The sequence below is a fragment of the Pantherophis guttatus genome, chromosome 12 (assembly GCF_059756535.1).
Source record: "Pantherophis guttatus breed Tessera chromosome 12, ASM5975653v1, whole genome shotgun sequence".
In the NCBI taxonomy this organism is placed as follows: Eukaryota; Metazoa; Chordata; class Lepidosauria; order Squamata; family Colubridae; genus Pantherophis; species Pantherophis guttatus.
Genome location: NC_142074.1, coordinates 8,106,997 through 8,170,109, shown reverse-complemented (window position 1 = coordinate 8,170,109; position 63,113 = coordinate 8,106,997). Strand labels below are relative to the sequence as shown.

Sequence of the window (63,113 nt, the reverse complement as noted above, 5' to 3'; positions counted from 1 at the left end):
AAGATTACTCTCTGAAAACTAGTTCAAGCCCCAAATTAGATACTCTCTGCTGACACCTTTGAAGGATTATTAGGCATGGTCTCTTCTGCTAAAGGTTTACAGTATATTAGATTAACATGATTGAATCTTCTAAGGAAAGGCAGTTTTCTTTAAACAAAAAACTTTCCTCTTCAACAGCACTGAGGGACTTGGCATCTGATTAGCTAATGTTTCGATTGTGCAAAATTAAAGATTATCAAATTGAATACAAAACAGAGTCAAAACACTTTGTGCCAAAGTTTATTTTCCAAAACCTGTTTCATTAACAAAATGGAGTCTATACAATAGTCTCAACCACTTCCTTGTTTTATATGCTGTCAAGCCAGTTAGCGCCAGAATCTTTGAAGTGTTAACATGGCAAACAAAATATTTCAGAAAAATATTGGTTGGGGATGTGTGTGTGCTTAAACTGAAAAAGGTTTTGATGGCTAGATGTGTTCTCCGACACTTTTGCAATCTAACATGAGCTGGGCAAAATAAATACTTTGAGAAGTTCAAACAGAAAATCACAATATACTTAATTTATATTTCAAATGTTGAACAAAAATGTCAACTTAGAAAAACATTTCAAATATGAAAAAATACAAACACTTTTGCAGAAATTAAGCATTTTCAAAATAAAGGTTACATTCCTTCAATAGTGCCTTACTGACACAAAAAACATCTTGGAATTTTAATTGTACTTGGATTTTAGGCTTACAATTACTTCAAATAAGATCTACATACAAGTATCAATCCTGGTAAATTGCAATTTACAACTAAATGGTTCAAGTGGTTTTCACTAGAACTACTGTACGAAGTTCACAATAATTTCAGTTAATGAATGAGAAATTGGTGTGAATAACCGTACATTCTTATTGTATTCTAATTGAACATTTTGTTATTTGGCTACAGATACTCAGACAACATTCAATAACTATCATCTGTCACCCAAGTAATATGGCAACTACTTCTGGCCTTTGAATTCTAAAAATATGCATTTTGGAGAACCAAAGCAAAAATCTTATAAGGTTTTCCACTTACTGCCTTTGTATTCAACAGTTCCGTATTTTTTTTGAATATCATTGGCTTTCTATAGGCAAGAGCTGTAGGGTAGCAAGGAGACCTCAAATTGTAGGCTTTACTTACAAAGTATCTTTACCTTCATTTCCAGAACAGGTTGGTAGCAACCAAGTAATTGTATTGGTGGTGCAGATACATACTTTGTAAAAAAAAAACAAAAAAAAACAATGGCTCACAGGTTAGCTAGAATTACAAGACGGACAATTTGCCACAATTTACCCTGCTTCCACCAATATTGGATGTGTGTCATTGGCTCACCAAGTTCACTGACAGAAATGACAGGCAACATTCTCTCCTTGGCTGTGCCAATCTACTTTTGCAGGGAGGCTGTCTGGCACCAAGAGACAAGCACAAGAGGGGTTTTCCACAGCTGTAGTTGTGGGAATGACTTAGCTCATTTTTCCTGGCTCTTCAACAAAAAAGGCCCTACAAACTAGACACCACAAGAAATGTGAGTTGCATTTTATGTGCTTCTTTTAAAAAAAAGTGGGGGGGGGGGTTAGGGGCAGAGCTGCAACTCTTTCCTAAATACTGCTATTTGTACAGGGAACTATGATGCTTTTGGCAACTTGGGGGTTTCACAACTGAATCAGTACCTAGCCAATCTTAGCTGAACTAAAAAAAAAACTTAGGGTCAGTACTCGGATGTATTAATTAGAAATTAGAATTAAAAGCCGTCAGGCTGTAGATTAGATAGGAAGTTACACATACAACACACCCAAATTAGGCCGCCACAAACACTTCCACAAAGCTATCCCAAAATGTCCGTTTAATCTTCAGGAGTTAAGAATGACTCAAGGGGTTTTCACCTTTTTGGCACAGAATTTTTTTTTCCTTTTGAGCAGTGCCTGTGGGGCAGGTCTTAGACTCCTCACTGCATATCAGTATTTTGATCCACACCCTGTTCTACCTGACAACTGTTTAAAAATGAAAGCAGGAAATGTGACCTTTATTACTTCATTTGCCCTTCCAACTCTGCCAATTCACCCTCTAGATCAGTGTTTCTCAACCATGGCAAACTTTAAGATGTCTGGACTGCAACTCCCAGAACACCCCAGGCAGTCGTCTGGCTGGAAAATTCTGGGAGCTGAAGTCCTCACAAGTTGCTATGGTTGAGAAACACTGATCTAGATCAGGGGTGTCAAACTCAAGGCCCCACAGGGTGCTTAGATCTGGCCTGCAGGGCCACCCTGGAAGCAGCAAAGGACTGGCCCGTGGTGCTTCTGCCAGCGAAAACTGCTCCCAGTCTCCGTTTTTGCTGGCAGAGCGCTCAGGCCACCACCGGCGCGCCCAACATGAGTGACGTCAAGCTGGCCATGCCCACCCTGGCCATGCCAACACCAGCCCCTCGAGGTCAAACACAACCCTGATGCAGCCCTCAATGAAATAAAATTTGACACCCCTGATCTTGATAGAGAAGCTCAAACAGAGGTCAACTGCCAGATACACAACCAACGCCTTCCCAAGTGAACAGAGTACCTGAGATGGGGATCTCCAGATCTTGCTCAACAGCAGCCACTATCAATATGAGTAACAGTAAAGGATGCTGAGAAGTAGCATCATCTTGGAAGACTATTCAAAAGCTCCTCACTGCAAGCTTGCTGATGGGTGTTTGTGCTCCACTAATTCAGCCTGGTGAGTTAGTTCAAGACTAAGCTACTTTCGCTTCACTCTTACCTGCTTAAATGGGAATCACATTACAATCTTTTTTAGCACCATTCAAATGCCATTACTATAGTCTGAGTCCAATTCTACACATGGCCTAAAATCTGCGTTAAAGCTTAGCTAAACTGCAAGCCTCCTGCGGGTTTTATAGCAAAACACTTGGGAGGAAAAAAAGAAAAATTGCTGCATGACTGGCTCAGGAATTCTGGGAGTTGAAGTCCACAGGTCATAAAGGGTCCATAGTTCCCCACCCCTGCTCTAAATCCTACAACCATTGGATACACGAATACAAATACATCCAAAGATTTATCAGTTTTGGAGAATACTACAGAAACATCTGTGAAAGACTGGGACAAAAGGAGAAGAGAGACTGCACCAGTTATTACAATATTTAAAATGAGTGTCAGACAGCCGTAGAGAAAATTGAGTGACACAATACGTTTTTCAATCGGTACCTGACAATCAAGAAGTCAAAGTACACCAGAATCAGAAGCAACTTTCTATTTCTAAACATTTTCTAGAAACTGCAGTGAAAACATGTAGTTTCCCTAACTCAAAAATATAATCTTTAGAATGGAAATAAGCGAGCAGTACACAAAGCATTTCAGCATTATCCTCAAAATGTATACTACTTGAGGAAAAAGGATTCCCTTTCATTACAAATAAAAGCACTGATCCACAGTGCATTCTACTCAAAAGCTGATATCCCAACAAATTCTCAAACCACACCTGAAAAAAGAGCAAACCAAACCAAAAAAGCAAAACAAAACCAGATTCTGTACACCCTGTATTCAATTTTAAAGTTAACACCTCCCTCCCCCAAAATAGTCTTGCCTTAAAAAATGGTACTCATCCTTACTATATACAGAGGACTAAAAATATTTATTGTTCTTTGTAAAATGTGTTATTTAGAAAGAGGAACCTTCAATTCAGAACAGACTTTTTCAAGTATGACAAAATCTAGCTTTTCCCCCCATTTAGGGCCAGCAGTGGGATGAGAAGGACAGTCTGACTGGGATGCCAACATGCCACACGCCAATCAGGAGACACACACAGGGCTTTGCTCCAAAATGTTAGTATTGGACAAATGTCAGTATTGAAACCGGCTGCAGGACGTTTCTCTACACCAAGTTAATTTCTGATATCAAAGAACTGTTGGGGAGGGGGCAAAGGTATTTAGAAGATGGCCCAGGGAGACGGAAGCAAAGGCAAAAGAGAGTGCGTCTTCTGTCACTTCATTTCTGGATGCCATTTTAAGACCACATACATGCCCAGCATCCTATGAGAGATATTGCTACTGTGCATGGTGCTGAAATAACACACTAGGGTGCCCAAAGGCATTTTCTAGAATCTCACTCAACTTCCTAAAAGCCAGATAGCAGCCCAGCTCTGCCTAACATGGAATTGTGGCTGTGCAAAGGTTCCACACAAGCAGCTGGCCATCTTCAGATCCATCCTGCTTCTTTTGGAAAAAATCAAAACCCCAATGTTTTGTTAGTATTGTAAGGGGGTGGGGGGTGGGGGCAAGAAATGACCCTGACATACAAAACCTTATTAATGTATGTATGTGCAACACAGAGATCTCCTTTTCTTTTGAAAAATGTCATCTCTGAATATCTCAGGAGTTCATTTTGTTCTGCTATCTTAATTTTGGCAAATCATAAAAGCAGTATTGACAGCTAAACCCAGGACGTTCCAATTTCAGACTGAGATTACTTGCAAATAAGTTCTGCTGGATTTAACTGGGCTGATTTCCCAGTAAATAATAACGGGTGGCATAAAACAGGCACATTTGTCTTAATTTGGGTTGTTTTTTTCTTTTTTCTTTAAATAGAAACCTTAAATTCACCACTGGTCTAAAAAGAACATTGTAATGGGAAGCATCCTCTCTCTTATAGCAAACATTTGAGAACTAGAAACATTTGCAGTAAAAATGTTAATGGGTAAAATATTACATTCATTACATTATACTAATCTTCTTTAGCGTCACCAGTATATTTACAAGTACATTTTCAATACTGGATAGGCAAATGCCAATTTTGAATATGATTTTTCTCCTTAAATGTATTATTATTTTTATATACTTCATTGCTGTGGAGCACAAAAGAACACAAAGATGGAACTTCCTAGTCCCTCTTTAAAGCTGCAGCGTCTTTTCCTGAGGCCATGAGCAAGAGCCACCACACAATCCTGCAAACTCAAGTGCTCTACAGAATTGCAGCCAGGTGTTGCATTTGTGCACCTATTGGGATTTATTCCTGAAAGTCTGCATAGCTCTAATGATAACCCAAGGCATATGAAACCAGGGGTGTTACGGTCTTAGTTCACGTGCTTAAGTCTCAGATTGGAGTGTTCCTGGATTTAGCTGGGATACCGTTGATTGATAACGTTCTAGGAAGTTCACCTCGATCTATAAATAAATATATAAAATCAGGTAGAGGGGACTGTTTTAAGTATGCACAACATATACACTTACTGTCCAACGTGTCAAGACCATTCAACTATAACAACACTAAAATCACTGTAAACAACCTTTAGCCAACTGGAAGTTGAAAATGGTACAGTTGCCTGTACAATGGTAATTTCTGGCATGAAGACAGAAAATTCCAACTGTGGCAGGTGCAAAAACACTTGCAATAAAATTAACTCAGACCACTTACCGAGGTCTACTGTTTTTTTTTATTTTTTAAAGATCTTGCAATCTTGCAGCAAGGAATTGCAATGCTGCACCCACCGTCAGGAAGACAGGAAGAATCCAATTTTTCAATGCAGGGGTACTTCTGCCAAACTGTTCTATGAACGCAATTCCTGTCCTGCCAGCTCTTCAGTGCAGTCATAAGCACTACCACCCAGGCCATGATGCCCTAATGCCAATTTTTCCACTCTCCTCTCTTGTGCCAGTTTAATGGGAGGGGGCAATTCCAGGACACAGTGGCTGGTCAGGAGATAACAGACAACTCCCACCTTGTCTAATTAAAGGTCTGGTAACTAAGCAATATTATTTAAACATCACCCAGAGAACTACATACTAGAGATTACTTCCAATTTCAAAGCTAATATTTACACCTGATACACAACTAGGGACAGCTGCGGTTCGGAAACCACTGCTTGACAGAATAAAGCTTACTGTCTAAAATCAGCTAAAATATAATCACATCCAGGACTTGGATATGATAAAAATAGAAGCCTCAAATTAAACCTGTTAAAGATGGGATGAAATCCTGATAGAAATCACACAGTTCAAAGGCGTAAAAACACATCATCATGTTATCAACTGCAGCTCACGGACGGTGTTATTCACAGGGTCAACTGGACATCATGTTTATTTAGAAGATCACTGTGGAGAGGTGTAAGGAGAATACAATCTTTTGTGTATCTTCTGAGAAAGAGGTTGTTACTGGTTGTGTGTGAACTGGTTAAAGGTTTTGCAGGCACAGGAGGTTGTGCATGTTCAGAGTGGCTGAGCTGCAAGTACCTTAAGCTACAGAGAAATTAAAGTCTATTTTTATGAACTGTGCTGGACATGAAATAGAAGGAGGAATTTGTAAATATCAGAAATTTTATACATCAATATGTTGCAATGGGAACATTGTGGTTATTATTTTGAATTATTATAATTACAATAAAATCAGTAAATACACATAATATTATATCAAGCAATAACATAACATACTTCCATCTGGAGAGTTTCTCTCTCTCTCTCTCTCTCTCTCTCTCTCTCTCTCTCTCTCTCTCTCTCTCTCTCTCTCTCTCTCTCTCTCTCTCTGATGAGATGGATATTGCAAGATGTTCCTTGCTGTAAAATTGCAGCCAGTAAATGTAATAAATTAAACATAATTAAAATTCCATGATTAGACAATAATCTCTGGGAGTTAAAAAGCTTGCTGCTTATATTATGGTTCACATGATCACAATGTCTGTGATAAAATATTTCTAATTACAAAACCTATGTTATTTAAAACACATGTACTGGTCTAAACTGGATTGAAAGAGTGAAAATTGATGGGAAGGCGAGTTTATACAATCTTATATGAGGATTAGTTAAATCAATGCATGAAAATATCAATTCAAACAAATCCCACAAATAAATTGCTCCAGCTTATACAGGGTCAAAATAAATACTGGTTTGGGGCAAATCTGGAGAATACATTAAAGTCAAAAGCCCTTGAAAATTCACTTTCCACATTTAATTACATGCATCCAGTTTACGTCTTTGTCAGTACATGTTGAAGATTTGGTCTAAAACATTTTTTCCACTTGCACATTTAATCCATACAAAGTTAGTGGTTACAAATTGCAAACACATATGTAAAAAATGATTCTTTCCTTTAAAAAATCATGTTTAGCTTGACAAAACAAGTATATCCTTTTTGAAGCAGGCTTTTTTTTTTTTACATTCTTGGCACAATATTAACAAACACAAAAGAGAAAACACGTATAGAGAAAAAAATGGTTTTCTGAGTTTGACATTCTGATCTGCAAAAATGTTTTTCTTTGTAGTTGCTATTAAATCCCTTTTTCCTAGGAACAAAACCCACAATTTGGCAAATGCTTGAAAGAGCAAGAGCAGTGTTTTAAGAATATCTGACAAAATAGGGGAAAATTCTATGAAAGAAGAACCATACTAGCATTATTTGATATCCTTTGTCCTGTTATTGCTGTGGTAACGGGCCTAACACCAGAAGCCTGGCAGTGATATAAAGGAGTCAACTCTTCTATTAATTAGAACTCTTCTTTGATTTTAAAAAGGGATTTTAAATCCAAATTTCTTGCAATTCCCCCTGATAATACATGCTGAACAAGCTGGGTCAATTCCCATGGTTGTTAATCTATCATTATTGTTATCATCATCATCACCACCACCAGTTTTGGAGGAGAGTTGAAAATTATGGACCATCAAGCTGTATCATCACATTACATATGCTCTCCTAAACTGCAGTAACATCTCACATATTTTCAGGAACAATAGTTTTGAGCTTTTCAATACCAAAGAAATTTGGAGCTGTATATCTTTTAAGCGGTAAATATTCATATTTTGAATGTTACAAAGATAAACAACAACAAAAAAAAAAATCCTGCAATTCTGGAGAAATTCTGTCCTTAAAGGTTTACACATTATTTACAATTCTTTCCTCTAAAAAACGTTACCTTACAGGCATCTTTTCCTTGTCTCCCTTGTTGACAGAAACTAGGCTATGCCATGGATGGACCATTTAGAAATCCACCTTTCCAGTTCTTAAAGTGCACCACGGAACGTGATGAAGCACAATGAAAAATGCGTGATGCCCCTTTCAGGACAAGCAACCTCTCAGATTTACAACTTCTGGCTGACCATTTACTGGGTGTTTTTGTTTTTTTTTTAAAGCCAGGATAGAAGTCAACTCTCACCAGAGTCAGAAACAATGCTACTCGTATAAAGTATTGCAGCTGTTGCCATTCACACCAGAACCTCGCACACTGCTCAGTAATACGCTACTCCAGCACCCCGGCCCAAGGGTAGACCTACAGCTGGGCTAAACAATCCCTCCGCTTGAATGCCAATTAATTTGTTTTCCATTAATGGCCAATTCAATTAATGCTAATGGCCCATTTAATTAAAGTTGATTCACAGCATTTGAAAACTCACAGTATAAAATCTATGAATCAGAAGAAGCCAGCCTAATATGAAGAAAAACAGCTTGGTTTCCCAAGAGAACCAACTTTTTTCACAATGCAGGATTTACTCCTGTCCGAGTATTGACTGTTTTGGGTAGTCCTTCAGAGCATCTAAAAGGCTTATTGCTCAACTTTGCTCTACAGTGCCCATGATTACATCAGCCACCGAGTTTCAGGGAGAAAATAAATAGACGTTTGAGGCTGTCCACTTGCTTACTACAGGCTCAAAATTAAAAAACAAATCCTTCCAAGGATTCCTAAGTAAGCTTGTCTTTAAAAGCAACAAAAAGTAGGATATTCTTTTTGAACCTGGATGACCTTTAGCTTCAAAATACTTAAACTTCTCGTGGAAAACAGTCTTAACCCCATCAAAACCCACATGATTTCAGACCATAGGGACTGTTATAAAAAGAATCTCTAAAGCACAGCAATTAAAATTAATTTTATAGTATACGCGGAGCAAGTATGAGCTCTGGCAAAGGCTGCAGTCTGAAAGTTTCATCTTCTCTGTACCAATTTGGTTGTCAAAGAGTCTCGTTGTTTTGGCAGATCTACATGAACTGAATCTGTAACAGAAGAAACAAAACCAAATTAAAGTTATTAACAAATATACTCAAGTTATTCGGGAGTTTCAGAAAAATCAAGTTAAATGAGAGTTTAAAAACATTAACGTGTTTTGCCCTTGCAATAGTTTTTAGCACCACCAGATAATGATAAACTCACTGCTGAAAAAGGCCATAGCAATTTTTTAAAATTTAAATATCACTTTCATAAGTCTGTTTGGTTCATTCTGAAAATGTTTACAACCAAAGGGAGGTGGAGATGAAGAAAGCATTCACCTGCCAAAGATGTGTTTCAAAAAGCAACTAGGCTTATTTGCCAAACTAGTCATTTACTTGCCAAATCTTGAAAAACCAGCCTGAAGGAGAACTTCAAGTTCTATCACAATCCAATGCTGCTTTCTGTTTTTCACATCTAACCTCTGTTGCAATTCTACTCTTATTACTGATTATGTGTTTCCCTTTCTCTTTTTTGCCTCAAAGCCGTTGGAAGTGTTTTGTTCATTTCTACCATTTCCACTTGTTTTCCTTCAGCTCTTCACCCAACTCTCCACAATCTGCAAACCAGACAGAATCTGATTTCTCGTTATCATTTATTTGATGTCTCAACTTGTGAAAGGCAGGTTTTTAATTTGTTATTGTTTTTTTTCTCTCTCTCTCTGCCTGGGTTCTCCTGGGATCTTAGGATTCTATTGTTTCTTTTTCCTCTTCTATGTACTGCTTTTATAAATCCACTCATAATCTCACCGTGAAGTGCTAACCAACTCTTATTTAAAATCTTTCAAAAAAACTTGAATGAGCTAATGACCCATCAACAAACCACTGAAGGAGTTGTGGCAAAATGCCAGTAGCAAAACATTTTAACATTCAATTCTCCTTTAGGAAAAAAAAACCACCACTAACCTGTGTTCCAGAGATAGGTGCAAAAGGATTGTTTGGCCTTAGACCGGTCTGGGTATAAATCATGGGCTGAGGTGTCATAATAGGGGCAGTTCCAATCTGAGTAGGTACCTGAAGTCAGAAAAAAGAATGAATTAAGTGATTCATTGCTCTCTCAGCTTGAAAAGTCACAATGTAATTCAATGTAAAGTCACAAATGTGAGCCAAACAATGGTATACAGCAGGGATCTCCAGATCTTCCCCAGCCAGAGATTATGCTTCCCCAGTCAGAATTCTGGGGAATTCTGGGAGTTGAAGTCCACAAGTCTTAAAGTTGCCAAGTTTGGGCATCTTGCTCTACAGCATAAACTTCCATTCAGGAGACACCATGAGGATTTTCCAAAGGACCATCTCTGGACAACTCCTGGAACAGCTGGTACATTTGCATTCACTAAAGGTGACACCGTTAGCAGGCCACTACTGCACAGGAAAAAGCAGCTCTTCTTACTAGTTGTTCAAGGAAAGTGAGACCAAACTCTAGCAACTGTCATGTTCATTTTCTTTGCTACTCTAGCAAAGTAGAACCAAATTGTATTTTAGTAACTCTATTTGAAAAATTAAAGTGGGGGTATACTCATATTCCCAACATAGTCATAATGACCACCTATCAGTCCTGGCTGAATCTTACCATGTTTCTCTGAAACTAAGACCTTTCTGGATAATAAGCTCAATCAGGCTTTTCAGTGCATGAGTTAAAATAAGCCCCCCCCCCCAAAAAAATACCCCCCCCAACTACTTATATGCATGCACAGCCGGTCCCGCCATTTCCTCTGGTTGCTTGCCGCGCAAACAACACGAGGTCAGGAGGCAAGACCCGGGGGGGGGGGGGGGGACAACATGCCCTCCCCTCCCTGTTCTTCATGCCGGCCAAGCGGCTGGCCGCCGCTGCCTCGTGGTGCAGGACTCTGCAAGGCTTGTTGAGCCGTTGCACATACAAATGGCAGCACCGCCGCAAGCTTCATCATACTGGCACAGCTGGCGTCCTGCCGCTCGCGGCTGAGTTGGTATGTCGAACCTCGCGGCAGTGTTGCCGTTCCTACGTACAACAGCACAAGCCTTGCAGAGTGCTGCTCCACAAGGCGGCACCAGCGGCGCAATGAGTCTCACAAAGACTCCTTTCTGACAGGTGGGGCGGGGGAGCAAGACGCGTGGAATGAGACGTGGCTCCCCTTGCCGTCTCTTCTCCCCCCCCCCTCCTTGCTGGGCATGGCAGGACTCCTGCCCCTTGCTTAGCCACCCACCCTCTTTAGGGATGCAATTTGGGGGTGGCAAATGGGGTGGGCGTCTTTATCTTTCAAACTCCGTCGCGTTCCTTGCTATGGTATCCAGGGAAACACGTAAAAGAAGCCTCGCGAGTTCAATCAAACCTCTCGAACTTGTGAGAACTTTAGTTTTACAATGTGATTCCCTGGACACAACGGCGAGGAATTTGTATGTGCAATGACTAAAATACAGTTTGGTTCTACTTTGCTAGAGTAGCAAAGAAAATGAACATGACAGTTGCTAGAGTTTGGTCTCACTTTCCTTGAACAACTAGTAAGAAGAGCTGCTTTTTCTTGTGCAGTAGTGGCCTGCTAAGGGTGTCATCTTTAGTGAATGCAAATGTACCAGCTGTTTCAGGAGTTGTCCAGAGATGGTCCTTTGGAAAATCCTCATGGTGTCTCCTGAATGGAAGTTTATGCCGTAGAGCAGAGATGCCCAAACTTGGCAACTTTAAGACTTGTGGACTTCAACTCCCAGAATTCCCCAGAATTCTGACTGGGGAAGCATAATCTCTGGCTGGGGAAGAGCTGGAGATCCCTGCTGTATACCATTGTTTGGTTCACTGGCGCAGGCACAAGCACCAGGACGCCAGCTGTGCCGGTCTGATGAAGCTCGTGGCAGTGCTGCCTCCACCCCCAAAATAATAAGACCACACACACATACACACACACACACACACACACGATAATAAGGCCAAGCTCTTATTTCGGGGTTCAAAAGTGAATAAGACCCTGTCTTATTTTCGGGGAAACACAGTAGTACTGTACCCATAATTATTTAGCTGTGTTGGTTGTATCTCATAATGCCCTTGAATAGCATTCAGAAGCTTCAACTAGTGCAGGATGGACCTGCACAGCTTAAAAAATGGTGTTGGTTATTCAACACGTGAACCATCATTAAGCCGAGAGCTACACTGGTTGCCAGTATGCTTCTGGGTGCAATTCAAGATGCTGGCTGTTATCTTAAAGCCCTTCATAGCTTGGGTTACTTGAGGGATCATCTTTTCCCAGTTCTTTCCACCATCGGTCTGGTAGAACAGGCATGCTCCGAGTTGGCTGGTTGGCAAGGCCCAGGAGGTGTGCCTTTTCTGCCTTAGCACATGCCCTACGGACCATTTCTCCTCAGCTATTAGGATGGCCCCACCTGTCTGACAAGGCCCCCAAAATGTGTGAAGGATCTGATCTCCTGTATGTGCTAGCATCTTGGTATTTGTGATGGGATTTGTTTTTAATATTTTTAAACATTGTTTGCTGCCCAGAATCACTTTTTGAGATGGCTTTCTGTACGAATAAATAAATAATTCTATATACCTGGGGTTCAGTCAAGATTGAGTAATCAACATGGCTCAACAATATTCAATCCCATCCAAATATTTATACACTCAAACTTCTGTGGCATATTTACTTATTAGCTTTGTTTGGATCATTATGGGATAGTCAGGAAGTATTTAATATTTGTTTCTTATTTAGGAATTATGCAAGACCCAAAGCATATCTTCTGAATGTTTGAAATTTCCACAGCTCTAACACCATTTTATAAAAAATCCTAGCAGAGAGTATGTTAGTTTTCCATTTTGCAGTTTTACTGTCCAAATACGCCTTGTCCTTAATATAAAGATTATGAATCTTAAATAAACTTCCTGAGTATGCAGATGCTACCCAATACAGAACATGTTAAACTGTCAGGTGCAAAAGGACCACATGTGAAGTTGCAATTAAACTGATTTATTACTCGTGCCTGTTCACAGGAATCTACTCAACTAATGTTTAGCACTATTTTGGCACTAATAAAAGTTAAAGGAATTTAAAGGGGGTTGGACTTAGTCCGTTTGAGGCTACATAGAGATTCTAGGCTGATTCCTTTTTAAACTCCGCCCCCGTGTTCTGTCACTTCTTCTCTATATAACCTTAGAAAATCAGACATTAAAACTGGGGGTGGATGCCAAATAAAGATAAAGCTATCAACCCTGAATAACTTACCATTCCATACACAGGCACTTGAGGTGTATTTACTGGGTAGGTTACTGGAGCAGGTACCTTTGATGGAGAATAAAAAGAATCTGCATGTAACATTTGACTATTGCCTTTTTTGAAAACTCCAAACAAAACTATTTAAAAGACATATTTTAATATGTCTGGTTGAAGAAAAAAAAACTGGATCATAGCACAGAAATGGGGAAGGAAAGAGATACGGCCAAGGCTCATTCATTTAATACCAAATTACAGTTTAAAGTTCTGCAAGTTGAAAATGTCAAAAAGTGTCAAAAGAATTTTATGGTAGAACAAAAGCTAAAATCAATCAGCTCTTTGCATTCTGGCCAACATTAAGTGTACTGCAAATACATAGAGACTTTTCTTCTGAATATATTTTAGCTGCTATACACAAACTTCACATTTTAAAAGTAAAAATTTAAATAAATAAATAAATACATACATACATACATACATACATACATACATACATACATAAATTGAAATTAAAATTTAAATTTTATAAAAAATAAAAATGTAAGTACATACCATCTGTGGAGCAGGAGGTACAGGAACAGTGTTCCACGTAGTTGAGGTGCTTGTTTTTGCTTGCCAGTTGTTACCACCAGTAAGTTTCTTCTCTGTAGGCTGATTCCACTGCATATCAGATCTAAAGGGAATTGTACAACAAAGAAGTTTTATTCAGCAGTTTTATTCTATCAAGGCTTCTGCCATATTCTCATCATTACAATTAGGAGTAAGTCACAAAAATCTCTGAACAAATGCTAGCATTCCTCAGATTCATTTATTTGATTTTTATTCCACCTTTATAACTCAAGGTGCCAAACATACCTAATACCTCTTCTTCCTCTACAAACCCCTGCAAGTTGGATTGGGTTGAAAGAACAGGACTGGTCCAAAGTCATCCAGCAAGCTTTCATGCTTAAGGCTGGACTAGAACTCAATCAATCAAATCTTTATTACAGACATAAACTAGTATAAGAAGAGCTGAAATACAATGTTTTTTACAATAATGTTTCAGCTTTTTAAAATGTTTGCGTATTTTATATCTTTTTAGCTTTTAAAATTATTATTTGTATTCTATCCTTAAGTTGGCCTATGATTGTAAAAAAAAATTGACTGCACTAGAATTCATTCTCCTGGTTTCTAAGCTAGCACCTTAACCACTACATCAAACTTTAGATTTTCTAAAAATAGGTATTAAAAAGTGGTGTCATTTTTTTAAATACACATTTTGCTTGGAAATGAGCTGGATGGAGGGCATTTTCGTATTATTTAATTTACCTCAAAGCCTACCCTGCCACTATGCATCAAATTGTGGCCCTGGACCAAGAGGGAAAAAATAAATAAAGGTCACTCAAAATTTGTCCAACCCCGTATTAATGCCTAGGCTTCTTTTCACTGCCGTTTTCATCACATCTCATGTCCCAAACTGCTTCCTTCAGCAAGCCGGGCAAAATAGGGAGGCAAAAATTTATTATGAATTTCAGAGATCCAGTTGTTGCTCACAATCAGCTCAACCACCTGGACATTTTGGAGATGGGCATGGTTACAGTTTTTGCTAAAGTAGGAACTCCTCAGTAGACAGGCACTTTTTGTCTTTTTGATGGCCACATTCTATGTGGAACAGGCCTCAGAAGATGTATTAAATGTTTAAGAAGGTCGGTGTCTTCTCCTATTATGGTTATGCATTATTACATGTAGTTTGCTATTTACATACAAACTGTTTGTTAGAAAAACACCACCACATTCTAAATACCTGTATATACAGCATAATGTATAATGTATATACAGAAAACCCTTTGTTTAACTGACTGGGGGGGGGGGGATTGCTAAAGGAAAACATCCATTAAGTATACTTATTTAACATACTTTGTATATCCTATGCATGCATAAAATGGAAGTTTGCACATGAGCAGAAATATGTAGTGTATGGACAGATATTTTTCTGCTGCATTTGAAGTTTGCTAAATGGAAAAGCAATACATTGAGCCCTTTACTGGGTCAATGTTTGCGTGTATCTTTTCCCTCAAGGTTAAAAGGGATTGGTTGAATACCCCCAAAATTCACAAAACTTTTCATTTTCACTGTACAAACAATGCTATTCAAGTGGGTAATTTTCTGATTATGAGATCTGTTTGAGCAACTAGAACAGAAACTTGCTAGCAAGCAGATGACTATGTGCTTTTAACTGGCTGTAAATGTTTGAGTATATTCACCAGGCATTACTTTGGATAAACAAACTATTGTTTACTAACATGAACTGTTTCAACATAATGTAGCAATCTTCTTCAACTGACTTCCTATAAATATTCTGCCGCAGTGATCAGATTGTGGAAAGCCGGATTTAAAATATCAACTTACATTTAAGAACTGTTTATCAATATATAAGCAATTATTTTGAGATAAAATATGTATGTGTTCTCACTTTTTGGGTGGTGTCCCTCCAAATCCAAGATCTGCAAGAAAACCCATCAAAATAATTTAGTTTTAAAAAATGATGATTGCTTTATATAACAAATGTGGAATTACATTTAAAAAAAGCTTTGACCTTACTTCCTACTAGATTAGCAAGTGATGAGTCAAGGTCATTGGCCAAAATCCTCCCACTTTGTTGCCCAATTACATTTCCTCTCTGATTTTGTGCAGGTACTGTTGGTTGTAATACATCATCTGAAAATGAAGGGTAATTCATTAAGAACTAAGTCATGCACAGGCAATTTTATCTTGGCCTCCTAAAATTATAAGATACATAGAACAGAATTGAAATGGATCCTGGAGGTCTTCCAATCCAACCCCCTACTTGAGCAGGAGACCTATTTCAGACAAGTGGCTGTCCAGTCTCTTCTTAAAAGCCTCCAGCAATATGACAGCCACAACTTCTTAAGGCAAGCTGGCCGATTGTTCTCACCATTAGGAAATTTCTCCTTAGTTCTAGGTTCCTTGGTTAGTTTCCATCCATTGTTCCTTGTCTTGCCTTCTAGTGCTTTGGAATATGTTGACCCCCCTCATCTTTTTGGCGGCCCCTCAAATATTAGAACACTGCTATCATGTTCCCCCTAGCCCTTCTTTTCACTAGACTAGCCATACCCAATTTCTGCAACTGTTCTTCCTAGGTTTTAGCCTCCAGTCCCTAATCATCCTTGCTGCTCTTCTCTGCCCTCTTTCCAGTGTTTCAATATGATCTATCTCATTCTTTCATAGTACAACTTTCAATCTTTTCTTTTTACAAGGGCACAAGCCACAAAAATAAAGTTAAACATCATTTTGTGTTAAAGCTAGTTTATAGCTTACAATAACACCATGATTTAAAAGGCTAATAGTGACGTGACTTTTTTTCTCTGACATGAAATAAGCGATGTGAAAGCAGACAAGATTCATTCACAACTCAGCTTAACAAGCCACGACAGGAGTATACTAGCACAGCTTTTAAATTCCAAAACAGTCCCATAAGCTATTAAGTAGTGTTTACATTTTTACAAAAGGGAATCACAAGTTTTAGATATTATTAGTAAAGGGAGAAATTGTTTAGATATTATAAACCTCTCCTCTTAAACAATAAATGGTGGATGGATGCCAGGTTTATCTCTTGCTGATGAGCACGTGACTTTCCAGCAAGGCTTTTTAATAAATTACCTTATTTAGAGAAGCATGAAGCTAAGCTTTAGAAAAGACATGAGAAAAATAAGAGCTTTACCTGCTGTAGTTCCAAAATCATTTATAGTCGATTTTCCACCAAATACAGCATCGAAGTCCACATTGATTGTTGAAGAGGTTGTTTTCTGTGATGCGGAATGAAGAGGGTAGCCTAGCAAAACATTGGTCAGATTGAGAGAATTAAACAGTCCTGCAGCCTAAAAGAACAACAAAAATTATTACAAGGACCACAAAACCAGAGGAGAAAATGAAGGAGCTTAACACTCATCTCGGCAGACAGGCAGATTGCAAAGGATGAATTGAAGCAAGGGCATGCAGAATGTAGAAGAAAATGAAAGGCAAACCCAATGTATTTTACTATGATTCTAAAACTATGTCAAATAGAAAACATGCACTTTTCATAGAATTATGCCACTTGTAGTCCAAATGAAAATCACCATAATTATTCATTGAATTAAATAGAAATGGCAATATATTGAGTGGAAACTTAGGCAAAGACTGAATTTCAACTGATGTACATATATAAGAACCAGAATTACAATTTCTATTGGTAGGAAAGAATTAGAGAATATTTTTTTTTTTACCACTAAATAGTTCCACTGTTTGTTTGGAGCCAAAGGTGGAGCTCACAAAAGGAGTTGTACTTTTTACAGCTTCTTCAACCGGTTTCATATCAAAGACATCCAGATGGGGTGGAGACCCAACACAACCATTTGTGGATGAGAAATGTCCTTTCAGGTGACAGCATTAGATAACAAGAAAGGGAAAGAAGAAAAAGCAGAAGACAAGTAGTGTTCAGGAAAGAAAGCATAGTCACAATCTGCAGAGTTCACAGATATGAGACATTTTTCCCCAAATGGATGCCCTCCAGATGTGTTCCAACATGCTAGTTGATTTTCTTGGAGTTGCAAACTAATACATGTAGAAGTTACCAGATTAGGAAAGGATAATACAGAAAATCAAAGTTGTAATTTGTTTGTTTCTTAAAAAAAAGAAAGATCTGATCTCAACCAACTTAAACTGGTTTGCAACTCATACCGGTTTTCTTGCTGTTGTTCTCCAGAGATTGACAACAGAATTCTTAGATCATTTATCGTTTAGGCTTTTAACATAGTTAGCTGATTTGGGAGCCACCAACTTCATCCTAAAATATTTATTTTATTTTTATTTATTTATTAAATGTTTATGCCGCTCATCTCTCTTACAAGGTGACTCTGGACAGCCACTTTCCTCAAAAGGTTAGATCATTTTATTATAGTGCCAAGGTTGAATTTGATTGTTGTAATTCTCTTGCTCAGCTTTAAGCGATGGGAGATCGGGAAGATCCTGTCTTATCCACTTATAAAAGTGAATACACAAGATGGAAAATTATGCAGTAGAGAAACTATCAGATCTTTATCAGGACTATTACTTTTATGTATGTAGAGAATCAGGGTGAAGCATCTGAGTTAAATGTGCTGCTGCTACCTCAGCAGATTTAATTATGGGATGAATTAAAGAAAAAGAGGGAGTGTGGCAGGAAGAAAGGAAATCCTGTGTGGCACTTAATTATAAGTACATCTTAACTACAAGCCTCTTGAAAATCTGGGACACCAGGGATTCAGTTCACATGTTCATCTAAGCCGCAAAACATGGTTTGCATATCACAATGGCTAGGTTCATACATGGCACTAAGTCAAGCAATCACATTATGGTTTAGTTTGATGTGTAAAAGTAGTCCAAATTTGTCACAGAATGTGTGATGCCAGGAGAGAAGGGTGGGGGGTTGAAAATTTTATCTGCACTTTGCACTTGAAACAATTCAGACTGGCAATCAGAAATTCAACTTTTCTGGCAGAATAGCACTTGAATTTGCTTCTGCATAGGCAACTGAGAAATGGCAATGTACATAGAAATAGGTACATGAACCCTTTTTAGCACTATAGGAATGCTAGTAACACAAAGCATTCAAATAATAATGTACTGAATTATTCAAAGTACATCCAATCTTTTTTCTGGGAGCTCAAGACAGCATACATAACTGTTTCCCTTAATTTTGTCCAACAGCAATCCAGTGGGGTATCTTAGATTGAGAGGAAATGACTGGTCCAAAATCACCAGTTAGCTCAAACAGGGACCTAAACCAGAATCTCCCAGTTCAAATTTATAATTTTAAACTATTATTCCACCCGAACCCTATTTAATTAAAATGAAATATCAATAGAAATCTTTCTTAGACTAAAATCCATTCTCTCAATTAGATCCAATTACACTTCAAATTCTGAAGAACATACTTCTTAGTCTCCTCAATTCACTCAAGTTTATGTTGAAATCAAACCACCCAGAAGGAGATAACAATATCACAAAATAGCCAGTGTGAAAAAAGTTCAAGCAAGAAATACAGCGAAGTTAATTTGATATATTCTGTGCAGAAGCAGCTCTCTTCCAGATTGTTAGCTACTACTTCTCCGCTGCAGCTGGTAGTGGAAGCAAGAGATACCTGACTTGCATGGCAACAGAGGCTTAGTTATGTGCTCAGGTGTTCAAGGTAAATTGACAGAGGAAAGAATTCCAAGTAACATCACTATTCTCTTTAGCCACAAAAACTGCTTACCTCCCCAGGCACTGCTTGCTGACGTTGCTATGGCTGGAGTACTTTGTACCGTAGGAACAAATGCAGGTTGAAGATCGAAGAGATCGGTAGAAAGGTTGGGCATGCTGAAAATTTCAAGAATACCAGTTACGCAAAGATCATACTTATTATCTACGCATCTGAGGGAGCTGAAGTTGAAACTTCAATCTTCCAGAACATTGGAAACTGAATGAGAAACCGAACAAGCATCTTAAGCTCCACAACAGAAGATTTGTTTACTGAATAGTTCACTTTATTTCTTGCAATACAAGATTTATGGTAAATCTTAGGAAGAATCCATTCCATTTGAACCCCATTGTTGATTCATTTTGAGTATCAAGAATAACCGAGTCTCTATTTTTTTTAGCAAAGCTGGCAACAATAAGACCCCCCCTTTTATTCAAAGTGTCCTGAAAAAATGAAGAAAGTTTGGAGCCAGAATCTTGCTTGAACTGCCCATCAGATCCTTGGGGAAACTCCCCAAGTACCTTCTCAAGATCCATTAGGCACTTGGGATAGGTAGATTTAATAGATATTTTCCCACTGCAGAGAGGGGTTCGCTTGTAAATCTTCACAGAAATCTGTCCATGAGAAGGAGTGAAGGTCAGTCCTCCCCATCCCACACGCATTTTCAGCTCATGTTGTATCTTGTCCAAGACACCCGAAAGAGAAAGGGAAAGAGGAAGAAATCTAATATGGAACTGTAAGATGAATCAGGTCCATGGCTGTCATTAACTCCTGCATAGCTTCAGACCTCCTTGCAGAAGGAAGGCAGACTGGAATCTCCGGCACAAGCATTTGAAAGCCCCAATTCCACCCGAGAGGGGATGAAACGGTGTGTTGCTGAGCAACAGAGGGAGCAGAACACGCAACTGATCCTTCAGGCCCAACCACATAAACAGGGTCTCGTATTTCTTTATCTATGGAGCAGCCCTTCTAGATGCCAGCAGAATCTCATGGATGACAACAGATGCTCCCACCCTACGACTGCAGCTGATGCCAAACCCACAAGGAAGAACATCCCTGTTGTCCCCCACACAGGTTTGAGTGATGCAAGCCAAGTCTCCCCCTAAGTCACAGCTAATCATGAAATGAAGTCAATTTCACTCATTAAAAGAGATCTAACATTCCACAACCGCACTGAAAACCCCAGGGTTCCAGAGATTTGACATTTCAGTGCCCTGGGAATGAAGACTGAGAGCTGGAAGGAGGGACTCCAGCTCTCAGCCTCTCATCATATCCTTCATGGCCTGGCCTGACTGCAACCACATGTTCTACAACCGACTGACTCCTCCCCTTCTCAGCCCCCAGAAACCCCCCACACCAAGTTGGGTAAATTTTCCAGTGCAAAACAAAATGAACAAGCAGATCATGAATGTTCACCCTATTAATTTTCTGGTAGCTTTTCCGTGACTAAAATATGGTGGCGGAGCAGACTAAAGCACTGTTAAGTAACACCAGCTGCCTGCAATTACTGCAAGTTCAATTCTCACCAGGCTCAAGGTTGACTCAGCCTTCCATCCTTTTGAGGTAGGTAAAATGAGGGCCCGGTTTGTGGGGGCAATAAGCTGAGTTTGTATAAAAAGAACACCGCTTGGGGGGGGGGGGCAAAAGCCCTACTAAGCAGATATATACAAAAGTATGAAGGCTATTGCTTAACGCATTGTAAGCTGTCCTGAGTCTCCGGAAAAGGGCGGCATATAAATCGAACCAATAAATAAATAAACCCATAAATAAATAAACCCATAAATAAATAAATAAACCCATAAATAAATAAACCCATAAATAAATAAATAAACAAACAAACAAACAAATAAACAAACAAACAAACAAGCAAACAAACAAATAAGCCCATGCCTACCTATTGGTAGTTGGGGCGGGGGCTGCAAAGAGATCAACGGCAGGATTGGTGTTCACACTCTTTCCTGATAAAGTGCTTGGAGAAGCAGAAGTAGAAGTAGAATTGGAAACCACAGAAATCTCTCTCAATCGCTGTTCCTACAAAAAAATAAAAAAGAGATGACAGTAGATGCTGCATTAGCCTTCTCACACAAAAAAGGTTGAATGCACCAGAAGTGAAACTTCATTATCTTGCGGAAATTAACCCACATCCCTGTCTTGTGACAGGGCTCTCTGGCAAAATACAAAAACAGATTGCTCAACTTTTTCCACAGAAAGCAATGGAATTTTTACATGATCTATATGATTTTTACAAGCTGACGACCTAGCCAAAAGTCTTTTCAATGGAAAAGAATCAAGCATTTATGTGAGTTCATTGAGTTTAGCTTTTACTTGACTTGTGAATTGAAGCTGTGTTAAGGCATATTGTATGACAAACTGAGATTAAGATGACATCACGTGATAAATGACTGCAGTAGTTCTCCCAAATGTTCATTAACTGAGAGAGGGGAGGGGGGGTGTTTCCATTCAGACAAAATGGCAAAAGCGAGAAAGTGGTCCTTTTCTCGGCAAAGCTTGATCTAATGGGCTAAAATTAAGGAAGCTTTTCTTAGGGATGTAGCAGAGATAAGTGGCAGCAGCAACAAAAGCAGCTTCTACATGTCAGAGATACTTAGCCCTGCTGGCACAGAGGTTAAAGTGCAATGTTGGAGGCTAACTCTGCTCATAGCCTGGAGTTTGATCCAGAGGAGGCTCAAAGTTGACTCAGCCTTCCATCCTTCTGAGGTCAGTAAAATGAAGACCCAGATTGTTGGAGGCAATATGCTGACATTTTAAACCACCCAGAGAGTGCTGTGAAGTGCTATGGAGTGGTATAAATCAAGTCTAAATGCTATTGGCTGTTATGTCTACCAACTCAGGAGTTCATACCTTCAGAGCCTGCAGTCTAGCTTGCTCCTCCTCCAGAGCCTGCTGTTTCTCTCTTTCATCCATTTTACTGAAGGACATTCCTGTGTTGGCCAGGGTGGAAACGGCACTGGATAGAGTACTTGCTCTGAATTTTAGAGAAAACATACAGACACAAAGGCATTTAGCAGCTCTGAGCCCCAACAAACAGCCTAGAGAAGAACCAGTCTATTTTCTTGGGGGCAGGGGGCTACCCAGGGAGAGAAGGAACCTCTTGTTATACAATTAAACATTCTCAAATTAATGAGAGAAAAAAAAGAGGTGGATAGGCATTCAGACTGCAATCCTTCACATACTTAACCGATCAAATGAAGATGTTTAAGAGTATCTGCAAACATGGGCAGAGATCTCCAAGGTGGGATGACTACCTGAGTTACATGAATAAATAATCTGAAATGGAAATATTAAGATTCCGGTAATCTTTGATTTACAATTCCTCTAGTGACTGTTTGAAATTACAATGGCACTGAAAAAGTGACTTATGACCAATCCTCACACTTAAAACCATTGCAACATACCCATAGTCACATGATCAAAATTCAGATCCTTGACAACTGGCATATATTTACAACTGTTGCAACATCCCAGTCACCATACTCTCCATTTGCAACTTTCCCAGCCAGCTTCTGACAAGTGCAATCAATGTAGGAAGCCGGATTGGCTTAATGAGCATGCAATTTACTTAACAACAGCAATGATTTGCTTAACAGTCATGGCAAAAAAGGTTGTTAAAATAAGCCTGATTCAATTAATTATTGCCTTGCTTAGCGATAGCCCCAACTATAGTCATAAGCTGGGGACTGTCTGTATACAAGTGGGAATTCTGTCAGGAATGAACAGCCTTGTGTTCCTTTCCCTCCTTTAATATCAGGCAATAGCATCACAATTTTGGGACTGTGCTAAGAACTGTTCAATAGGTTTCTGTGCATTTTAATTGCCAGCACCTGGTATCATAGCTTTTATTTTAACCAACTGTTTTAGTGTAATTTATCCCCTGAAGAACAGGCAGGACTTGAATTAATCCACCAGCTGTCCTCACAAGAAAGAAAGTTGAGAGATTTGGTCGAGGTAAGAAAACACAGGTCCTGAGAAGGGATAGGCAAGTGATAGGAGACATTGGCCAAAGATCCAAGATAAGTAGCAACCAATTGCAAGCCTCAAGCAATTACCTGCTGGCAGCTGAAACTTCCTTGGTCTTCTTTCCTTCCAAAGAAGCCAGATGCTGCTCCAGGGCTTCAAGCAGACTGCTGGGAGCCTAAAGTTAAAAATCTCATGTATATTGGATTCTAAAATTCATTGTATTTAACTTGCATTTTCTGTTCTGAATGTCTACCAAGAGTTAAATTCTACTCTAAGATATCACAGCAAAATGCTTGTAAAAAATAGATTAATGTGATGAGAACCTCCATTTCTACTCCAATTTAGCCGTTTCTCTTGCTTATACCTGACAGAGAGAAAATAGTCCAAAAACGTCTTCTGTATAACAGGATGCAAATAATTACTAAGAACACAGAAGCTATAATAGACGATAAGTCATCTAGCCAAAAATCATTTATTCTGAATGGCAGCAGTTTTCCAAGATGCCAGGGGTTTTCCCGCACCACTTTTAGCCAGACCAGCAAGGTGTTAAACACAGAATCTTCTATAAGATTCTGAGTTTAAGAATCTTCTATAAGATTCTTGTAGACTAGTTTCTCAATCTAGGGAAGTCTTGATAATTTATATTGCCTTCTAGATCAACATTGCTCAACCTTGGCTATATGAAAATGGGTGGACTTCAATTCCCGGAATTCCCTACCCAATAAGTTGCTACAGTTGACAAACCCTGGCCCAAGCAAGTGGATGTCCAGGCTTTTGTGGAGAAAACTGGAGTTCCCAAATACAATACAGGTAGTCCTTGACTTATAACAGTTCATTATAAATTCATGTACTGAATTATATCAAGTGAACTGTATCTTTTACAAAGCCTTATTAATGGGCATTCTGATCAATCAAACTAACTAAAATTTTGAGGCTGTGTGAGTTTCAAACACAGAGTATTGGATAAACAATCTATTCTATTTTGTATTTACTGACCTTATTTCTATATATTTCAAAACAATCTAAAGGCAATTTATCGAATGAAGTGTGCCCAAAGCTACTGTTTTTATTTTCCTTAACCCCATAATTCAAACAGGGCTCTATTAAGGCATTAACTACACCTGTTTCCCTTTTCTATCATGTTAAACTCCACACATCACAAACCAATGGTAAATGTTCACTGGGGAGAGGTTCACTGTAATTTTTAAAAAAGTCTGCTTCCACTGAATACTGTGCTAGCAAACATTTTCAGAAAGGAGCCATCTAGAGAGACAATTTCCCTCTCTCAGTGTTTAACATAGATAAAAAGCACCAGATTGCTGACACGGCAATCTGCAGATAATGCAGGCCAAATGATTCTTGGATAAACTGGACAGCAAAGTAATAAAAAGAGAGCTAAATAGCAACTGTGCAAATAGGAAGGAAGAGGGGTAAAATGGGGTGGGTGGCATAAGCAAAGAGGCAGAAAAAACTAAAGCACTGTGTCAGCATAGTGACAGATGGACTCACATGATAGGAATCTACAGAAGCATTTGATGGAACTATATAACTGCTACTGCATCTGAATGATCAAAGTTACAAGCTGGATAGTAGGAATTTCTCTCACTGTCTATATAGCAGGGGTCTCCAAACTAGGCAACTTTAAAACTTGTGGACTTCAACTCCCAGAATTCCCTAGCCAGCATGGGAGTTGAAGTCCTCAAGTCTTAAGGTTGCCAAGTTTGGAGATCCCCGGTCTATAGAATCACTCTGTTGTGCTAATTCTGTACAACTTTACACACAAGCATCTAATGCTATCTTAGACACAATTAGAGTGTCGGCTTATCTGTCTAGCCCTGTATTAGTACAATGAAAGAAAATGCCCTCCAAAATGTAAAGTTAAAATCCTGTCTTGTCCACTTAATACTATCAGAATATTTGGGGCACTGAATCTTAACATTTTCTCCAAGTAAAGATAAAGTTATTTATACTTTAGTCCCTTAGATTTATAAGACTACCCAACTCAACACTGACTCTGGGCATTGTACAGATTTATAAAAACAGATATAACATCTAAAACCAAAACCAAAAATAAACATAAGCATAATGGAAAGAACAGTCATGCCCAAATGAAACAAACACTGTATACCAGATAGGTACATCTTACCTATGCTAAAATTGGGGGGAGGGTGTGTATGCTTTTCAGAGATTGGGCGTTGGTCCTACCTGATACGCCCTTTCTCAGCGTGAGGGGAGGGTTTCCCAACCATGGCAACTTGAAAATGTGTGGATCAGCTCCCAGAATTCCCCAGTCACTATGCTGGGAGTTGAAGTCCACACACATCTTCAAATTGCCAAGGCTGGGAAACTCTTGTTAAAGGCTTGCAGGGTCAGGACAGTGCCACTGTCTGATCAGTGTTATTCCAGGGGTTGACACTGTAGCAGAGAAGTTGGGGCTTCATACATCAGATAAGGTTACTTAACAGATGAGACATGAAACAAACTCACTTTCTCAGACACTATTGAGTAGACAGAATGGGAGAGAGGTTGCCTGAGATAGCCAGATCCCCTATGCCACAAAATAGGTGATAAGCAGCACCTTGAACTACACTCAGAAGCTCAATGATAATTAGTGCAGCTTTCATAGCAGAGGTATTGCATGGGCATACCAAGGTGCTTCCACAATGGCTGGTGCTGCTCCATTCTGGACCATCTGTAGCTTCTGAATGGTCTTCAAGGCTAGCCACGTGAGATCACAGCGGAAGATGAGCGACTGTGACAAGGGACTCGCAATCCAAGAAAGGGCACAACTGCTATACCAGATGAATCGGTGCAATAGCTCTTCTGGCTATAGCTACCATGTGCTCATTGAACAGGAATTTTGAGTGCACGAGGACTCCGAAATTGTGCACCTGTCTTGGATGGAAAATGATACCCTATTCAGAACCAAAGATGGAGAATCTCTGACATCTGAGCAACCACTCTCCCACAGCCACTATGTCTTGTTGGGGTTCATTTTAAGCCTGTTTTCTCTCAGCTAAACTGAAACAGGTCCCAGTACTGGAACATTAACAGTAGAACCATCCCAAAGGTGCTTTTCAAAAGGCAACTGGAATTTCTTGGGTTTGTCCTTGAAAATGTTTCACCTCTCATCCAAGAAGTTTCTTCAGCCCAATGTATTAATATCAATAATATCACAGAATGAACATTAAGAAATCTTAGATTTATCATCTACCTGTATGACACAGTAACATATAGACTACATTATATAGTCCATTCAGCATCAGTTATCAAGAATTTCACAGAGAAACATTTCCCATGAGCACTTCTTAAAAGAGATAACTGAAGCTATGAATCTCTGCAACTCCATTCTATGGCTTAACCACTGAACTACAACCTCTCCCTCTTTGTTAAGCAGGGGACCATTACAGCACTGTCCTCAAGCTGATGAAATTGGAGAAGATGCTTGTATGTTAATAAAGGATTTCTCTCTGGCACAGTATGGATTTCAGCAAAACAGTCTAGTTGTAATGTACAGTATATGGCTGTGGATAGATAGATAGATAGATAGATAGATAGATAGATAGATAGATAGAGATAGATAGATAGATAGATAGATAGATAGATAGATAGAGGTAGGTAGATATAGGTATAGATATATCCCCCAATCTAACAATATCTAGAGAGCTCATGAAAATACTTGAAACAATTTGTTACTGATCACACACACACACACACACAGAGGTTACAGGGAAAAAATGACACTTATTTCCATATATAATATATATGGAAGAAAATGAATTCTTAGAATGTACAGAATGGAGCACTCACTGTTAAAACACAAATGCACAAAGGATTGGAATTAAATTAATATGAAATGTACACTGACCTGAGTAAGATCTGGAATGTCACCCTGATCAATTCCAACTTGCTGGGTTCACAAAAAAGGGAAAAAATGTACATTACTACATGCAGTGGCAATGAAAAGAAAGAACTGTGGACCTGAATGTCTACATAAAGCTAAGAGACCAGGGAGGACACGGACTGCTTTCTGAACTGGTACAATTCTAAATGCCACTTCCACCACAAATTTTAATATTAAGTGTTGATCCATTTCAAATACCAGAAAGAGCAAAAATAGCTTGTGAGAATTTTTGACACCACTTGGAAAAACAACTTCAGTAAATACCTCAGCACAGACATCTCTTAATTACAATTAATAGAAATCAGACGATCAAAATATCCCTTTAAAATGGAAATGATTTCGCTGACATTTACATTCAACAACCACATAAAACCTACATTTGCAGGAAATTATGAGGCAAGAACTACAATCATGCACTTATTACTGTACCAGTACAGAAAAGCTAAATGAAATACTGCTGATATAACTGGATTTATTTACCTCTGCCACTTTGAGGAATTCTGATAGTTTGGTCATTCTGGCTAAAAACTTTTTGTAAATATCCAGACCTTCTTTGCACTGGTTCTTCTTCATATCAAAATATTTTTCTGAAGCATAAAATTCAAAGAAAAGATATTGTAAATAAAAGGGCTCCAAACATACATATTTTATTAGGGGTTTAATAGGCTGAGAAAATAAAATACATCCTAACCAAGAGCTTTAACATATAAGAATCTGCCTTTTTTTTTTTTTACTATGGGGTTATAAACTCTCACGTTATATTATTGAGGACAAATAAAAACCATCTGTAAATGAAAAGCTTTAGAAAAGGCTTTTATCTCTGTCTGTCAGACCACAAATTAATAATAGCAACATTAGAAAAAAGCTTTGGCTTTCTAACTCTGGGAGATTACAGTAAGGCTACTACAATATTAATTATGCAAGCTGACAAACTTGTTTGAGATACATATTAAAATTCTTAAAAACATTTCTAACCTGTGGCATTCAATGAAGTTAGTAAAAAAAAACCAAACAGCTGGATCCTAAATTAAATTGTGGGTGAGAATTTAGATTAATAGAATTCTCATTCACAATTGAATTCTATTATTCTACTTTCCATTTTTTAACTTTATTATAAACCTTAAGACAACGAAAGTAAATGTCAATCAATTTATTCCCAAGGAGTTTTTAGTGATGTTTAATGAGAATTTTACTAACTCTTCAGCATCTTCTGACCACACAAGGCCTTTTTCATAGTTATGGATGAATGCAAATTTTCACAATTTTATCATTACTACAAAGATTAGGATGGTCCCAAGAAGTTGTATCTACATTCAGAATACTTTAAGAATTTGGTCTGCATTGATATACCAAGAATCAAGTTTCTATCTCCCCCAAACCATGTGTGGTATGCATAATTTCAGTCTTAGTTTCGTTAAGCATAATTAGTTGGTTCACATGTGGTTTGCTTTACCATGTTGCTTACACTTTTGTCAATTTATTCCCCTCTCCCACTTCCAAAATTCAGATTAATTTAATACCAGGAAATAACAAACAATGCAAATTACAACTCTAGAAACTTCTTTAGCTGTTTATTTTGGTAAGTGAAGTGTGCGTTTCCTGAGAACTAGTTAAGCTGCTGAAGTGTTATGGAACATTTCAACATCCTAGCTGGTCAAAGCTATACAATAGTAGTAGTTGTTTTTTTAAAGTAATTTCTAACATATTACGGATATAAGGCAGAGGAAGCTACATGCAGATATTGGAAAAGAATGCAACAGAGAAAAGCATAAGCAAAGCTATTATGTGTTGGCCAAGGGACATATGTGTGTCTGAGAAACAAATTGTGAAATAAGACAAACTAAACCAACAAAATGGAATATAAAGTAGTGATGGAAAATATTTAGAAAACCACATATGCATATTTACATGTCTCTATTTAAATTATTTTTATTTCACATACCTAGTAGGTTAATGATCCCCTCATTATAGGCCGCAAAAAGCCTAATGGAATCTTTAAAGAGGAGCATGAAGGCAGCATTGATTACTCCATTGGTTAGTTCATTTGGGTTTGCCTGCACAGAAAATGGGGAAAATGAAGAGTTAAAACATGAGAGAATAAAAACATTCCCCCATGCCCTTGGATAACTTGAACTCTGTTTATAGCAGTAAAGAGCAATTCCTAGGCTTACATCAAAATCAAGAAGTGCATCCAGCTGATTCTGAATAATTGGCAGGGTTTTCAAAAGTTTTTCAGTATTCATTGTCCTCATCACACCATCAATCCTTCAAAGACATAATGGAAAATATATTTTGAGAGGTTTATCAGAATGCGTGCAGTGCAACAAAATTGCACCCTATGTGTCAGAATCTACTAAAACTGCTCCTTTCTGCATTATGTACATGAGAATAACTTCTGAAATCAAATCAAAAATCAAATCAGAAATCAAAAATAGGCAAAGAAAGGGATTTTTTTCATTTTTCAAATCACATTATTGAATCTCTTTAAGGAATATTTCCTATTAATGTTATACCTGTATTCAAAATGCAGAAAAGGTTAACTGAAAACAGTACTGTAAATACTTTAAATTGATGTAGCAATTTGGATCTTTCTTGGTTTTCTCTATGTACAATATTTCCTTTAAGCTGGTTCCACTCAACATCTGATTGCCAAATACAAGAGCATGATAATCGAAGTGACCCTTACCCTCTTTTCATTTTGGTGAAATCAACTGCTACAAGTCTATAAGAAAGTGCTTTTTCATTCAAGTATCTGCTATATCGTCTGATGAAGGTAGACATATCATAGCCTGAAAATAAAGAAATTTTCAGTTAGACTTTTTTTTATTTTTACATTCTTATAACTTTTCTTCTGTGTTAAAAATTAGTCAGAATTTTTTTTTTACTATAATAGCCAGATAATAATACAAGCTAAAAGAAAGGAAAGAAATTGGGAATAAAAATGCAAGGAAAATATATAAGTTAGAATAAAAAAAAAAGAAACATTAAAAAGTTGCTTTACAACTTCATCACAAGTATAAACAAATTTAATAACTCTTCAACCTTTCTAAAGTTACATTTATTTCTTCATCCTATATCTTAACTATAAACTAATATATAAAGCATCATGTTTTCAATCCTGGTGTCAGCACAAAGATAACCACAAGTAACAAAATATTGCATTTTAACCTTAATCAATTAAACCTACTTTATATTAATTCCTTTCACTTTTAACAGTTTTAATCTTTAATTATAAATATTGTCATAGAAAATTCTCTTCATTTCTTCTTTGTCCCATTACACAGAGTACTTCAAATCTTTAAGAAGCCAATTCTGTAAATCCAATAGGAAAATTTTATTCAGGTCACTCTCTTGGTTTGTCATTTGCACTTCCCTTTTAAATTTTAAAGCCTGAGCCAATTTCTTTTGTAGATCCAGTGAAACATTCTTTCCTAAATTGTTCTCTTCGCCTGTCAGTCTAAATTAATTTTTGAAACCATTTCTATCTTATCAAATATTTATTCTATATCTGACATTGCTTCAGTAACATCTTTTACTATACTACAGTCTATCCATAGAAGCAAACATAATTACTTATATTGTTGATATTATGGCTATTTTCTGATTCCATTCTTCAAAAGTCTCCTTCAGTATTTCAATTTTATTATGTTTTCCACCATTTTGAAAACCTACATATCTTTCCTATAGCCCAAATCTTTCGTTCTAGTGTCCAGTTTTTGAAATCATGAAATTCTTTGTTAATCTTGTAAAAACCAAAACAGAATCTGTTTTCCAGAAGGGGTGTGTTCTTCATAATTAATTCCAAAATCTTGTTAGAAAAACTTCAATATTCCAATTTTATATGGACTTTTAGTCTGTTTATAACTTTCTAAGATCAAAATCTTATTTACTGTATTTTTCAGAGTATAAGATGGACCTTTTTCCCCCCAAAAAAGAGGGTGAAAATCTGGGTGCGTCTTATACTCCGAATGTAGCCTCACCCAGCCTCGCAAACGGAGATTTCAGAGGCTGAAAGAAGCCTCTGAAAGAAGCTTCAGGAAAAAAGTCTCAGAAAGGTTTTATCTAAAATAATATGGCAAGCAACAAAAGAAGAATCAGTAAAGCTTCTAACCAAACTATGCTAACAAATCTGGAGAATGACACAATAACCAACAGAGCAAGGCACAGAGCTCACAACCAAGGAACCTGTTGCTAAAATTCACCTCTGGAAACAGCTGATTGGGGGTATTCAGGGAGGCCGATCCACCCACCAATCAGCTTTTTTCTTATTTTCCTCCCCAAAAACTAAGGTGTGTTTTAAACTCTGAAAAATACTTCTCTTTTGCTTTTTGCTATCTCTTTCAGAATCTTTAAATTCTTAAGCTTATGATTAAAATGTTGTTTTATTCAGAATTAAAGATACACATTGTCATTCTAAAGATCTCTAATAGTTCAGAAGCAGTTAATAAGCAATTTCTAAAATTGATTAGAAAGTGAGGTCTGCTAAGTGAGTGTCCTTTAAAAATCTCCACTGCAGTTGCAAGCAAGATGGCTAACACGGTTGTCTTCTGATGTTAAAACTCACAGGAAACTACTGTCCTACGATTTCCTGACATGAAGTAGCCATCCAGAGCAGAAGTGGGAGATCTGTCCTCTCTTTATCAATAGAGGGTCCAAGGAATTTATCTATTCATCTGTTTCTTGGTCTCTGGTATAATCATTCGCTCCCCTTTCACAGAGCCATATTCAAATCCCTTCAAAAGCCTTATAACAATTCTTCTGGCTGTATTGGGATCCAAATTAATTCCAGTTCCTTGGAATATCCATCTTCCAACTGCTTCAACTTGTAAACCTCTTGATACTAGAAATTGATGTAGTCCCTATGAATGGCAGTATTATCTCATTAAATAAAAGCCAACAACACTTTGAGGAGTTGTTTTAGAACAATTTATGTCCTCATTATTTAGCTTGTAAATCATCAATAAGCTGGTATTTTAGTAATTGACTCTGACAAGTTGCTTACAATTCAAAACAAATTCTTTATTTATAGAGATCAGCAATATACAAGCAAACAAAATCCATCAGTTAAAAAGCAAAAGACATATTTCATGTTAATTGTTGCCTCAATTGAACTGCTACTACAATAAATTTTGTCTAGTGCGTAGGTGGTTTCACAGATTGAGACTGTAAAGTAAAAAGTGAGCGTAAAAATGGTCTGTTCCCCAGGTGCACTTAAGTAGTAAAAGAGGGATTATCATATCCTTTGGAAGATCCTTATAAAAGCTACAATAAAAAGATGTTGAATTGTCTCAATTTCTCAAAGGCAAGGAGAATGTTGGCATATATGTCAGGTAATAGCAATGATGGAAGGATGCTGGCCCTAAAAAATTCCTTTCCTCAGGTTAGAAGATTTGACCGCTGCAAATTCGATGCTCACCTGTAAAGCCCCAATCATCTGAGGAATCATTTTCATTATCAATAACAAAAATCCGACCAAGATAAAGAAATGTAACAGGCTAATCAAATATGATTCAATTTAAATACAGAATATAAATTCAAACTAATTTTTTAAAGAAAAAGAATCCTTACCCTGCATGGCACTTTTATCCAGATAATTGTTGAGATTAAATAATGTATTTCGAGATGCCAAGTATTGAATAAAGCGCTGTGAACAAATGAATCAGAATTCAGATTATTATTATATTTCTGCAGATTATCTTTCTTTAGAAATATTTTATATTGCTAATTTCTAAGCAAGTGCATAAGTGACACATGAAATACAGATAGTCCTCAACTTACAATCACAACTGAGCCCAAAATTTATGTTGTGAAATGAGAATTTGTTAGTTTAAAACATTACATTTCTTGCCACAGTTGTTAAGTGAATCACTGCAGTTGATAAGTTAGTAACCTGGTTGTTAAGTGAATCTGGCTTCCCCAATGACTGCTTGTCAGAAGGTTGCAAAAAAAGTGATCACATGACCCCGGGATGCAGCAACAATCATAAGCATGAACCAGTTGCCAAGCATCTGAATTTTGATCATGTGATCATGGAGATGCTGCAAAGATTGTAACTGTGAAAAACAGTCATAAGTAACTTTTTTCAGTGCCATTATAACTTTGAACAATCAAAGTGAACTATTATAAATAGAGAACTACATGTAGTTCCTCAATCACCTAAACAAAAACTATTTCTTGTTTTTACTAAGGCAAATCAATTATATCTATTAATAGCTATCTTCGAGCGGTGGCGCGCCCCGGTCCCCATAGCCCTTCTCGTATCCCAGGCTGTTCAGACTCTCAGGGCCCGAGCCTTCGGCTGCTGTCGTGCAATGCCAGGTCCGTGGTAAATAAAGCCCCCCTCATTTGCGATCTTATTCAGGAGGGGGGAGCGGACCTGGCAGGTATTACGGAGACCTGGTTGGGCCATGAGGGGGGGGTTCCCCTCGTGGATATGTGCCCACCAGGTTTCCGAGCATTCCATCAGCCGAGAGCTCAGGGCAGGGGTGGGGGGGTGGCGGTTATTATAAAGGAAAGTCTTGATCCGAGGGAGACCACTGTTCCACAGATAGCCGGATGTGAGTCCCTTTTTGTGAGATGGGGTCGTGGAGTACAGATGGGCTTGTTGATCACGTACCTGGCTCCCTGCCGCGTGGCAACGGCCCTGCTTGAGCTGCTCAACGTCATAGCTGAGGTGGCGGTTGGTACCCCCAGACTTCTAGTCATGGGGGATTTCAACCTGCCATCTGTCGGCGAAACGTCTGAGGTGGCTCGGGAGTTCATGGCTTCCATGACGGCCATGGACCTTACTCAGTTAATTCATGACCCCACTCACATGGGTGGACACACTCTGGACTTAGTTTTTGTCTCTGGTCAGTGGTCGAGTGGCCTTGATACAGGGGATATAGTCATCGAACCCTTGTCATGGTCTGACCACTCGCTCCTTCGACTGGACTTTCTAACCGCTGCACCCCGCCGCAGGGAGGCGGGACCGACCAGGTGGTTCCGCCCCAGGCGCCTGATGGACCCTGATAGGTTCCAGATGGAGCTTGGGCCATTTCCTGAGACTATGACTCACGACTCGGCTGAGGACCTGGTGGCCGCCTGGGATAGTGCGGCTGCCGGGGCCTTGGACCGTGTCGTGCCTTTGCGGCCTCTGACCCGGCACCGAACTCACCTAGCTCCTTGGTTCTCCGAGGAGCTTAGGGAGATGAAGCGCCGGAAAAGACGCCTGGAGAGTAGTTGGAGGACCAGCCGCTCCGAATCCGACCGAACACTGGTGAGGTCTCATATTAAGACCTACCTAGTGGCAATAAAAGCGGCAAAATCTAGCTATTTTGCCGCTCTTATCGCGTCATCAGATAATCGCCCGGCCGCCCTGTTTAGGGTGACCCGCTCCCTCCTCCATCTGGAAGCGCGGGATGACCCCTTGCAGGGCCGAGCTGAGGACTTTGTGCAGTATCTGTATGATAAAATCGCTCAGATTCGGGAAGGGCTGGCCTCTGACTGGGTATGTCCGGATGGGATGACTGAGGCAGGTCTTGAGAGTGTTATCTGGGGGGAGTTCGATCCTGTGGCTCCCGAGGACATGGACAGGGTCCTGGGACGGCTGAATGCGACCACATGTTTATTGGACCCGTGTCCCTCCTGGTTGGTACTGGCTTCCCGGGAGGTGACACGAGGCTGGCTCCAGAAGATTGTTAACGCTTCTTTGAGTGAGGGGGTCCTGCCGGCCGCTTTGAAAGAAGCGGTTGTGAGGCCCCTCCTCAAGAAGCCCTCTCTGGATCCGGCTGTTTTGGCTAACTATCGTCCAGTCTCCAACCTTCGCTTTGTTGCGAAGGTTGTTGAGAGTGTGGTAGCACAACAGCTTCCCCGGTACCTGGATGAAACTGTCTATCTAGACCCGCTCCAGTCCGGCTTCCGACCTGGGCACAGCACGGAAACGGCATTGGTCGCGTTGGTGGATGATCTCTGGAGGGCTCGGGATAGGGGTTGCTCCTCTATCCTGGTCCTGTTAGACCTCTCAGCGGCTTTTGATACCATCGACCATGGTATCATGTTGCACCGGTTGGCGGGGTTGGGGGTGGGGGGCACCGTTCTGCGGTGGTTCTCCTCCTACCTCTCTGACCGGTCGCAATCTGTGTTGACGGGGGGGCAGCGGTCGACCCCGAGGCACCTTGCTTGTGGGGTGCCACAAGGGTCGGTCCTCTCGCCCCTTCTGTTCAACATTTATGTAAAGCCACTGGGTGAGATCATCCGTGGCTTCGGGGTGGAGTTCCATCAGTACGCTGATGACACCCAGCTGTACATCTCCACCCCAGGCCACCCCAATGATGCCCTTGAAGTGATGTCCCAGTGCCTGGAGGCCGTGCGGGCCTGGATGGGGAGAAACAGGCTCCGACTCAACCCCTCCAAGACCGAGTGGCTGTGGCTTCCAGCGTCCCGATATAGCCAGCTGACGCCATCGCTGGCTATTGGGGGCGAATCACTCGCCCCCACGGAGAGGGCTCGCAACTTGGGCGTCCTCCTGGACGCACGGCTGTCTTTAGAAGACCATTTGACGGCCGTGGCCAGGGGGGCTTTTTATCAGGTTCGCCTGATACGCCAGTTGCGCCCCTTTCTAGATCGGGACTCTCTACGCACAGTCACTCAGGCACTAGTCACTTCCCGCCTGGACTACTGCAACGCTCTCTACATGGGGCTCCCCCTGGGGTGCACCCGGAGGCTCCAGCTGGTCCAGAATGCGGCCGCGCGGGGGATTATGGGGGAGACGAGGCGCTCCCATGTGACACCTCTCCTGCGCGAGCTGCACTGGCTCCCGGTAGTCTTCTGGGTGCGCTTCAAGGTGTTGGTGACCACCTTTAAAGCGCTCCATGGCTTAGGGCCGGGGTACTTACGAGACCGCCTACTGCCACCAATAGCCTCCCACCGGCCAGTACGCTCGCACAGAGTGGGCCTCCTCAGGGTGCCGTCCGCCAGACAATGTCGGCTGGCGACCCCCAGGGGGAGAGCCTTCTCTGTGACGGCGCCCACCCTCTGGAATAACCTTCCCCCGGAGTTACGTATAATAACAGACCTCCGGATTTTTCGTCGGGCCCTGAAAACTTATTTATTTCAACTAGCTGGGCTGGCTTGAGCTAAATTTTAAATTGGTTTTAAATTGGGTTGTTTTAATTTACGGCCAGAATATCTAATTATTTTAATACTGTTTTTTAAATTTTGTATGCTTTGTTTTTACTTAGGCTGTGCACCGCCCTGAGTCCTATTTGGAGAAGGGCGGTATAGAAATTTAAACAAATAAAAATAAAATAAATAAATAAATAGTTACAATTTTGCAATCACTAACCAGAGAGGCAAAAGTGGAGCAGAATGATGTAAGAGAAACTGATATGCAATGTATTTCATAGCAACTCTGGTTTACAAATGGTTCCATGGAAAAGGGAAATGGAAGCAAAATTCAACTGCACATTGCTCATTCTGCATGCACCTCATATATCATAGTTCTAAAGAAGATATACATACTATTCTGAGATTATTCTCATGGCAACTAAACAAGGTTTACATCTACACATAATAGGAAAATAGAGCTAGTAGAAGGCAAAGACAGTCTACTCTTAATGCTTTAATTGCTGCAAGGTGACACAACTAACAAGTTATTATCTCATTGTCCTTTGGGATTCTTCCAATTGTAAGATATGGGTTTTTGTTTTTGTTTTGTTTTAGTTTCCATTCTATCAGCTTCCTTCATGACTGAACACTATAAACCCCTTTAGGAAGATCTGCCTTTATCTGAGTCAGGATTGTCTCGATCCTGTAAAAACTAGTCTCCTGTAAAGCAAATACCACTCTGTTTTTCAAATCAAAGAGATACATTTTTGCATGGTAAGAATGGAACTGGTAGATTTTATGACAAACATGCCTTCTAAAAGCATAAACACACTTTGGGGACAAAGAACTGGTAACTAGACAACAATGGAGAATGCATTGTTCAATTTCGTCACAAAGTAAGCTTGGAATGTATATTCAACACATTCTCATTCGGACTCCCCAAGAAGTCTGAAATAGGCAAATGCTAACAGGCACAATGTGGTTAAAATGGCAAGTCAGCAATAGAACTCTTGAATTTTTAAGGGCAAAAATAAAACCTGCCAGACCAGAATCTCAAGAGAACATAGGATTTAGAAACTATACCAGCACTTGTGTAAATATTTCATTTAACACATTGCTAACTCAGTAATGGGGGGTGGGGGACAGAAGAAACTAATAGAGTAACTTTATATGCCAGTATTTGCTTTCTAATAAGGAGCTAGTTATGCAATTCCTCCTGAGGTTCTTGATGTCTCTACCATACTTGTCCTTCGGAAATTCACCAGGCTCTTATTCTGAAACCCCTCCCATTTTGAAATGAAACTCCGAATTGCAAAATGCTGCTTTCTTACCTCATTTCCATACATCATGAGGTGGTGCGTTGTAATTAGAGCTTTGAACACTACTACCCAGCTACTGTTTGCCGTCCTCTCAAAAAGCGTATCTGCTAACTGTGGAATATTCACATTCATCTCATTTGTGCATTGAATTAAATCTGAAATTCAAAAACAAGATGTTTTAATAAATATTTATTTATCAAATTTGTTTGCTGCCAGTCTCACCACAAGGTGATTTTTTATACTGACAAAAGCTCAAAAAAGGGATATATTCAAGAGCATTCGGAATCCTAAACTTTACTCTCGTATTCAACCAACTACAAGTAGTCCTCATTTAGCAGTTACAACAGTGATGAAAAAGTAACTTTAAGATCATTCCTCATAGTTATGACCTTTCTAGATCTGTAAAGGAAAGGAAAGCTGAAGCAACATCAAAGGCAGTTGCAGTTTCATTTAGTGACTGCTTTGCTTAACAGTCGAATTGCCTCTCCTGACTGTGATGGCTAAACAAGGACTACTTGTGTTCTTCACCTTTCACACATTAACTGGAGAAAGTTTCTTCTATATGAAATTACATTAAACACTTTCTAAATGTTTCATTATGATTCCACATCTTTAGTATCAAGCAACTTTCTTTTGCAGCATCATTTTGGTTCTCTGGTAAAAATGACTCTTGCTGAATCAAGCAGACACATCTATTCATCCTTTACAAACAGGAACTGATGTATACATCTAAAAGAAAAGTTTTACCAAATCAGAAGTGGCAAATTGTGTTTAGAGCATGACAGGATTAGAAATAGGGTATATTATTACTGACACGTAGACAAAAGTTTAAAATAATGTATCTAGCCAAAACTGGAGGGCAGGACAGAGTGGAGTCCCTTCCAGAACTTCAAGACTCTTGGATTATTACTCACTAACATTTTGAACGTGCTAAAAAAATAGATAAAAATGTTATGGGAAGCAATTGGGCAGGTTTGAAAGACATGTGCAGAGAAATAGCACAACCCCAAACTTCACTGATTATACAAGCAGTGAGAAAATACAAATAGTGCTGGATTGTCTGTAAACATTTCACACACAAATATCAGCTTGTTGCAGCAAAATCAGACACCTTAAATTCAAACAAATTATAGCAATATATTTCCAATGTGCTTTAAAAAAAACTAATTCCTTAATAAATATTTGTTAGTTTATAGAGATCTTACCTTGGAATAACATAAAATTGGCATAGGAGACTATTTTATAGCAAAAATAAGGAGAACCATGTTACTTCTTAAATGAGAGACAAGGATGAGCAGAGAAAGCATATAGTAACCTGAGAAACCAGCTGAGAAATATGAACAGAAAATGAATATAGGAGGAGGTTGGCCCAAAGATTCACAGCTAAGATTTTTTCCTGATATCATACCCAAGAAACCCAAAGAGCTGAAGAGAGAACAAACAGACAGGCAATGGGACAGCAGAGCAAATGTTTAATAGTACTGGTGTTCTGTTCAATGGTCTAACAGTCCTGCAGTCAAGCTAAGATCCAGTTAGCATTTTTACTGGAACCTGAGCAGGCATGAATAACATTAGAAAATCTCTCATCTTTCCCTCGCTATCCTATATTCCCCAATTTCTTCAAATGATTCAGGTTGTAAAATAATGTATTGTTTCACTTTTCCTCACCTGGATTTTTTGTTACTGTAAACAAGCAGGATATGCAAGCATTCAAATTTTGCATCCTCTGAAACTATAAACATCACCCTGATTTTATTTCTCTTAATATCATTCAACTTTCTTCCTCTTGTGTGACCAAGCTCAAATATTCCCAGTTTGCTCAGGCCTCTAAAAGTCACCATTTTCCTAGAAATTTCCTACTCCTTATTTTCCAAACCATCATTTCCTACTTCCATTTTTTTTGATATTGTTGTTCCTGGGAAATCACAAAGGAATAGCCTGCCAACTCAGGAATTGGTTAATACAATAATTAAATATTTCATTTCTGCAAATGGTCCTGCCCAAACTGTAGATGCAGATGAACTTAATCTTTGTCCATGTTCTGCAGCTAATTTATCAACCTGACCCAGCATAGCATGTACAGTAATTCTTCACCATATACAGGCACGTCTGCATCATAGAGTTGAGTGATAATATTCCCGTCCTTCAGAGAAAGCACAGGCCCACTGATGCCCTCCAAATGTTCTTCAATCAGACTATGAGAGTCCATGACAGCCACAGAGGGCAAAGAGCAATAAAGAATTTCTGCAGACTATCAAAGTATCAGCCACTCCTTCTCTTAATCTCTAATCTTAAGGGATCAATATACAAGCCCTTGCAAATCAAGTATGGAAGAGTAGCATACTTCCATCTCTTTCCAATTCACGATCTACTTTGAATTTAGCCTATCCTTCTGAAATGTTCAGTCCAATTCATTCACATACATATATCTGGAACAAGAAACTATAACTGTGTAGTTGATACTGGATGAAATGCTCAAAGCAAACATGGGGAAAAAATTCCTCACAAGAAAAACAGTGGTTACTTTAGACCCTGTATAAATACATTACAATATATTTTTTACTGCAATTATAATGTATTTTAAATATAAATACATTGCTGATCTGCCCAAAATCCCAGCAAATTGGAATTTGAGCCTTTTGGTCAGTGCTTCAAGACCACAAATGAGAAAAGATAACCAATGTTTTGATAACTATGGTTTTGTTCAAACTGGACATCTAAATTATACCATAGTGCCAAGATGTAAAATAATAGCTGGAATTTTTCCCTCTATTCATGATCACTCAATTAGTTGCTGATTATATGAATAGTGTGGTTATTCAAAGTGACCCATTGGATTTCCCAGCATATCACTGTTATCTATATATACATTTCTTCATTTTCCCTAGATGTGCAAACTGGACTTTAGGGGGAAAAATACAGTATTCTTACTGCAATAACAAGCATATAATTCATTGCATTCATTTCAGATCCTATTGTATTTGTTTGCATTACAATGACAATTTTGTACTGCTTTGTGAATTATAAGAAGCTGCATTAAAACAGCATTTTTTATGAATTGCTGCCTCTTAAATCTCAACTTAAAAACTCATCAAAAGGCCTGATAATTTTTTCTAGAAAACAGATTTCTGCAACTAGCAAGGAATCTTTTTTCTTTCCAGGATTTTGATTCACTGGGTATTCTCAGTCTTTTTCACAAAGACTGTCCATTATTATACATTTTATATCTGTTGCCTCGATGGACTTTTAATAACAGTCATCTACACACTAGACTAGACTGAAGCCAACCCTAGAAAAAAATCAATGAAGCAATTAAGTGAGAAAATGGAGGCTTATATTAAAGGTTAATAGGCATAGAACCATAAAATGATGGTAAAAAATATGAAGTCTGAATCCTAATTCATCAATTATGATGTGTTTTCAAGAAGGAACAAGATTCAAGCACTATGAAATGCAAAACTGGGCAATCTAACTCAGCCATGCCCTCTACGTCACAAAGGAGTAGTGACTCCTTTGGGTATCGCATTAGAAATACTCTTATTTTCAAAAAGAATCGAGTGATTTTCCTATCCAGCATGCCTATAAGTAACTAAAGATATGATCCAATTCTGATTTCCTCTATTATCAAATGCAAGCTATAAATCTGCAGACTTTTCTGTGCTACTGATAATCCCGAGGGATAACTAATGTTTAGGGACTACCACTTGGCTTGCAAAACCCAAAGCATGTAGTAGAATAGAAGCAAGCCATCACAAGAAGTGGCAAGTCTACCACCCCCACTGTCTGGGAAGAGTGGTAACTGTATCCCCAGATACAGCACTGCTGGTGTATGACATTGTTGTCTGGCAGCTGGCTCATAATATTAAGCTATCCTCTAGTCTTGAGCCACCTAGAATATGCTGGTTTGCACTGCCTGCCCTAGAGTGAAGCAGGCTCATTTGATACTGAATCAATTTGAAGCTTTTATTCTCGAGTGTAAAGCAATCTACAGAATGAGAAATATCAATTACTATTATTTAAGGTTTGAAAACTTGTGTTATGTAGCTAAAGCCACTATTGGTAAGTGAAGATTGCTGCTGGTTCGAATCTCTCCAAGGCTCAAGGTTGACTCAGCCTTCCATCCTTTCTAAGGTAGGTGAAATGAGGACCCAGTTTGTGGGGGCAATAAGCTGACTTTGTATAAAATATACAAAAGAATGAAGGCTATTGCTTAACGCATTGTAAGCCGCCCTGAGTCTCCGGAGAAGGGCGGCATATAAATCAAATTTAAAAAAAAGAAAAAAAAAAGATAAACTTCCATTAAGAATGCTGTTATAATAAATCAACATAACTGCCCAATGTTCACAATCACAATATGAAAACTAAAAAACCTTCTATACTGAAAATCCATTATTGATTACTGAACATCTCATCTAGCAGATAAGAAACTGTGAAAAATGCCTATCTAGAACATGACAGCTAGCCTGAACTGCATTCCTGGATCACATGATTTCTGAACAGTTTTTATCAAGCAATAAATCTGAGTTAACATTTTATTTTTTTTTAAAAAAGCAGAATCTCTGCTGCAGTATATTTGCAACCTTCAACTGGACAAGTTCACTGGGTCACTATGGTCCAGTCATTGGCTGTGTCTGCACTACTGCCTAAATTACTGACTTGGCCAGCCAGATTTTTAGCCTAGTATATTGTGTGAATCCAGACTGGTATTTAATTACTGGCTCAGTGTGCACACAAATCCAGAAAAATTAATTAGTAAATCATACCTCAGATCAAACATAGCCACTATCTCTTAGTCAAATCTATCTCACAAGGTTGTGTTGAAGGAAAAAAATTATGTAGGTCACTCTGCGCATCTGCAGAAAAGGCAAATTTGATAATTATGTGTCCATCTTCTTCACACACATATCCCATGCATTAACGGAAACAGACCAAAGTAGATTCAAGATGCATCATTTTTTTTAAAGATGCAAAATTTTATAATTCTATTTAATATCCAAGTAGAAATATCATTGCCACCCACAACGAAGTAAGGGAATTTGCTAATTTGAATCTAGTAAGCATTTTAACTGACATGCCATATTGAAATATCGTGGGAAAGCAGGTGAATACCAAACTATATATGGTTTAGTGAGCAATAGTTAATAGCCATACAATAGGTAAGTATTGATTAAAAATAAAAAGAACAGTTCTGTGAGATTCCAAGACTTCTGAAACATTTACATCATATATAAGAAGAGGTCACAATAGATCACCTTAATTTTAATTTCTAGGGAAGTTTTAGAGAGCATAATAAATACTCATTTCTGAACTTGCCAGGAATTAAATCAAGAACTGCTGACAATATGGAGAAATACAGGAGCTCAGCAAAGCTATGACTGGGTACTAAAATGCCCATATTCTAAGAATAACACACACTTTCTAACAGACCTAGAAAGATAGCCATGCACACTCTTAACCTTTAAAAATGTGCAGTCATTGTTATCCACTGAAAGGATGGGACTGTGGCTAGGGGGATTATGGTTTACAATAGTTTTCTATGTTGGAATAAAAGTTTTACAAGTGGAAGCTATAAGAATAGCTGATTTTTTTTTTAAGTTCTAAAGAGTGGTTAAGAAGGGAAAATTGACATGCCTGAGCAATGATCCTAAAAGCAAGCACTCAACACTAGTTTGAGCATGTGTTTCTATATTTATCATATTATAAACATAAATGCTCTAAATCACTCAAATTGAGAGGTAGCAGACACTCCGCGATATAAAGCACAGTATGATATTATTTTGTTCTTTGGGCCACCATCAGCTGAGCCACAGTGATTAAACTCCTATATTGTGCCAAATGATGTCAGGGTTTGCACAATTGAAAATGCTAAGAAACCACATTATACATTAGTAAGATATATATATATATCTTGGATATATGGATCTTATATATATATCATGTAAGACATAACGTAATTAATTTGGTTTGGCCTAATACAATATGTGAATGGAGTCACTGTGATTTATCACCATACTGAATCATAACACAATTTGTTTAACAAATACATGCTTGCACTACTGGCTTCTATATTTTCATAATTAATGCTAGGATACTAATCCTAGGAAAAACTGATAGCTTGAAATGTAAACAATGCAACAAAGATGCAAGAATGAAACAACATATAATGTAATTTAAAGCAACTAGTGTGAATGACCGACTAGGAAATGCAACAGTCAATATTGGGACATTATACTCAGTTTAATCAGACTTTTGCCCCTGCTATAAATAATAAATTCCTTGCTTTAAATCAATGCACATGTAATATGCAGAGGCAATACTTAATGAGCACGAGAGCTAGTATATGATCTGAAAGTCTATGACCTGAAGTGAATTGAACGGGAGCATTCTGAATTTTGTTTGTCTTCTGATCAAAACCTACGGTACTTTCTGCTCTTAAATTATATTACTTTTCACTTATCCTCCAGAATGCTACTTTAATAATCTTTACTGCTGTAAAAAAATTGAAGAATGAAGGAATGTTCATAAATCCTAGCTACTGTTATGTGCAGGAACACAAAGAAGGGGGGAAAATTTAAATACAGCACTGGCAATGCTTTTTTAAAATATATATATTACTCTATCCCTGTGCTGTAAAAGGAATTCAAGGCAACAAAAGCAGCAGTACAGGACATTTTTAAACATAAGTATAGGAACCCAGCATGGAGGCATTTGTTAACCTTTTTGTACTATGAACATCCAATGATGTCATTCAATTTCACATCAGTTTACCTTACATTCTCACCATTAAATAAGACATTTTCCAAACAAAAGAAACGGGATGAATTTAGCAGCATTGTATAGATTTTTCCTACCATACTGAACAAAAATCAAACAAGCATTTCACATGCCTTCTTGAATTTAATTCTTTCTTTGCACTATGGCAGACATAATGCTTAAATGAATGTAGTGGAACTCATTTGAACAACTGCTGCAATAGATTAAATCTATTTTCTTTTTAAAAATATCATCATTTTCAATGTTATTGAGCAACCCTGTCCTGTTGTTCACTTCCTAACTTCCTTGTACAATTGAGTTTACTGATTTTAAGCTGACATCTGAACAGGAAGTAAAAACCAGAAGACATACAAAATATCTACAGACTATAAATGAAAAATATCTTGGGACTGTAGTTAGTAGAGATGAAACGTCCAAGCAAGTTTGAAGAAGCAATAAGTTTTTAGGTGCCATAAGACTTTGCTGCTCCTACAACAATTATCCTTCTAGAACTAAACAACTGATCTCTGTTACCTTTCTGAAAGTAAATAAACATTAGCATGTATGGCTTAAATATAGTTCTCCAGAGTAAATAATGCACCTATATGTCAAGTAGTTTTTTCTAGGCTAGCATCTTCTATTACAACAACCACAATTCTATAATCAGCAACACTCAGGCAAGCTGAAAGATTAGGAAATAACATTCTCATATTAGCACTGCTAATTGCACTGCAGATGATGCATGCATGCTTTAGTGACAAAGTAAACTTGTTGCTAGGAGAGTATAGAACAGGTAGTATTGTCTCAAAAAAAATGTAAGCCTTAAATAAATACAAATAAAAGTGTACATATTTCTATATGCAACATCAAAGAGTAAAAGCAGATGCTTCTTACAATGTGCCTTTTTGCAGAATAAAACATGAGAATGACATCTGTTTCATACTGTGAAATAAACATTTCTTTAGAAAGTCAAAGTGATGCAAACTTAATGCTGCACTATAACTTTTGCTCCATTATAACAGGAAAATACAGAAAGGAAGAGTCAAAGTTTCAATAAAAGTACATGCCCTGGGACTGCATTTAATATCAGCATAATTCCAAAGAGCAACTAGAAAATTCCTGATTAGTCAATAATTTATTATCTATGTTGCTTACTAAATTGCAAAGTAATATTACTGGGCTCAGATCTTTGGTTTACTACTTGTCCTTGCTTAATCCTAGAAGCTAAGCAGGGTTGGCCCCAGTTAGCATTTGAATGGGGCCAACCAGCGAATCCCAGGCTGTTGGCTACATTTGGAAATAAACAAAAACATTCTGGATTAAAGCAAGGTTAAGCCACTTTCTTAATGCTGTCAAAATAACTGCATGGAGGGAGCCAGAATGAAGCTTTTTAAAAATAATAATAATGATAGCTGGATAAAAATGCCAAATCTCCTATAAATATGTGGCTGACTTCAACCATAACCATAATAAAATAATGCAAGATCATTGCTCAGCTTTATAACAAAGAACCAAATAAGAAAGGTAGCAACAACGGTGCATTGGAATATCTGCCAGAAATACTACTTGGCTGCAAGAACTGGTGAGAACACAAAGTAGAAGAAGTAATAGAAAATGAAAAAGCCAAAGAGCTCTGGGACAGATAAGCATATGCCATACGACAGACTTAACAATTGCTAAGAAAGGCAAAAAAAAGTCTGGATAGTGGACGTGGCAGTACTTGGAAACAGCAGAACAAAAAAACTGGAGAAAAATCCCAAAATCCCCCCCCCCAAAAAAAAAATTGCAGATCAAAATAGAGGGCTATGGCAAAGCAAAGAAAGTACCAATAGATGACTTGGGTGCAAAACATCTGGAACACCACTTGAATGCCATCAGCATTCACAAAATCACCATCAAAATTGCCAATGGCAGATTTATTTGGAACAGTCTACATCTTGTGATATAAGCTTTAATATTATTAAACAACAATATCTGTCTATCACACTGGGTCCTGGGGAAAAACACAATAGGTGGATAAAAATACTAAATCCAGCCAAAGTATCTGACTGACTGTGCATGTATAATAATGCCTTATATTATTATTACTATAATGTTTAGTAGTTCCATATTGATTCCAAGAAACACTTTCTCCTGCAATCTTCTAGCATAAAATAAAAACTCTTCTTCCAAGGAGGCAATTTTTAACTACTATATAAAAAGCAAGCCTGAACAACTGAATTGTTCAGTTGTTGGTGAGCTCTGAAAGCCCAGAACCACACCACCTTATCTTATCTGGTTGACATGTTAATAGAAGGCTTTAGACCTCAGATCATTAGGTCAAGAATGTCCTTTATTTGGAGGCAGTTGTATTATGACAAGAGTTACTGGACCTGCTTACTTGATCTCTTACAGAAGACACATTTTAAATTTGAGTTACTTGGAAGAGGCATGTTTATTTGTGGTACAAATAAGTATGCCTCTTCCAAGTAATTCACATTTAAAATATGTCTTCTTTACATTTGAGTTATTTGGAAGAGGCATGTTTATTTGTACCACAAAGAGATGGGAGGAAACGAAGAAACTCAGGAAATAAAACTGTTACTCTTTTATATATTTTGGTGTTTGCTTTTTTTAAAAACAAAGCTAAAATAGCAATTCCCCACCCCATTAACCTAACACAGATAGTTGTTCTTCTAAAGGGCAGCAGAATATTACTGATCCCGTAAGACAGGAACATTTAACTTGATTCACACCTTCTCTTTAACCTTCTCTAAGGGCTGGTCAGGACTCATCAAAGTGGTAACAACTCATGTGTTTAATCATGCTTGCTCACAGGTTTATTCTAAAGCAGCTTCAGCCCTTCGACCCTGCCTGGCAAACTGCACCTCTTTTGTTGTCCCCAACTGTGAAGCAGTCTTGCTGATCACCTTTGCACCTACTCATCCAAGAAAGATAAGGACTGGAAGCCATCTGATTAACCCAAAGCTATTGATTTTTCCATTTAACCCAGAGCACTATCCCATCCTCAATAACTGGTATCAGCTCTTCAGGACTCCAGGCAGAGTCTTTATCACCTGATGCTTCCTTCCTTCCACTCTTTTCTTTAGCTGACAATTAAAATAAAACCTTTTGCCAAACAGTTACACTACTTTCCAAGGTAGGCAAGTAGAGGTAGAGCCGAAAGAAGTTAAATATGACATATTGTGATTTGGATCTGAAAAGATGGCCTAGTGTGCGTAGCTCCATACCCAGATACTTTTTGGACAACTGCTACAATAGAGATCCTATCCCTCAATTGGCAATGCAGCCCAAGGAAGGGATGCCAACAACCCAGCACAACCCAGGATGCCAGCAAGCCAGGACTGAGAGGTTACAGACTCCCGCAGGTCATTACATCAGGGGGAACCCTCAGCATCTGACCAAAGGAGAAGGGAGTTAGTCTTCCAGAGGCGAGGAAAAAGAGGAAACTAAAATCTCTGCCTGTCACACACTCCATCTGAATCCTTCCTGCAAAATTGGGAGAATTGGGTTCGATCCCCCATCCAAGCCGTTCTTGTCAATCCGTGCAGCCCAGCCATTAACCCATTTTACCCACCTGGCCCATGGAGAGGCTGGCGGGGGGTGGGGGGGGCTGCCCAAGCACAGCTTTTCCAGAAACACCCCTCCCCCCCACCATCCGAGCCCCCAGCCCCCCATTGTTCTGGACAGGGGCCCAAAAACGCAGCAGAAACCCGGCCGCTGGGCCTGACTAAGCCCTGGTTAGTCCGGTCAGGACGAGCCGCCACCCAACCCTAGGGAAAATCGGAGAGCGGCTACGGAACCCCACGCTGGGCCCCGACACGGGGGAGAGAGAGCGCGGGAGGAACGTGGGAATGCACACGCGTGTTCGGCAGCCACTATCCCTCCCCGCCCCGCCCCCCCGCACTCACAGTCGAGGTGCTTCTTCTTGGGGCCCATGACTTCGTGGGTGGTGGCCTTGCAGACGGCCTTGGCGATGGCCGAGCCGGTGACGCTGTGCTGCGCCGCCGTGATCCGGTCGGTGATCGACTGGCCCGACATGACGGCGGCGGCGTTCCCTTCCCAGCTCGGCTCCGGCGGCCCCTCAGCAGCGGAGGACTTCCCCGACGGCGCAAGGCGGCGGCGGCAGCAGCAGGAGAAGGAGGAGGAGCGGCGGCGGCGGCGGCAGGCAGGCCGCGGGGCGGAGCGCCGCCAAGCCCGGCCCAGCCGCCGTGCAGCCCAGGCTGAGCCGAGGGATGGCCCTGTCCGCTTCCCTCCGGCCTCTCCTCTTCTCCTTCTCCCCTCTCTCTCTTCTCTCGCGGGCAACGACGTCGACGCGGCTCCCGGCCGGCCAGACCTCCGCCCCGTCCGGCCTGTCGGCACCGCCGCCGCCGCCGCCGCTGCCTCCTCACCTCAGAGGCCCGCGCCCGCGCCAGACAAAATGGCGGCGCGTCATGTGACCGGCGGGCCGCGACGCGCCTCAGGCCGCTGGCCACGCCCCCCCCTCGCTCGCTCGCTTGCTCGCCTGGCCGGCCACGCCCCCCGCGCGCCCCACGGGGGCGGGGCCCGGCGCTGGCTTTGCAGCCTGCGGGGCGGGGCTGGGTGGGGGCCATGTTGGCAGCCGCGCCGAGACCCGGGACGGGCTTTGAGGGGGGTCCCCGCGGGGCTGCAAAACTCCCCGAGCCGGCCGAGTCTCCGGCTCTTGGATCTGGGTAGCCAGCCCGGCGGGGGTGCTTGGTGGGCGGCTGCCTGGCTTCGCCCCTGCCACGGGGAAGGAAGGGCTGGCGGGGATGGGCTGCCTCTTCTGGGTAGGCTGCATTTGCACCCCCGATTGGAGGGAGATGAAGGCAGCCGGCCTTTGTTTTGGGGGATCGGTTTCTGTGCCTGGATTCAGAAGAGCTGCTCCCTTTGGAAAAAGTGCACTAGGTTTCACGACGCAAAATGGAAAGACCGCAGCAACGCCGAGGGAAAAGATGCCCCCCCCCCGCCCCCTCCTCCTCCACGAATGCTGGCTTAACATTTTAATGGGTTATTTTAAGGGTAACGGGCTTTAATGTTTCGGGAAGCCAATTCGATTTAATTCTGCTTTTAAATGATTTTAAATTTTGTATTGTATGTGTATTTTAATTTTGGCTGTGCACCGCCCTGAGTCCTTCAGGAGAAGGGCGGTATACAAATTTAAATATTATTATTATTATTATTATTATTATTATTATTATTATTATTATTATTATTATTATTAATGATTAAGGAAGTAAATAAAGGAGGCCTTTTAAAGTCAACTAAAACAAAAGCAGAATATAAGAAAGAAGTAATTGAGCAGCGAGCTGAAAATTGGAAACACAAAGCTCTGCATGGCCAATACTTGAAAAGTATTGAAGGCAAAGCTGACCAGAAACTAACTTGGAACTGGTTAAGATTAGGAGTACTGAAAAAAGAAAAAGAAAGCTTTATTTTGGCAGCTCAAGAACAAGCCCTAGCCACAAACTGTATGAAGGCAAAAATTCAACATGTTACCACCAACAGCAAATGCCGCCTCTGCAATGAGAAAGATGAGACAGTCGACCACCTGATCAGTGGGTGCAGCAAAATTTCACAAACTGACTACCTACAACGCCATGACCGTGTTGCTAAAATCATTCACTGGAAATTGTGCCAGAAGTTTGGATTTGAGTACAGCAAAAACCACTGGGAACATCAGGTTGAGAAAGTTTTAGAGAATGAGAAACTCAAGATCTTGTGGGACTTTAGGATTCAGACTGACAGGCACTTGATCCACAACACACCTGACATAACAATAGTTGAAAAGAAAAAAGTATGGTTCATTGACATTGCAATACCTGGTGATGCACGAATTGAAGATAAGCAGCAAGAAAAAATCACAAAGTACCGGGACTTACAAATTGAAGTTGAGCGACTGTGGAAAAAGAAATTGTGTGTTGTCCCGATTGTAATTGGAGCCCTCGGAGCAATACCCAAAGGGCTACCCCGCTATTTAGAAATCCTAAATTTGCCGGACTTGAACATTTTGACTCTACAAAAAACCACCTTACTCGGAACAGCTTACATCCTCCGACGATACCTTAACAGTTCCTAGGTCCTTGGTTAGGACTCGAGCTGCTGAGCTATTAACCAGCCTCAAAGGCTGTGAATCTCACTAAAGATTAACCAATAAATAATAATTTTATTTCTATACCGCCCTTCTCCCGAAGGACTCAGGGCGGTATACAGCCTATTTAAAAACACAAGACAAACATCAATTTAAAATTATTAAATACATTTGGCTCCATTTAAAACCCCAGAAATTTAAAATATCCCAATTTAAAATTATCATGTCGATAGCCCGGCCTGGCGGAAAAACAGGGTCTTCAGTGCACAGCGAAATACCCGGAGGTCGGAGATCTTACGTATTTCCGGGGGCAGTTCATTCCACAGGGCTGGGGCTCCCACAGAGAAGGCCCTCCCCCTGGGTGTCGCCAGCCGACATAACTTGGCCGATGGCACCCTGAGGAGACCCTCTCTGTGGGAGCGGACTGGCCGGTGGGAGGCTATTGGTGGCAGAAGTTGGTCTCCTGCCACCAATAAATAATAATCGGGGGAAGGCTTTCCCCCAGCAGCGGGGAGGTGGGCTTTGGAGAGGGGTCCTTAAGATGGCCTGGGTTCCAGCTGCGCGCCCCTTGGGGCAGGGGGGGGGGCAAAACCTGCCCTGCTAAAATAGCGCCTGAGCCTTCAAGCAAGGTCTGTGGGGTGTGAAATGCAGTTGATATGCTAATGAAGGTGAAACACGATCTGGTATTTCACCTTGTAGCTGCTGGAAAAAAGGGATTAACAATCATCGGTGGCATTAACAATGCTGACCGTCTCCCGTAGGATCTGCCTGGCTGATCCAATCTGGCAGTCAGTCAGTCAATCGCCTGGCCTTCGGCAAAGGAGTGAAAATGTGGCTCTGCGGCTTCGTGGGGAGGTCAGAAGAACCACCCTGTGGGGCTGGTTAGCATCCTGAAGGCAGCTCCCAGCCTTTGAATTAATTTGTAAGGATGAACTTTTAACTGTCCTTGCCTCTTATGTGCAGATTTTATGTGAGCAAGATGGGCGGATTCTAAACTAGACAGAGTGAGAATAGACTAGACTAGACTAGACTAGACTAGACTAGACTAGACTAGACTAGACTAGAGAATGGGAATAGAGAAGAGAAGAGAGAATGGGAATAGAGAATAGACTAGACTAGACATAGAATAGAATAGAATAGAATAGAATAGAAGAGAGAATAGAATAGAATAGAATAGAGAATGGGAATAGAGAAGAGAGAATAGAATAGAGAATGGGAATAGAGAAGAGAAGAGAGAATGGGAATAGAGAATAGACTAGACATAGAATAGAATAGAATAGAATAGAATAGAATAGAATAGAATAGAGAATGGGAATAGAGAAGAGAAGAGAGAATGGGAATAGAGAATAGACTAGACTAGACATAGAATAGAGAATGGGAATAGAGAAGAGAAGAGAGAATGGGAATAGAGAATAGACTAGACTAGACATAGAATAGAATAGAATAGAATAGAATAGAGAATGGGAATAGAGAAGAGAATAGAATAGAATAGAATAGAGAATGGGAATAGAGAAGAGGAGAGAATAGAATAGAATAGAATAGAGAATGGGAATAGAGAATAGAGAATAGAATAGAATAGAATAGAGAATGGGAATAGAGAAGAGAAGAGAGAATAGAATAAAATAGAATAGAATAGAATAGAATAGAGAATGGGAATAGAGAATAGAATAGAATAGAATAGAATAGTTTGTCATTTTGAAATATACACTAATCGGCATACATTAAAATGAAATTTCGTTGCATACAGCTCTCAAACGGTCACCACCTCCAATATACACTACATTCACATAGCAAAATAAACACAAAATTATGACACAGAGAAACAGCACAGTCTTGTTTGGATGTATACATGTACATGGCAAGAAAAAAGCATCTTGCAAGCTTACCAGATGAATGGCATAGGGAATGAAGATAGATAGATAGATAGATAGATAGATAGATAGATAGATAGATAGATATGGAGGCATGATCACTCAGTTGTTAAAGATGCTGAGCCATTTTGTCAGCTGAAAGCTGATAGCTGGGTTCAGTATCCAAACATCATGCAACAGAAAGCATGCAAATGCAAGTAGATAAAATAGTACCACTTTGATGGGAAAGTAATAGCATGCTATGCACCTCAGCATAAATTCATGCTGGCTACATAACCATGGAAGTGTCCTCGGATAATGCTGGCTCCCTTTAGCCAGTGGTGGTATTCAGCCGTTTGTATCCGGTTCGCGCGAACTGGTAGCGGCGGCTGCGGGAGGCTCCGCCCACCCACCCAGACATCATCACATCCCATTTTTGATGCTCTGCACATGCACAGAAGGCCCTGTGCATGCGCAAAGGTGGCACATGCGAGCGAAGCAAGTTTGCGCGTGCTCACATTTGCGAACCTGTAGCAAAGCTAAGTGAATACCACCCCTGCCTTCAGTTAAGAAACAGAGATGAACACCGCCCCCTAGACTCAGACACACCTGGACAGGAGAAACCTTTACCCTTAATTTTAGACTTGGATGGATGGATGGATGGATGGGGGGTCCTTGCTGCTCTGTGAGTTTGGTTGTTTACTTGCAGACGTTTCATGACCCTAACTAGGTAACATCATCAGTGCTAGTAAGGAATAAGATAGATAAGGCAGTATATAGATAAACTGTTGGCTCAAACACAGTAAATTGGAGAGACCTGTTGCTGGCCATCCATGTGAGCCTCAGTACAGTACAGTGAATTCAGCTTCATCCCATTTGGTTTTGGCTCCTGTGCAAGGACGGGTTATTGGTGACCGTGCTAGTGCCAATCGCCTACAAATGCTTGTATTGAGAATACAATGAGAGCTTTGACCAGGCTTCCAGACTCCCAACTGCATCTGGAAAAAGCTGACTTCAGTACACCCTGAGCAAGAATAGGATCTTTTTGTTTGGTTGTGAAACTGTTCATCAGAGTCCTCGGCTATAAAGCAAAACAAAAGACAAAAAAAAAAAAAAAACCCTTTTCAATTTAAAGTTGGAGAGAGGCTGACCATTACCTCTTTGGAGAGCGATTTCAAATGTAATGTTTTAGGGCCGAGGTTAGACAACATCAGGGGATAGAAAAAGCAGTTTTGTTTGCAGTTTGTTGTTTTTTTAAGGAACACATTCCTAGGTATATTTCCACCTAATTTGGCTGTAGTTTAATGATAAGAAGTAACAACTTTGGTGTAAAACTGGATGAAAAAATAACCTGCACAATGTCACTTTTTACAAGATTTTAGATAGATAGAAGATAGATAGATAGATAGATAGATAGATAGATAGATAGATAGATGATAGATAGATAGATAGATAGATAGATAGAAGATAGATAGATAGAAGATAGATAGACAGATAGAAGATAGATAGAAGATAGATAGATAGAAAGAGAGAGAGAGAGAAGATAGAAGATAGATAGAAGATAGATAGAAAGAAGATAGATAGAAGATAGATAGACAGATAGAAGATAGATAGATAGAGAGAAGATAGATAGAAGATAGATAGAAGAGAGAGAGAGAAGATAGAAGATAGAGAGAGAGAAGATAGAAGATAGATAGAAGATAGATAGAAGATAGAGAGAGAGAAGATAGAAGATAGATAGATAGAAGATAGATAGAAGAGAGAGAAGATAGAAGATAGAAGATAGATAGAAAATAGATAGATAGAAGATAGATAGATAGATAGATAGATAGATAGATAGATAGATAGATAGATAGATAGATACTGGTAGATACATAAACAAACTGTTGGCTAAGGTCAGCTCAGCTTTGAAATTGGTTGTCAACTGAACCATGAATGGTTAACCATTGAAAGCACTAAGTCTGGAGAAGGCGAGAAAGAAGAAATTTAATTGTAGACTGGTGCAAAAAATTCTAGCCACATGCAGCTTACTGAAGAAAAAAGAACCCAGAACACCTTGCTGATTTTCTCAACAAGTACCAAATTATAACTATTAACTGGACCAGAGGGAAAACCTTGGAAATCAGGGTGTTTCCTCAGAATTATATATTATCATCACCGATGATGAGAGCTACCAAACTGACGATGTTATTCAAACCACAATCTGGTTAAGCTCTGACTTCCTAGTGCGCTTTTGAGCTGTGGCTTTCATCTGCCCAAATTTTGATCAGATCTAATGCTGTTTAGCTTTCTTCAAATCACCAGGGTTAGCTAGATACTGCCACCTGCTGTGACTCTATGCTGAGTAATTGCTGCCCAAACAACATATAGTTTCATAATTCTCTGCATATATCATGTGCTTTACTGTATGGTCTACGATGGTTGACCACTAACTTACAAGTAAGTCAACTTCAGGGACAATCTTGGTGAAATTTACAATTTAGAGCAAGTTGTGTTCTTCAACTGATATTCTCAACAGTAGTTTCACAAGTACAAGTAAAGCTTAACTGTGCAGCTATTTTATAGGGAGGTAATAGGAACACACTTCTCTGTCCAGATCAAGTAATTCCAGAATTTAGTGCAAAAACCTATACAAAATAAAACTTGTTTCCACTCCTAAAAGAGAACATTTATCTGATGCATATACAATGGCTGATTTCATGGCTAATGCACTCGGTTGCCTTGTATCATGGGTCAACCAATGTCTGAGCAAGGATGTTACGCAACAATTGCTTTTGTCATTTGCAGAATTTTAAGTGGCACCCAGAAATCATTTGTTCATAATCCTCACTTTCTCACTGTTTCCTTTGTTTCTTACCACAAAAGAGAAAACGATGAGAGAACTGCCAGTGCCTTTTTTAAAAATCTAGCATTAAATTTTTCAAGGTTATCATATCATGAATATGTTGGAATATTCGAATTTGCATTTGTGTTGTGTCTCTTCTTTCTTTTCTTCTCCCAGTAATTATGTGTGGCTGAAGTTTCTTCCCCAACATAATGTTCTTTTAGTAACCACATAATAAAATGTGTATCTTTTTTATTTCAAAAGGATGTGTGAACTAGCAGCATTCTCTAAATTTTACATTAAAGTGCTACCTTTATCATATCTCAACACAGCAATAAAATAGGATCTTGCAAAACAAATTGGTTGTTTCTTATGGAAGACACAATGGACAGCACTGCTTTAATTTACAGCATTTTCTTATAGCTACATGGAGAAGTAGGGAGAAAGCTAATAAAAATAAAAAATCACTCATTTTCCTGAACTGTGCAGTTCTTAAAAGGGCCTTTTCTGAGCAGTAAACTTAGAAGAATGGAACAATGGTTTATTTCCATTGCTTATTAATAACAGACATATGATTCATAGTGGTTAAGGCACCAGGCTAGAAACTGGAGACTGTGAATTCTAGTCCCACTTTATGCATAAAGCCTGCTGTGTGATTTTGGGCCAGCCACTTTTTCTCAGCCATAGGAAGGAAGCAATGACCCTTGACCACTTCTGAAAATCCGTGCCAAGAAACCTGCAGGGATTGTCCAGGCAGCCTCTGACAACCGTACCAGAGAATCTTAATCCTAATTACATTGTAGCCACTGGAGGTATGAAAAACAAGGTATTTCCCTACATTCCTTCCATTAATATTTCATTGAAATGTTCTTGATGGTAGGGGGACAAAATTACAATGATTTACCTTCTATCAAATGAAATGAGAACGATAAAAAATGCAGGTGTTTTCCTTGTGATAATGCTTCCAATATGAAAGGATGACTAGGGTAGAGCCAGGAATGAAATGGATGATGTGAACCCAGTGAGCAAAATACAACTCGGGGCCACTTTCACTATAGTTTGACACTATGTAAGCAGTGTGAAACTTGTAAACACACATATTTTATCTATTTATTAGGTTTATAGCCTGATTTTTGTCCGGCCATCCAATGGTCTTATGGGGGATCAGACTTCATCTTCCTTTTATTCCAACAATCACCATGTTGGGATCAGAGAGAGTGGCTGCCCAAGAAGGACACGTGGAGTTACTTCCAAGTAGTTTATTGTTGTCTGAAGGTTGAATCATGGCAATTGGATTTATAAGCCTAGTTGCCATGACTCAACCTCCAGACAACTTGACCTGGATGACTGACTCTTCGACATATTTGCCTTTGCAATAGTGGTGAATATCTGTAGCTCAGGTGTAGGATGAGGGTGGAGGTTTGTTCCCTGAGCTTGTGGGTTGGTTTCTGAACAGTTCATTACAAGCTAGGTAACCTCTTCAGTACAGTTTAGACTAGAGTTAGCCTAAACTCCACTGAAGATGTTACCTAGCCTGGTAACAAAATGTTTGTAAACCAACCCAGAAGCTCGGAGAATGAACCTTAACCCTAATATTTGTCTTCAATCTTGTTCACCTACAGACAGAATCTTGCCAGACCAAAGCAACTATCCGCATAACTATAAATATAGTATAACTATAGACCCGTGATGGCGAACCTATGGCACACGTGCCACAGGTGGCGCGCGAAGCCATATTAGTGGGCATGCCAGCTCAGCTCTGGGGCGCATGCGCATGCCAGCCAGCTGATTTTCGGACCTTCTGGGCCCACCAGAAGTAGGGAAACAGGCTGTTTCCTGCCTCTGGAGGGCCTGGGGGGGTGGGGAAGGCCCGTTTTTCTTTCTTACCTGCCTCCAGATCCTCTCTGTGTATCTGGGAACGGCAAAAACAGCCTTTCCCACTCCTTGGAGGCCCTTCGGAGGCTGAAAGGGCCCATTTCCCCACTCCCGGTGGGACAGGAAGTGATGTTTTTTCCTGTCCCCAGCCTCCAGAGACTCCTAGAGAGGCTCCTACAGACTCCTAGAGAGGCTCCTACAGACTCCTAGAGAGGTTCTGGGGGCTGGGGACAGCAAAAAATGTCACTTCCTGTCCCACCGGGAGTTGGGAAATGGGCCCTTTCAGCCTCCGTAGGGCCACCAAGGGAGTGGGAAAGGCTGTTTTTGCCATTCCCAGATACACAGAGAGGATTTGGAACCAGGTAAGAAAGAAAAACGGGCCTACCAGGCCATCATGTGCCAGGAGCGGGGGGGGAGGGGGTTGCACACACATGCGCATGGGCACATGCGCGCGACCCTCCCCCGCCCCCCCTCTCCTGGCACGCGATGGCAAAAAGGTTAGCCATCTCTGCTATAGACATTCTCTGTGAATTGCTACGAATTGTTAGAAATTGCTAGCCTTTGCCCTCTTTCTGCCTACCAGACATTCCGAGCTCTGCAGCTTCTTTTTCCTCACACAGATAGCCCCTCCCACCTGGGAATCCAGATTACATTCCACCACACCAAAGTCATTTAGGGAGCTCCCACAATTGAGGGTGAACTTGATTTGGGTCTCCCACTCCTGGTCCATCACCTTGACCGATTACATGGCACTGTTCTTGGGAGCTTCACAGTTTTTGTGACAATGATCATATTACAGACATATTGTTCTGCTCTCTGGGATTAACTAACATGGATCTGTTAGATATTTGGTTTGCTTACCTACCTCTCATTGTACAAGGAAAAAGGAAGTGAACATTTCAGCAGGCAGCAGTTGAGCAACTGTATTGCTAAACCTTAACCAGAGCAGAAGTCGGCTGAAGACATCTTGACTTGGCTGCTGAGTTAGATCCTGATTGCAGCATTATTTGCTGAAGACACATAGTTGAGACAAAACATATTTTGCGGTTTGTTTCCCCTCCCCTTCAAGTCAACAAGTGCAACTTTTTAAAGACATTTCAGAACTCCCTCCTCAAGTCCAAATGATGGACAAGTCCAAATGCATTATTTCTTGATCTGCTCTGGGATATGGAAGTCTTTCCATTCTGCGTCTGATGATGTTTATTTCCTACGTGGTCTCTCGTCTTTCCTGTTGGGCAGAAACATGCAAAGTGATATTTTAGGCTCACAGATGATCCCTAAAAGTTTTGAGTGCAATCGCTAGAAAGAGCCAGAAGCAGTGATCGGTTTCAAAAATTTTTACTACCGGTTCTGTGGGTGTGGCTTGGTGGCTGTGGCATAGCTTGGTGGGCGTGGCAGGGGAAGGATACTGTAAAATCTCCATTCTCACCCCACTCCAGGGAAAGGCATTTCCTCCCAATCAGCTGGGACTTGGGAGGCAGAGAATAGATGCGGGCCAGTCAGAATTTTTACTACCGGTTCTCTGAACTACTCAAAATTTCTGCTACTGGTTCTCCAGAACTGGTCAGAACCTGCTGAAACCCACCTCTCACCAGAAGTAATAAGCAAGTTGTATTTGCTAATGCAATATGAGGAGGAAATAACAGAATAACAATAAGCAGGAAATTATACCAGGGGTGTCAAACTCGATTTCATTGAGGGCTGCATGAGGTTTGTTTGACCTTGGGTGGCCGGGTGGGCATGGCCAGCTCAATCTCATTCATGTGGGGGCGCCAGTGGTGGGTTCCTCCTGGTTCGGCCCGGTTCTCCCGAGCCGGTAGCAGTGACGATATGACATCACCGAACCAGTTTCCCCCCCCTGCCCCTGCACCCCCTCCACCCCCCGCGTTATTCTTACCTTTTATTTGGCCCCATCCCCAATCTATTGCTGCCTCCTGAGTCACAGCTGATGACTAGAGGGAAAAAAACTGTTTAAACTCTTGCCGCTGGGCTTCAAAAGGCTGCCCTACAGCTGATCAGTGTTAAAAGAAAACAAATGAGTAGACCAGTGCCTGGAAAAATACACGAGTAGATCAGTGCCTGCAAAAATACATGAGTAGATCAGTGCCTGCATATATAAATGGGTAGATCGGTACAGCTCTGCAAGCAGTTAAAAGCCTGTTAGACCAGTACCTCTGCTAAATCCTAAGGAATTGTCACATGACCATCAAGCCATGCCCACAAAATAAGCCATGCCCACAGAACCGGTAGTAAAAAAATTTAGAACCCACCCCTGGGGGGCATGGCCAGCTCGACATCACTTGTGGTGGCCCAAGTGCTCTGTCAGCGAAATTGGGCTCCTGAGCTCTGTTTTCGGCTGCAACAGCCTCCTGCAACCCTCTGCCAGCTAAAAAGGAGCTTTGGGGTGGGGGGTGAGCTCCATTTTCGCTGGCAGAGACACTACGGGTCAATCCTTCACTGTTTCCAGGGCAGCCCTGTGGGCCAGATCTAAGCACCCCATGGCCCACATCCAGCCCACGGGCCTTGAGTTTGACACCCCTGCACATTACAATTCGGGACAAATGGCTGTCCAGAAGTTGTGAAGCACCCACAACTTCTGGAGGCACGTTTCACTGGTTAATTGTTCTCACTCTGAGGAAATTCCTCCTTAGTCCTAGGTTGGTTTTCTCCTTGATTGCTAAATAAATAACAACAAGTTATGGTTTGGCATTATTGTGAAACCTGTCATTCTTTTATAAACCATGGTTTATGGCTGAGTTTGTAGTGTGACTCCTACTAATTTTTGCACAACAGTCCCTGTTTTAATTACAGTTTAGTTCAATATGTGCACTAGGTTATATCTGGTTTCGTGGATTTCATGTATTTGTTTTTGGGATTTATCTATTGCTTCAGGCTTGGCCGTTCAAACTAAGCAATAATGTGGTTTCTTTGGTTTCATTTAGTGACTCTATGAGCCTAGCCACTGCGGATGGGATGGGTAACTCCAGCCAGTTTTGCTTATTCAATAAACCACATAGCCATAAAGGGTGCTTCCTGATTGGACTTGGCCATGGCTCTTCCTAATCATTGTGAAACAACCCAACCACAACTTCACAATCAGATCAAAGGAAGTGTACAGAGAAAGCATGAAGGCAACGCCTTCCCTACCCGTTCTCTCCAGCATCGGCTTCAGAGAAAGCTCTTAATCCCTGTGATAAACACAATGTTCACATTGCCAACATTTTTTACATTTCAGAGTACCCATTTCTGGACATTAGTTATAAACTGGGCAAAGATTTATTTTTTTTGCCTTGTGTAACAGAATAACAGAGTTGAAGACCTGGAGGTCTTCTAGTCCAACTCCCTGCTCAAGCAGGAGACCCTATACCATTCCAGTCAAGTGGCTCTCCAGTCTCTTCTTAAAAACCTCCAGCGATGGAGCATTCACAACTTCTGGAGACAAGCCATTCCGCTGATCAATTCTTTTCTGTCAAGAAATGTCTCCTAGATCTAGGTTAGATCTCTCCTTAATAATTTTCCATCTGTTACTTCTTGTCCTGCCTCAGGTGCTTTGGAGAATAGGTGCCAATATTCCAACGGACATCAAAGCAGGCACAGTCGAGACGATCCAATCTCTTAATGCAAAGCTTTATTGAGTACATCGTTTCAGCACTGATGAAGTCAAAACCAGATCTAGCTAATTCCCGCAGAAACCCACATAATCAAAGTATAGGATTCTTCCTACCCCTCCCATTAGTGCAGATCACATTGTCCAATTAAGTCTCATTGTATTGTTATGAGAAAAGTGCTGAAGCGTCCTTGGTTCTCACGGCTGTCTTCTTGATGTCTGGAGCCTACATTCCATCTCCCCCTTCCCTCCCCCCTAGTTTGTTGGCAAGCTGAGAAGCGATAACGATTGCAACAACAAAAGTGTACTTCAAAACTTGTCAGTGGCCTGCTTGCTTAGCATCGTTGTCGACTCTCTGTCGGTCTGTGTAACAACCCTTCAAATATTGGAAGACTGCTTTCATGTCACCTCTAGTCCTACTTTTCATTATACTGGACAAACCCACTTCCTGTAACCATTCATTATGTTCCCTAATAATCTTCGTTAGTCTCCAGTTCCCTAATAATCTTTCTCACTTTTCTCTGCAAAAATGATTAAGGGGCTGGAGGCTAAAACATAAAACATCTAGGAGTGGCTAACCAAGAGGAAGTCGCAATTTGATTCAGTGGTCAGTTAAGGTTACAACAAATGATTAGCACTTGACTTAGTACTCATAGTTGTGCTTCATTATTTATAATACTTTGGTATTAGAATACTACATCCAGCTTTTGTCACCACAATGTAAAAAAAAAGAATTAGGTATGTCTAGCTTAATGAAAAGAGGACTAGGAGTGACATGATAGCAGTGTTCCAATATCTCTGGGGCTGCCACAAAGAAGAGGGAGTCAACCTATTCTCCAAAGCACCTGAAGGTAGGACAAGAAGCAATGAATGGAAACTAATCAAGGAGAGAACCAACCTAAATTTAAGGAGAATTTTTTTGACAGAACAATTAATCAGTGGAACAACTTGCCTTCAGAAGTTGTGAATGCTCCAACACTGAAAGTTTTTAAGAAGAGATTGGACAACCATTTGTCTGCAATGATATAGGACTTCCTGCCTGAGCACGGGGTTAGACTAGACCTCGAGGTCCTTCCAACTCTGTTATTCTGTCTGGACTAACTTGAAGGATCAATGATGAACTAATAAAACAGTCAACATCTGTCAGACAACAACCGTTGTAGATAACAATCAGTAGCTATTTCGTACAATCTGAAGTAGCTGTAATGGGAGATAATTCAGAATATAATTAATAACCGAAAGGGGATGATACCAGAAATTCAGGTAGCCCAATGGGACCAGCAGGGTCAACCTGGAAGGCCTTTAGGTCCCTGTTAAAAACAACAAAGGCAAGAAAGTAATTTCAGTGATCATTGTATCCTGCTTAAATTTTCTCCCAAATGGGACGACTCTCTTCACATATTGCCTCCTACCAGAGTTGTTCTCTTTACAAAATGTGCAGCCAGATCATTTCTCTTGTCCTCTTCCTTCCTCATTCCATATTATGCCAACGGTTCTACTTTCCTGATATACAAAGCAAAATGTACATCAGAAAAAAGAAAAAAGAAAACTTGCTTGACTGGTTAAAATAAATACCCTGAGCCCATGCAGCTTTGTTCTCCTTTTTATGGCATGAATGTTAAAGGAAACATTAACACACACACACACAAAGCATATCATTGAAAGTTTTGCTAGCAGCCTCCAATTACTGAATAAAGCCAAATGTTTCACTGTTCTTTATTCTTGAGCTTTCAGAGATAGATTGAGATACGAGAACTCTCAAACTGCATCTGAAAATTTAAATACAGCACAGGTAGTCCTCGACTTACAACCACAATTGAGGCCAACATCTCTAAGCAAATGAGCCATGCTATATTTTGGGATCTTTTTGCCCCAGTTGTTAAGTGAATCACTGCAGTTATTAAGTAAATCCTGTGGTTCTGAATCCCACTCCAATATTTCTTTGCTTTGTTACATGTCCACCATAAGTGATAAAAGATCCCCTCTTTACTTTTGCATTTCCAACATTCTTCTGAAATACTTTTATACATTCTTGACATCATCTTACAGAAATTTTCTTTTTAAATTGTAATTTAGTGTAAATTTTAAACCTTTCATCCACATATTCTCCCATTGTTCAAGCACTACATTATGCCCACCTATTCCGTGCCCACTGAGCCATCCGGTGCTTCATATAGTCACTCTAAATTCAAACTCAATAACAATTTATAGACTTTGGCAATAATAGGTTCATCACTACCACACAGTAGGATTCCCAATTCATTTTTCACAAAATCAAACCCGTAACTCTTTTTGATCTAAATAATTCTTTCAACTGCAAATATGTAAACCAATGGCAGACACGTCCTTCTGATTCTAACTTCTCTTTAGAACTTAAGGATAAGCCGCAAATGGTGATGTTGCAACTATGCCAGTTGTC

The 63,113-nt window shown here is 39.9% G+C and overlaps 1 protein-coding gene across 3 annotated transcripts; it reads right to left on the bottom strand.

The window, feature by feature from the left end:
• Positions 1-8,848: 8,848 nt before the first annotated feature.
• LOC117675950 (phosphatidylinositol-binding clathrin assembly protein-like) lies at positions 8,849-48,911 on the bottom strand. 3 transcript variants are annotated; one of them, XM_034435022.3, is made up of 20 exons: positions 48,362-48,911; positions 37,710-37,852; positions 32,860-32,935; positions 29,978-30,080; positions 29,463-29,556; positions 29,234-29,345; positions 27,772-27,878; positions 27,256-27,297; positions 23,477-23,562; positions 22,272-22,395; positions 21,304-21,440; positions 19,425-19,528; positions 17,416-17,562; positions 16,872-16,982; positions 15,731-15,847; positions 15,603-15,633; positions 13,703-13,823; positions 13,163-13,219; positions 9,885-9,992; positions 8,849-8,987 (listed from the first exon to the last, which is right to left on the bottom strand). In XM_034435022.3, the coding sequence occupies exons 1-20, from the start codon at positions 48,489-48,491 to the stop codon at positions 8,973-8,975; spliced, it is 1,965 nt and encodes a 654-aa protein (XP_034290913.1). In that variant the 5' UTR covers positions 48,492-48,911; the 3' UTR covers positions 8,849-8,972. The 3 variants fall into 3 exon arrangements, with proteins under 3 accessions (XP_034290913.1, XP_034290914.1, XP_087733705.1); XM_034435023.3 differs by lacking the exon at positions 17,416-17,562; XM_087877579.1 differs by lacking the exons at positions 8,849-8,987; positions 9,885-9,992; positions 13,163-13,219; positions 13,703-13,823 and having other exon boundaries at positions 15,599-15,633.
• Positions 48,912-63,113: the final 14,202 nt, after the last annotated feature.

What these genes read in the sequence shown, in the direction of transcription:
- LOC117675950 (XM_034435022.3), bottom strand. Translation starts at nt 48,491, where the DNA reads ATGTCGGGCCAGTCGATCACCGACCGGATCACGGCGGCGCAGCACAGC. An exon ending in ATGCACTTCTTGATTTTGAT is followed by an intron (nt 29,346 to 29,462) that starts GTAAGCCTAGGA and finishes TTTTCTGTGCAG; the next exon opens with GCAAACCCAAATGAACTAAC. An exon ending in ACTTGCTAATCTAGTAGGAA is followed by an intron (nt 15,634 to 15,730) that starts GTAAGGTCAAAG and finishes GTTTTCTTGCAG; the next exon opens with ATCTTGGATTTGGAGGGACA.